We start from the raw sequence: 72,089 nt of genomic DNA on the forward strand, positions 1-72,089 counted from the left end.
CAAACACATTGGAATATGTCCTTCCCACATTCCTCTGAAACCACAGACAGGACATCCTGCACCATAATAATAAGAGCCTGTGGGTTGTTAAGAGCCAGGAAAGTACAATATTAGAATAGGGCAGAGGAGTTATACTTTAACAAGAAAGTATCAGACATTTCTGCTACACTGCAAACTCTCAAACTGATTCCTGATCCAAGTTCAAAAGATTTGTTTGTGTTTTCTGCATAATTTGAAACATATTTAAAATGTTATAACATGGCTAATACTTACTGTTTATTTCAGAAGGGAACTGTCTCAGTGATACTTTTATGTTTATTGTCCCTGAGTTGTTTTAGTGAAGTCTGAGAACAAATCAAGCCTATAGAAATAAAACCTACAAGCAAAACAATATATCCTTGGCAGTTAAAAATACATGTATGTGCTATGCTATTTACTGGTTTTCAGTAACAAAGTGCAAATTCATAATTAAGTCTGCTAGTTCTCTCACAAACCTAACTGGGAAATATTTTGGGGGCATGGCATTGCTGGCTTTCAGGGAGCTTTTTGAAAAGCAAATTGTACTTCTCAATACAGTGTGTACTCTCTTCCCTTTTACTTGCTTAAGACATTAAGGAAATGTAATGGAAATGCATCCAAATCCAGTCCTCCTATGTGAATGGCATCTGTTTACGGGTGCTATTTACTTTGAATATAGAGTGGAAAATACCTCACCGTTAAACTACATTTGTCTGAGGTATTCTCATGACATGAGCTTTACCACCCAAGAAATACTCATATTTTCTTTTAAACAAGCATGGTTTTTATTCATTATCTAGTTTGTCTACTGTATTCATCATAAATTTGTGATATATTTAATGCTTATTTGGAAAAGGAAACATTTTTCCTTTCTCTGTAGAGAGGCTAAGAAATTAAAATAGTAATAGTAACTCAGAGAAATGGGCAGCAAGCAAGTAGTTTAATAACATCAATCCTTTGTAAAGGGAATCAAATATTTCTCATAGTTTTCTCATTTAGTTTTGCTTGAAATCTTCCTTGTAAGTTTTTTCTCCTGTTCTAAAGTGGCTTTATGCAATCTCACACTACAGGGTAATCTCTACTCTCCTTAATGCCAAAAGACTGTTTGATGGAATCAGAGACAAAAATCCTCTGAGAGAATGCAATATTTCACTTCAACAAAATGAAAACAAAATCCTTTGATTGTAGCAGAGTTTGGGTTTGTTTTGTTTTTTTTCTTATAAGGGCTGAAGACATTTTGGCAGCTATGATGCTTTTCTTGTGATTTGTGGTATTGTTTATTATGAAAACAAATTGCCCATCTATTGGATGATATTGAGCCAAATTTGCTGATGTCAATGAAGATACCCTGCGGCTTAAATGAGGTTGTTATAGTCTATGCAGGAACTTAAGAGGCTTATAAAACTGCTGCAGAGAAACATCCCAACTTTGCAGCTTTGGAACATTTTTAACTGGGAACCCCAGCAATGTGAAGTGAAAGTGGTATCCAGCTTTTGGGTTGGGCTTCATTTTTAAATGGAAGAGGTGAATCTTCACTGATGTCTGGCAGCAGAAGTCTCCAAGAGCAGAGGGAAGGAGTCAGTTTTTCAGTGGATAGTGGCTTACCTGTGGTGGATCTGCACATGCTTAAACCAACCTCAGCCCAGTACAGCAACATCACCACAAATACCAGGAAAATCATTCCTCCAATGGAGGGAAATCTCTGCTTTATCTGAGGCTTTTGCTCTGGCAAAGATAGTCGAGTGCTAAGAGAACAACACAGGGCTTTTCTAGTGACTCCCCTGCTTTTGAGACACAATGAACTGCATGCTCAAGTCTGACAAGAAATACAAATAAACTGCTTTCTATAACAGTGTAGAAAAGCAGATTTCCTAAGCAATGATAATAATTGCTGCCCAGTGGAGAAAATGCCGAGTCGTAAAAGACTGTCAGAACTTTCCCAAGCACAGAAAAGATCAGAAAAGGCATGACTGGGGAAACTAAGAGAAAGTTTTGTTAGTCTGTTCCATTGTGCACATATTTTTGTAAAAGCTTCAGGCAAGAATCTGTTTCCCAGCTGCTTGCTGGGTGAAGTTCTGATGTTCTGCATGCTAGGTAACGGGATGAGGAGAAAACAGCTTATTTTCATTGACAATAAACGATTATGGATTCCTTAATTGTGAGAAATACAATGTCTCAAATTTTATCTATTAACTAGTACTTGTACTAGCCATGTGTGACTACTGTGGGTTGAACTGCATCACTACCTCTGTGATCCAGCAGCAGAATTGTAATGTGTAAAAAGAACATTTTTGTAGTGAACATAGCCCTTCTTCATATCTAGTTTTATTAGGCGGTGACAGTGCACTTTCACAGCAGTGAAGTTCCACTTAATATGACATTGCAAGGCTTTCAGCTTCACTGCTTTCAAGTCTGCCAAACTGACTTTGAAGATCAACAGAGTGATAAGGAGACAGCACTGCCCTCTTTCACCTTGGAATATGGAAATGTAGAAATAATACAGATTGTTTGTACTTCATGTCTTATTAAGATTTGTATCTTTTATATATATATGTATATATATATATATACATAAAAATATATACCCCCCAACCATTCTATATAGGTATTGGAGAATGTAATATATGTTATTCCAAAAACATTTGACCTGCTGGCCCAGTCTGGAACCCATGCAGGCCACAGGGCTCCACTTGCTTGCTGCTTGCTAGCTTCATGCAAACCCTAGTCAAAATTTCTTTTTTTTAATAGAAATGAGCTTAGATCAATAAAATAGTTCTAATTTCACAAGTGGCCTCTCCCTGGGAGATTGGATTAGATCTGTTTCCCTTTCTCTTTAAGGGAAAAAATTATTTTAGCTGAAAATTGCATAATTATGTTTCTTTTACCTAAGGCAAGTTTTGCCAGTGAGCCACCATCAAAAGTACGCATTTAAGCAGAAAACCAGCATTTCTGGCTGGAAAGAAAAGCAACATTATCTCTACTTTGTTTAACTTGACCGGCAACAATTTAGCACGAACATAGGAGTTTTGCCTGAACGTAGCTGAGTGCCTAGGAGAGGGAAAGAGATGAAGTCCATATGTTACATATGGGTGTACGCGCGTTCATGCCTTGCTTAGAAGGTTTAGTATACATCACTGAGCAGAGTTGTGAGATGTTATCTCATTGCCAATACATCAGCCTGTTTTGCTTGGATGAAAACTGACCACCATTCAGAATACCAAATCTCACTCTCTGTGAGAGGCAGAGGGCAGGGTTGGTCGAGAGCATATGCTGGAATGCCTTTAACGTCTCTGAACTTCATGCAAGAGAGCTAGAATGCAGCTGCTATCAGCACTTTCCGCTATACTCCCATAGGAAAATTTATTCTGTGAAATTCAACTGACCAGATAACTATAAAGGGAGAAGAAAGTGATAATACGTGCACTGTGAAACTATATGGAAAATGAAATCTTTTGTCAAAGAAATGGATACCTCGCTTGGCTTGCTGCTAAAGTTTAAATAATTTTAAAGTGAAAATCAAAAGTGTTTGAAAATTTTTCTTACTCTAAAAATATAGGATTCAAGTGATTTCATTAAAAATACTTTCAGAGAAGTAAAATATGTGAGAGATTTTTTAAAAAAGTATTTTCTTGATATTTCCACATAATTTACTTTCATCCTGTTAATATAGTATTAAATGCAGTGTTTTCATGTATATACAGGCGTAGAGATCCCACTGAAAGTAATGGAAAGAATCCCACTGACTTCAAAGACCTTGGAGCTGAGCCCTCACATAAATTGCTAATTAAACTTGATTAGTAAGTAAGGTTGGCCAGTGGAAAAAGTTTACCAGATTTATAGCCTACCTGAATAATAGGTAGTGGAAATAGCAAAGGTCTTGCAACTTTATTGTTGAAGTTCTGTTTGACCACAACACAGCATGAGCTACAGTCCTATATTGCTTTTCATCAAATTAATTCCCTAGTTCATAGAAGTAAGGTAAATTTTCTTTCTAACATGAATTTTTACTGTTTACATAAGACAGGCTTCCTTTTCATTAAAACTTTTGTTATGTTTCCTTTGAAAAACAATCATACAAATTATGGGAAAGGGAGTATAGCTTGCATTTATGGGATTAAATTAAAAAAGGGGGAATTATGGAGACTATCAGGGGAAACATTCATCTATTAGAGAAAGATCTATTAGAGCATGGAATTATCTCTTGCAGGAAGTAGAGGAAGCCATTTCACTTGAGCAACTTTAAAACTGCATTGAATGAAGCACAGAAAAATCCAGCATATAAGTGAGACTGGGAAATGGGCTGGCTTACTTAGTAGACATTCTGTGTCCCTGATGCCTAGAAGAATTTTAGAAGTTTACAATTTTAGGAAAGACTTGTGTATGTCTAGGTTCAGCTGTGGTACTGATAATACTAAACAGTTTACATTAGACATTACATTAGACAATTTTCAGTAACCCACATGTAAAGTTAACCAGGAAAATCCTCAAGGAAAAAGAAATCAAAATAAGAGGAAAACTAAAGCCCTGTGACTCTGAAAGGGTTCTTAATGTGCCTATGCCTTCTGATTCTTACCAGTTTGACTCACTGTGGTATAATCACTTTACTTTCCAAGAGGTGGGTAGGATTCTGACCTGCTGGTATGAAAAACAGAGGTTGAATGAGGTCAGTATTTGGCTAACGTATTTGGCACCACTAATAGTGGTGCTCACTATTAACCTAATTCTATGGTTATCAATACTTTCATAAATTAAACATATTGTATGTGCGCTGATCTGGCATTAAAATGAATCCAGTATGCTTTTAAGGATAACTATAGTTTGCTACTAGACTTTTGGTTCCACTGATTCAGTTACTTGAAGTCTGCAGCTGCCTGACTTATTTTATTTGGTTAACAGACTTTGCTGTGTGTATTTGACCTCATTAAGTGGAGGGTGTATACAATAAATCCTATTAAATATGGTGTAGATAAGAACGTTACATACCCCCAAAAGCTCTCCTAATACAGCATGAAAATATTATTTTCATTAATATGAAAAATGTTGCTGCAGAATGTATTTTGGAAGGAAAAAAGTTATTTTCCTCTTGGCTTACTTAAAATTATTAAGGTGTTCTTTGAAGACCATCACAGCATGGCTTAGAATTAATCAACAAACTGTTCCTAAATGCCATTTGCCAGGAATAATCAAACAGGCATATGTTCAACACTCGGGAAACATTTTAGAGGATTAAAAGTCACAGCATGGAGAGGAATATGAGATCCTAAACCTTCCCCTACACTCAGACAAGCAGACAGCCACATCATGAGCAGCTGAATCAGACTTCAGGAACTGTTTGCACAAACTATGAAAATGTTTGGCAAGATAAAATGTACCCTCAGCTGGAAGAAAATGATTCAGTGGTCACATGATGTCCCATGGCCATAGTTTTGAAACAGACCTTCAGAAACATACTCGACATGTGTTGATCACACAGATGAAAGCATGCATTGTACAGATGGGAATTCCAGTGTCCTGCACAGAGCCTTCAGGACTTATGAAAGAGTGTATTTACTGTGTACTTTTAGGACAACTGTGGAAAAAAAGTGCCTTTATCAGTCAGTGTGGTAGTTATGGAAGCCTTGTTTTCTTGAACATACTGAAGTACTCACGTGTACACATATGGTACTGGTGATTAATTCATCTGTCCCTTGATGCATTCCTCATCACTGAAATAGAGAAACAAAACAGAAGAAAATGGAAAAGACTGCTGTGGAAATAAAAGCCTCATTTTACTCAGTCTAAAGCATGACAAAGAAAAAAAAAATGGTCAAATTACTTTTTCGATACCCTGTGGACCTGAACTCCTCCTCTTAGGTATTTTACCAAGCTTTATGGCTGGGTAAAACAACCCTAGATATGTACTTCGTATATCATGAAGGGATTTTAAAAAGCATGTGTAAGACACACCTCCCACCACCACTTTTTTGTTCTCTGCATATTTATTTAGTTATTTTTAAAAAGGGGAGAATGTGTGTTTTGATCTTTTAAATAATCTCAGTTGTAGAGGTTGTTTTATTTTTTCTGAATTTGTATATCCAGGGTACTTCTTTTAGGGGAGACCAGTTAAACCTCAAAGCAGACAAACAGTTTTCTTAAGATTGACTGTAGCTTCAGATTGACATTTCTTAATGAGCTTAAGCCCCAAATCCTGCCTTGCTGAAAACAGTCTAAGTTCATCAAGGTTTCTAATATTTCAGTTCAACCCTGAGACATATAACAAACCCACAGACCAGGCAAGAAGTCAAAATAAGCAAAGATCTCTCTGGATTTTTTAGTGTGTTCTCTGGAAATACATAAATCTCAATGTAGGTTTTATCAGGCATATTTTCCCTTGGGTCTAACCTAACCTTCTGATTTTTCTCATGAAGCTCTGTATTTGTATAAAGACATGGATGTTTATATGCATATGTTTGTTCATTAAGCTCATAAAAACTTAGTACAATCTGGGCAGATCTGCTTTATGGATATGAACATACAAATGTGATGGAGTAGACTGTTTTGCATTGGGGATGTATTTATAAATATGAATTCAAAGAACCAGCCACATTTTAGTATATTGTAAAATGTTTTATCCATGTGCATATTTTGTAAGCACACAGGTATTGTTTTCAGTTGTGTTAAACCAGCTCTTTGGTGATTTATGTGGGCTATGGTGAAGCTATGAATTACATCTAGAGAAAATAATGTTGCAGTTAAGGCTCCATTCCTTTGCCAATATGCTTGGTTTTCAGGATGGATTTATTATTTGATTTATGTTCATTTTTCAAAAGTAGAACTACTTAAATGCTTTTAAAATGAACAGTACAATTAGACAGGACCAATTGTCAACTGAGATAGGTAGAATTACCTCAGAGGTTAAATTGGCCTACTGTTAAAATTATTGATGTTGGCCCAGAGACCAAAATTTTAACTCAGTCCTCATTCAGTCATCATTCATATTGACCTTTGTCAGGTTTTTATTTGCAGAATTGAATAAAAAATGTGAGTTTGGATCCATAAGCTGTATGTTATTTTAATAAAATTGTTGACCTTTCTGGTAGATGATCACAGTGACAAAGTTAGGTTTCTTGCCAGGTTGGATGGCTATACGATTAAACTTTGAGGATTTATAATTATAGTAAAAATTAGTTTTGCCAAAGTATCCAGCCAAGGATAGGCCTTTGACCTTTTCTATACTCTGTAGGTAATAAATTCTACCTGGATGTATAGCAGGAGTGATGTTCAGTGTCCCAGTCGTCCACCCAAGGTAGACATTTTTCTCTAATGTATATATTTTGATCTCTGCTTCTTGGACAATGCCATCACAAATTACAAAAGACCATTTAATTATGTCATTTCATTGATCAGATTTGCCACTGCCGTCTTTGTTCCTAATACCTGTAATTATGCTTGGACTTAATGAAAAGGCCACAACAAAATGTCTGAGGAGCCCTATAACCTGGTTTTCCACATTCCTGGCCTTTTGTTTGTTCCAGGATTTGTGACACAGTAATTGATAATGATAGGTGGTAGATGAGATAAGTGGTTTTACTGTAATTCCAGGAAATTAGTTTACTTGCCCTCATGGCCAGAAGCGTATTTCATCCAACTGTTTTATAACTATTTGTTAAGGAATAAAAATAATAATAATAATAATTAGAAAAAATAAAAGAGAGAAATCCTGCAGCTCTGCTCCCAGCAAAATTTCACTTCTTTTTGTTTAAGTCTAGCTTTGGGAAGTTACTTGGTACTAAATGAGCCAGGATAATAAGCTACAGTAGTAAAAAATTGAGGCAAATAGGCTGCTAGTGCAATTTGGCAGCATCGTTTTATCTGTGCTACAATTTTCTCATAAATAGCACTTCCATAATTTTAATCATACTTCAATATTATTGCTTGCATGAACATGGTTCTAGTGATTTTTTTTTAAATGTAGTTTACAACATTTCTAAGCTATATGGAAGGGCTGAAGCATACCTTTCACATCTATGGTAAAGATGCTATTTGTGATAAGCAGTGAAGGAAGAGAACAGAGCAGAGTGCTTTCAGTCAGAGGACATTTTCCATTCATTTAGTTTCAGTGATATGCCTCCAAATGGCAATCTAGTGTAACTTGGGCCCTAATTTGTAACATATCCTTCTGGAAGCTGACTAAATTCCCCCTGATTTTTCATTTCTGGATGTTGTCAAAATTCTGCATGAAGTCCAAATAACCGAGCTTCAGTGTCATCAGAGGCCACAAAATGTTCATGGTGAACACACCTGTTGTGTGTTATCGGGGGAAACCAAAGTGTTATGGCTTTGGAAAAAGAACTTTCAAAGAAGTCACTAAATCAGGCTACAAATGAGATGGAAGACTAATACTTAAAAAGACAAAAGACTTGTGAAAAGTAATTGCACAGCCAGTGTATCCCATTTGGAAGAAGCACTTAAATGTGTCAACAAGACTTGTGGCAACATCTGCTGAGCACATTTTGATGCCATCCTTTATAGCTACTAGTTTTTATAAGACATGGCCATTTCAGGAACATATCTGAGACTACAGTGCTGTGAGCAACTGAGAAATCTGACAATTTCTTGACACTGAAATGACAGGGAATTGTTCTCTCTCTTGTCCTTCTGTCACTCTTTCCAACCTTCCCTAATCTTTACTGTGTAGTTTTCAGCAGGGTTAAGAAGCTGGATTGATTGAAGAAAGCATTCAACCAGCTCTAGATATTTGTCTGTATAGACCTTGTAGCAAAACATATAGGATAGAGATTGAGTGGAACCTCTTACAGCAAAATATGTATTATTAGAGTCACTAATTGCATTTTATGGATCCTAAGAGATTGTGGTAGTTGAAATATTTTGGGTCTCTCACACTGATATCAAGATGCAATGTTAAGGTCAACGTGGGCTGATAAAGTATTGGATCTGTGTCTTAATTCCTTCTGTGACATTGTGCCTCAGATTTATGATCCATTTATCCGAGCTGTACACAATCACTAACTAGCTTATGATATGCAAATGATGTCTTTACATGTAAACCATGGAAAAGGGTATGTTCTGAAGTTGCAGGAGACACCACTAGAAAGCTAGCTGGAGTCATCAAAATGCCGAACACTGAAGCATCTGTATGAGATAATTGAGGGACAAGTTAAAACTTAATTGCTCCAAGGAAATTATCTGAACTGAAAATGCCCAGGATACTGGAATATCAGAGTTTGTATCTTTAGTGTAATATGTAATATTCTTTGGAGAAAGAGATATTCTAATATGTAGTGAACTTGTCAGTCTAGTAACTGGTCAGTTGTCCTCCTCCTGCTCATTTTCACCAAGGACTTTCTGAAAACCAACAAGATAGAGTAAAAATTGTACCACAGTTTCAAGTAGAAGCATTTTGAGAATAATTCTTCTGCAAGGAAATATTGTGATCAGACATCCAAAAACCATTTCTGAACTTTTTTTTCTCTGAGAGAGTTGGCAGGTTCTTAGGAAATGAGTAATTCTCCGAATGGGCAGGAATTTACTTAGGAACTTACTAATTGCTGGACTCTAAAGAAGTTCTGGCATGTCCATTATTCTCTGGGCATCGGCACTACTTGGTAATGTCCATGTGATTAATGAAATGAGCCTGGTCCAGACAATGGAGAGTGTTAATAAGACCTTTGCAGAGCTTATGGAAAGTGTCTGGTTATTAGTATTACATAGAGGTGCAGAAAGCTGAAGAATTCTTGTAGCTGTTGACATTTCTTGGGAGTTGTTCATAAAAAAAATGCTGGAGGTGGAAGAGGATGTCTGATATATTCAATTAAAGAGTAAACCTGCAGATCAGATGCAAAATAGCAAAGAAAGGAAGAAAAACTATGTTTGAGTCTAACAAGTTACACTTGGGCAATAAACAACAGAGTGTCATTCAGTGTGTGAATAAATCATGCGCACTCAAAAGGAGCTTGGGCTTTGTGAAATGCTTGTGGCCCCATCAAACCAGCAAATGCATGTGCATTAGTCATAGACTCTAGTCCTTGAGAGCAAGCTAAAAAGCTGTATTAAAAAGCAAGCTAATGAAAAGGGTAATTCGATGTGTTTATATCAAGGAAAATAAAAAATATGAGGAAGAGAGAGAGAATTATGATATTGTTAGAAATTACTTTGCCTTATAATGGATCTTTTAGTATGATTTTCCAAAGAAAACAGTACGTTACTTATACTTCTTTATGATTACTTCAGACAAGTAAGAAATTTATTTTAGTTGTTTATCTTTTTTAAAATATTTTTTTCTCATAAATCTGTTATAATAAAAAATATGCATATTATTTTGTGGGAGTGATCTATATATATAGTGCACTCTGTCTTATCTAAACTAAGTCAATTGACAGATGTCTTCAAAATTTCTGCCATCTGAGATCATATTGTTAACTTTTTGTTTGCTGGGCTCCTCCGTATAAACTGGGTTGTACCCTTTTTTAACATATGACTCACACTATTCATTTAATACATTTAATTGAATGCTAAATGCTTTGTAAAGGGAACTCGTAAAAAGGTAGGAGCATTATATCACTTGTTAACCACCCTTCTACGCCTCTGAAAAGACTGACATCAAAGGAAGCCAATTTTTGGAATCTACTTGAATACATCTTGTGCTTCTTGCAGTACTGAAAGTCAGAGGACTTGAATTTTAAACATGGTTCCTTCTGCTAATAATTTAGTGGTTCTATTCACTGATTTATTGACAGACTCTTTTTCTTTCATTTTATTGTTTTTATTTAGGGATAAACAGAGAATAAACAGAATACCTATATTATTTTATTGCTTACTAAATAGGATTATTTTAATTGATTAAATCTATGGTTAAATATACCAGCACAAAATTTTGGATCCACTTTTAAAACATGTTTGCAAAACATTTTGTCATGTATTTCTACCCATGAAAAACTTCATAGATTCAAGTGAAATTAATTTTCCTTCCATTCTTCTGAAAGAGTTCAGACAAATTTGCCTCTTGGGTAAGCTAGTTTTTTTCTTTATGGAAGGTGACTTATGTTTAAAAAACTCAGCAGCAGAAATTCAGGGCAAATTCCAAGAGGGGATGCACTGCATTTAAAGAACAGCCTGCATTCTAGGGGCATCTTTCCTTTTTAAAGATTTGAATCATTTTTTATTGCACAGCTATGTCCTCAGAGAGCTAAGATTTACAGCCCTCATTAATGTAATTTATAAGACTAAATGACAAGCATACTAAAGGATCTGCAGCTGATCCAGTCAGCAACATACAGATAATTCAGATTTGTCCAACCTGGTCTTGTCAAGTCAAGCAAAACAAAATCAATCAGTGAACAGAAGGAGTGGGAGTACTTAAGCTGAAAAAGAGAGTCTGTTTCCTGCTAGGGAGGTGGGGCTGGGCAGCCTGTGCCTTTGCGTTTGAGACAAAATACTTCAGGAACTCGTGTCTTTTATTTTTTTCTGTCTTTTTTCTTTATACTAACGTTCCCTGAGAAATCTCCTTCTCTCTTTCATCTATGCAGTCTTGAAGAGTGGTATGATGGCAGTGCTCAGGAATAGCTTTCTCAAAGAGAGTCCAAGTCAGAAAATTGCTATTTGAGAGAGAATCACATTTCCATCTTGCAGCCACTAATAATAACCTACCAAAATGTTCACTCTCAGTTTTAAATGACCCCTTGTGCTTGCTGCTGCCACTGAAATTAAGTTAGTTGACACAACTCGTATTTTCTCTTCAACTGAGAACCAGCTACAAGTGTGAGGCATGTGCGCCCTGGTCAAGGAGAGGAAAGCTGAGTCCTTGAGCAGGGGATCTGATCACCAGGCTGTGGATTCCTTCCCATCTTTACGTCCCATTTGCCTGCGCATGCATTGCCAAATAACATAATTTCAAGACTTGGGTTGAGCTGGGGTTGGAAGTGTGGAAACTTAGCTCTGCTGCCTTTGCTGTGTACTTCAACATTGAGCTGTGTACTTCACTGAGCAGGGCCTGCCTGCAAATAACCTTCCTTGGAACTTGCAGAGAATTGTCCAGTAACAGCTACTGAAAGCTGTATTTTAATTGGAAGGACGGTGAAGAATCAAGAGCCCTAAACTTTCTGCCCCACATGGATTTTAGCTGATAGCTCTAGCATGTGGTGTCTGTCAATGTGCCTAGTGCCATGAGCTAGTCAGAGACATGTGAGCCTGTTTGTGAACAATTCATTGAGCAAGGAACTAGTTTTTGCTTTATTAGCCTTGTTTTCATGCTTGTCTGGAGTGATATACATTGAGGTGTTTTTGGTTGAAGAGTTTTGAACTTTTTTTAGTAACAAAATCTGGTTTGTTCTAAGTAAAAGCAGAAGTAATGCACTGCAATTTATGTCTTGGGTCACAAAGATTAAAAAAGAAAATTCCAAATACTGTGTTTACCTCCTGGCACAGCAAAAAGTAGAAAAGACATGTTCATGAGCAGATGCTTGGCTCCCTTTGCTGGTGGCTCATTAGAATGCTGTGTAACCAGACTCCATACAGGTGGATAGTTAAGAGCAAGTAATTTTAATTGGTTCCTTTTTAGATCTGTGTACCCAAGGACCTCTAGGAGCTTGACCTTGGGCCAGAAACCAGTCTAGTGTTTTAAGTCATTGTGGGCCTGCTAAGATGCTTGTCTTGCTTGTGACTAATTTATGACTCGTTCTCTCCGCAGTTAGTCATAGTACTGCAAGTTTCCACAGTGTGAAGTTGCAACTAAGAAGAGGAGGAACTAGGACAGAGAAAAAGTCAGGGAAGAAAATAAAATGGGAAAGATTTATTATTATACAATCTGGATGGAAAGAAAAAAGAAACAAACTAACCAGGTAGTTACAGTCTAATGGGAGGTTCAACCAGTTAAACTACAAGGAACTGTTGGTGTTCCAGGGACTTGTGTATTTTTAAATCAACATTAGATATTCAGAAAGGAAAAAAAAATTAAAAAACCAACCAACCAACCAAAAAACCCCCAACACCCAAAATATTCTTTATCATGAACACCTCATTAATGAATATTTGCTCAGTGTACCATGGATCAAACATCAGACTCTGTCTTCAAAGTGCCCTGGCTGTGTTCTGTGGGTTATGGTGATCCTTTACTTAGGTTAATTTGGCTGGATTTGGTGATGGTCTTACCAAAGTACCTGGGAGAACTAGTCCAATAGAATGTAATATAAATCTTTGGACTGACAAGACCTCAGAGGAGGAATTTTGGAAGGGGAATTAATGAAAACGATAATGAGAGAGCTTATGGAGAATATTTTAAAATAGTGAACAGTAAAATCATAGCTGATTTTTAACATGTTTGTGATGAGATGAGATGAGATGAGATGAGATTGAGATGAGATGAGATGAGATGATGAGATGAGATGAGATGATGAGATGAGATGAAGGCTTAGAAGTTTCACATTTGAAACTGATCTAAAATGCTTCATGAGGCTTTCATGTGATCAAAAATTTAGACATCAAGTAACAAAACCACAATTTAATGCAATCATTGCTTTCTTAGGCCTTCCTTTTCAGGCTGTGTATTCTAGAGATGGTATTATATTCTTATCTGCTGCAGGGAAACAGCGCGTCGTGTCAATGCATTTAATGCTTTAGTTAGATATACCATGGGATCCCATTTGAAAAAAAAACACACAACCTCACAACCCAAAAAGCTAATTTCTTTCTGTATAAATTGAAGCAATTGATAGACGAGCCCCGGGCAGATACAGCTATACAAGTCATTTGTGTCCCTCCACCTTCATCCTAGTAGCACCCATAATGACAACTTTCACTGAGAGAAGAAACCATATAATCTCGAGCAGCCTTTCGCAGCTCTAGAGATACTTGTTTCCACTGAAATGGCAGCAAAGACTAGGTGAATTACTTAAATTCACTTTAAAATGTAATGGCTTACAAAACCAAAACTCCACAGGTTCTGTGAAGTAGATTTTGTAGCATATGAGATAGAAATCTGCCCTTTATCACTGTCTAAGTGAAGGTATGCTTGAATTATTGCACCAATTTTTGTCTAAAGAATCTATTGCCACCTTGTTTTTGTTTTTTATGCCAGAATACAGCTTGTTTCCACACTCCAGTTTTATGAGCATACACTAGAAGAAACACAACAGAACCAGCTGGAAGCGTTTTGGATGAAAGACTTTTGTTGATTNTATATAAGTGCCAATAGCTCTTCAAATGGAGAGCAACCAACACTGAACCTCCAAAAATTCAGACTGTTCAGTTCAGATAAGCATCCAAAAATCTGCTTAACCAAAACTTATCCAAACCTCTTTGGTCTGGAAGTCAGGCTGGAAATGTTATATGATCAGACTTTCTTATGAGTTTTCCAGTGCTCATTTCCTTTTGCCTTGCAAAGAGATAGCATGAGAACAACTTCTTAGAGTGTGATGTGTCTGTAATTAGGCTTCTGCTCTTGGCTGAAAAAAACCCCAGCAGTTAACCAGGCCTGTTTTGAACTCGTGCAGGGAATGGATTTTATGCCAAGTCTAGCCCTAATAATTACATAGAAGAGATAAACCATATACTCTTATGCAATGAAATATGAATAGTATTAATTCCTTTGCAAGATTTTAAAGCCACTTCCTTTCTTCTTGTGGTACTAAATCCAGTAGTTTCATTTTAAAACCGAACTTGGACTAAAATTGAGTTCATTTGTAAGTGAACTTCAAATTAAGTCTAACAGTAGAAAAATTGCTAATGCAACAAAATTGTCTCTACTTTTCCCTTTTCAATGTGTTTTAGAGTATAATCATATTTTGATCTTCATTCCATATTTTGATCTATATTCCATGTGATCCTTTTCATGAAAAAGAAAAAGATAATAATGACTTTACTGTGAATTAGGCTAAGAGAGCTGGCCAATGCTGGGAAAAACATATATGAAAAAGATATAAAGTGTTATGTAGTTAAGAAAATATGTGAAACATCCAGGAGCCAGGTAAGTCATAAGAAAGCACAAAAACTTGCATAATAAGACGAGAATACTGCATCTCTGGTGTATGAGAAATAGCACCCCAGGTCCTGAAGTCAGTAACATTGATCACTGTTTTTTCTGCCGAGGGCAGAAGAACTAGGGCACCAAATCTCAGAGTATGTTCCTCTGATTCCTTTTTATTGGGCTCAAACATTTCAAATTATAGGAACTTAATGGACAAGTTTGAACTGAGCTGTTGCCATCAGATATCCACATGCGTGGCTAGAATTCACACAGTTGCTAGCACAATTTCATACAGGGTGGTGGTTCTTGAGTGGGTCCTTGGAAGTTCAGTACCACCTACAATTCAAATTTTGTTTCTTCTACTGACCGAAAAAATGTTGCAGTCATTGAGGGTAACATTAATCTATATAGATATGAAACATTAGTTTCAAAAGTAGAAAAAGTGGTCATTAGTAAATTAAGAAATTCTGGCAGAGGAAGTGCTAAATCAGGGTAAACAAAGTTGGGTTTTTACATTCATGTGTAAAATAACTTGTCCATTACAAAGACAGAGAAACAGAAAGCTGGTCAGAAGACTTTGTCCTTTACCCATCAGCAGCTTTTCCCATACAAATTTGCATACCTTGTTCTGTTTGGCTTTCAAGGTGAACAAAAAAGCCTTAATCATGTTTCTTGTGTAATGCTCTTTCAGTCAAAAGTGCCTAACTACAGAGTTTCCAAAAGTTTTGAGGTGACTTAGGCACTGTGAGGAAAAATGTACGCAGGTATCCCAGATATCAAGCTGCAGCTAAGGTACTAGGGAAAAGTTTCTTTCCAAAAGCTGAAAACACTAACAAGTACAGTGTTAGAAACACTGGGCAAGAGAAACGCAGAAGTGCCTGTTCTCTCAGTGCCTTTTATGGCCTGCCTGGCCCCGCCGCGGGGGCTTCCAGGCACCTCTGTGAGAACTTTATCTTTTCTTGTAGCAGGGAGTCAATCTCCCTGTCAGGAAGGGAGAGAAACACACATAAAGCTATCCATGGGGAGAAATCTTTGTTCCCAGGGAGCAAAGTTTCCTGGAGTGAACACTAACTTTTCCTTCCTGAAGCAACTCTTCTGAAGGTTTTTCTACACTTACGAGTAACATTTGCAGCATAAACTGAAGCATAAAAAGAGCTTTGAACACCTCCACATTTGAAAATGGAAAGTCAGCTCCTACATAACTTTTGTGTTTTTTTGGAAGTTTACCTATAGATAGGTAATTGGTTTCATTTGTTCAACTCGAGGTCTCCATTTTCTTTGTTACTTCATCTTAATTCTGCATATTCTTAAGAATACATATCAGTGTTATTTGTAGTCAGCCTAGGTCTCACCAGCTGTTTTGGTTCCCAGAGCTTTCTGTAAAAGGGGAACATCAGGAATATTTTATAGTTTACATTTTCTGTTGCCACTAGTCTGAATAATATCTGATAGACACATGCTTTGAAATTTGTCAGGAAAGGGATTCATCTTTTATTTCAACTGATTTCTGATGTAATAGCCCACAGAAGTAACCACAATGTCAGAGGTTAGGGAAACAATTCTGATTAAAAAAAAAAAATCAGGAGAAAGACATTGAGAAATATAGTTATTTTTTCCAGCTTCTCTCTCATCATTTAGTTTCTTTCTGGTTCTGTCATACTCAAGCCTTTGAGTTTTTTTCTCTGAATTGTTACATATAGCACCCTGAGTTGCTTCTTCCTTAAAAGAAGAAAATCATCCAGAAAGAACCATAGTTCATTAAGAGAATTAATGATCTTATGTAGTCTAATCACTCAGGATGTTATAATCTGTGAAGTGATGAGTTTCGCTGACTAGTTATTTGCTAAAATCTGAATAAAATCACTGCATTTGTATTTACAGAATGCCAAACCACAACTTTATGCTTAACTCCTTCTCCACTGTTCCTGAATGGATGTCGTAGACACAGAGACAAGGGAGGACAACAATAACCCAGTGTGCTTTCTCCAAAACTGAAAGAATTTTAAAGTAGTTATAATAAACAAAAAAGAAACAAAGGAAAGCGCAAAGGATGGTTTAAGATGTGTTAACCCCAATGCACCCCGCATATAGAGACACTGTATGGAATTCAAAGTTATCAGGGTAAGTCCCACCTAAAGGTTCTCTGTTGCCTTCCCTGATTGATGTTCAAATGAAATTCTGACTGGTCACTTCTTTAGGTGTGAATTTTCAGTGTCTGCTTTTGAATCTTCTTTCATATTCCTTCCATATTGTTTTAAAATGAGTAAATATCACTTTAACCCTAGTTTCCCAAAATAATCATTCTTGACAAAAGCCTATACCAGGTAGTCTAGGCATTAAAAACAGCATGGCATATGTGTAAATATGCCTTCCTACTGCTTATTTCAGTGTCTCTGGCATTTCAATGCCTATTGCAATCTAAAAACACAGGGAAAACTTCAAATATTATTTCAGAGAAGAACATAGCTGCACACTTGAAAATTATATCAGGCAGCAATAATAACTTCAAGTACACTTTCTTTTCCAGGAAAGGACATCAAGGAGAAAAGGCACCATTCTCTTGTGTCATTTTCTTCAATAAAAAAGGAAGGGCCAACCCTAGATACTTGAATTATTTTAGTCAAAACTAAAAAAAAGTATGTTAATCAGCTCTGAATCTTGATAAAGCCCTTTTGTTGTGGGATTGTTTCCTAATTAAACACTGAATAGGGGAAAAGAGGTTGAAAACAAATAGAGAATACAGAAATACAAGTTAAAATACAACTGATCAGATTAAAAATCAGGTACAGACAGGTACAGAAAGAAATACATATAAAGCTTATGGCTCTTTTACTACAGATATAATCCCCCTTTCACATGACTAGAGAGAGAAAAAATGTAAATAGTTATCTGGTCCCTGGTAAGAGTCTCTTCTAAGAGGTGAAGGGACGGAAAAAGGAGGCTGGGATCTGAGGACCTAATGATAATTTCATCATTGTCCCTCCCAGTTCTGATGACTACATGAATAATGTCAGCATGACTCTAATTCTTAAATAGATTGTTACAATACATGCATCACTTTTGTTTGCATATGCATTCCTCCCCTACAAAAACCACCAACCAACCAAAAAAAACCACCCAACCAAAACCCTACTATGCAACATAATTACATGATTGCTTTTCTGCAGGAAAAAGGCAAAGCTCAGGGTAGAACCAACTGCACCAAACTTGGGGAAGTTTAGAAATGTGAAAGAACCAGAGTGACAAAGCACAATCCCATCATACTGAAATATTGTATCTTGGCCACTACATGAAATTGAAATTAAAACTATAACTTACCATTATTACGTGTACAGAGTCCAGTTTGGTCAACCATGCACACCTGAGTAATTGCAATGGACCTACTTTGGCCCTTTATGTGCGTTATTATGACACACGGAAATAATGGCGGCAAAACCAGATCCATTAAATGTAAGTGAATTTTATCACCAAGAGCTGTCAATTCAACTATTTAAAATTCCACATCTACAAATCATGTTTCTGTTTCCCATACTGTACTGCTTTTTCTCCATAAAGGAAAATCTGCCAGGTTTGATGTGTCTGTCACTCAGCATATATTACAGTGCATCATTTCACGGAGGACCTCTAGATATCTTCAGAACACTAAGACTACTTCCAATTCAGCATATCTGCCACAAAATCTGATTTATTTTGGCATATGATACTGAAATAAGGGGAAAGGAAATACATGATGTAGTTGCCCTGTGGTATAAGCGTATTGGTTTTAAATACCCAGATTTCCCTTCCTCGCCCCAAAGCACAACTCCATGTTGTCAAAGAAAAAAACGTTTCTTATTATTATTCTGAATTCAACCTGACATGTTCAAGGAGGAATACATTTTACGTAATTCCCTTTCTTTTTTGTGACTCACCAGTAAGTTCTACATCCATTTGAGACAGAGGGAAGAATATAGACTCTATGTGTGAATGATGATTCAGATGAGCAAAACCAGCACTTTTAGCAAAGTTCTTCCTCCCACTCATGTAGAAATTAATAATACTAGAATTAGAAGAGAGTTAACTGAATGTTATTCCTTCTGGGGAACAGTAGTTTTGTAATTATTCATTCCAACTTACAAGAGAGGATAGAAATTTCACATTGAAAACTGCAGGAACATTGAAGAAAAAAAATCTTCTTTGCCTCGCGAGGCTATCTTGATTAATTAATTTCTTTCTGTTAAAAATTTAAATTATAGCATTTTCCCTTTTCTCATCAGATTCTGTCACAAGGGAAGAAATATTACTTAGAATTTATTCTGTAGCATACCAGAATAATGAAACTTTATGTCAGGATATCTGAGGCAGGCATGTGACTAAAGCTGGAGCTCCTGAATCCACCACCACTATTATTAGTTATAAATAAAAGCTTCTGACATGTTTCACAGACAAGAAATTCTGGGGATAAAAGCTTAGCTATAACAGTATGAACATTTGGTAATTACTGAAATGTTGCTTTAAATTTAGAAATCAAGTTTTCTCACTCAAGTACAAGAGAAGTCACATAGAATTTGAGGGACATGATAGGACATAAGCAGGATGAAATGTACATTATTTCCATTGAGATACTTCCAGAGGGACTCTACTGGGGAGGCATACAGAGACCTGATGGATTAACTCATGCAATTTCTGTGAACTCTGCTGTATAAACCATTTTGAGCAACGTTACTTGGAGAGGCCTATAATGCTTATTTAGGATCTAGACTGAATCCAAGGCCACTATGGCTAAATGCCATTCCAGGATCATGACTGAAGCGTTGTTAGAGGTCTTCTATGAAATGAAACCGGGCAGCATCCAATGCACCATTCCTATTGCAAGCACTAGAGATGGCTGCACAGGGTCAAAGAGGTGTGGGCAAAGCCCAGACATTGTGCTCCAAGCTCAGCTGACTGGGACTGACATTGATGAGGTGGCACCTGTGTATTGAGAAGGATTCTTGATATTTACAGAGCTTTCCCAGTGGCTCCAGTATCTGAACAACTTCCAACACTGCTACTCTTGCCATCTGTAAGCATTGGTATTCTTCTGCTTGTTTAAAAAAAAATGGTGGCTGGAACTGAAAGTGAGGGTGAACTTTCAATATCAGCTCTGTTTTCTGGCTGAGAACCATTTATATTCTCACTGGGAACAGTTTCGCTGGGAGAAAAAAAAGATGAAAAAACTAAATAGGCAAAGCGTAAGGCATATCTAGGGCCCTGTTCCACTGGAGGTTCTTGATGTGCAACACTTTAATGGTGATGGCAGTACTCAATTTTCTTTACATCTTTAATTTTTGTAAGAAGAACCATACTAGCAACTTGGTAACATGCAATTTTACAGGCAGGGAAGATAGGCAGAGAGCATAAAATGCTAAATCCATCTGAAAAAAAAATTTATCTTTCCTCAAAGGCAAATATCAAAAAGCTTATGATTTGGTGCTGGTTTTTCTTTTTCTGCTTTGTCTGTAACTTTTCATCAGTGACAAACAGGATTTAAAAGAACTGACTCAGGTTGTTTGCACAGGTGCAAATTCTCTGCTAGCCCTTAACTTTTCAAAATTTCAAAAATGCAAGAGCTCAGTGCAAATAAAAGTACAGGAAAAAATTCTCTGTCTAGAGTGTTCCAAAGGAGTTACAAGGAAAAGAAGAACTTCTACAGTCACTGATTTATTTTTTTCATATGCATAAAATCAAATTGAAACCTGGGCAACAATTCACTTTGGAATTTCTATGATCTCAGACTGTACTTCTGTTTCTTTTTCCACTCTTTGTTTTCAATTAATCCAACTTAGTGCTCTCTGGAACAGAAAATTATGAGGCATAATAGAATGAAGCTATTATGTCAGTTTGGACCTGTGGGTACTACATAAATATTAATGAAAATTAACAGGACTTTGGTTTTGCCTTTAATGTCCAAACACCATGAAGGATAGTGTGGCAATGACTTCCCTTTCCTCTGTGATATAGTATTACTGATTTAATTTTGTATTTTGACCAAGGAATCAGAATCCTATTGTGATACTTTACAAACAAATTATGTAAAATTACACACAAAAAAAAGTAGCCTCTGTTGAAGATATACATTTTTTTTACATGTTATCTGGTTTGTATTTATTAATGACAGAAGTCTCCGTATGTAGTTCCTACCAAGTGGAATTTTAATATTTTAATTATGTTTCTTAGTATTGGAATCAGTCAGAGATAAAAATAGCAATTCTTTGTTTCAGAGTACCTTCTTGATTTTACATTGGTGCTTGTTGCATTTGAAGAAATAGAAGGAAAACACTTGGAATATTCTATTAATGGGCACAGAGCTCATGAAGTGGTTTGGGGAAGGACAGTTGGTGAGCACCAGACCCTGCAAATCTAGATTCCCATCAGTTTTCTAAATGGGCTGCCAACAAGCTGGACAAGGTAGCTATCAAGGACACAAGTTTTAAAACCTGCATGGCAGTGAAGCTCATACTGGAGCCTGCCAAGGCTCTCTCATACTGTCTTTGAAATTAAACCATGTCTGTGAAAAGTTCTAAATTGGCCAAATCACTGAATTCCAGTGAAACACTATTTGGTAAGAATTTTTCCAACCTGCTCTAATTAAAAGGAAAATAAACCACCACAGCCACTGCTGTGCTTGTTCCAGTTCCCAACTGTAGTTGTCTCCAGTGTTCCAAGCTGAAATGATATGTGGATATGTATGTAGACCCACAACATATTCCTGAATCCAGGAAGTCACTCTTTCCAGCTGGGGAAAAAAAAAAAAGCCAATGTCTATGGCCAGACTCTTTATAGTTCTTTCACCTCATGATTTTTTACTGAGGAGGGTTTTTTATAGTAAAAGAAGTATTTCTCTCTACGCAGCTTTTTTTCTAAGAGGTATTGTGTCCTGATGGAGAGTTTTAAAAAGTAATGCAAACTATACTGTTCAGTCTGTTTAAAAAAATTGCTATTAAATATGCCTTTAACTTAATATTCCCTGGAAGATTACCTGCCTTATAAATTACATTTTGACAGATTATTTTAGCTATGAGGGGTTATGTGTATGCACTGAATTGGAAAGTATGCCTGTTAACTCTCAAAGTAAATTGAAATGAGTAATTTATTTTGCTGGTATTTAATATGTCATGTCATTTCTGAAATATAGAGATCTTCATCTGGGGAATATAAAAGATGCTATAGAACCCACAGTACTTCAAGCTCCACACACAGCCACTTCCTTTGGACTGGGATATCAAAGGAAAGTCCCAAAATACAGAGATAGATTTTTAAAAGTGCACACTGAGTTCTTTAGAAAATCTGCTTGTCCGTGTCAAAAGACTGATGGGTACTAGACAGTTTGCAAATCACTATCATTAGACGCATAATTGTAAGTGAAGGTTTTTGAAGAGTTTGTTCACTGTAACACTAAGAGTATGACAAGATTCAAAACAGAATTGTCATCTCAATTAACTTGACTGTATTTCCTAGGCAGGAACAGGTCTATTTCTTTATGTATTTACTTTCTTGGCTCTTGCATTATAGCTCTGGCCAGATGAAGGATCCCCATGGAAGGGACAGTCTATGTCCAGTGTGTCTTTCTGCACAGAGAGCAGGGCCTGTGTTAACACCTGTGGCTTCAGCTACTCCCCATCTGTTCCTACTGAGAGTCCTTGTACTTGTGTGGAGTCTTTCAAAGGTGTCTTATGTGGGAGTCTGGTCTTTGCAGGTACAACATCCCAAATTGCCTGGCATAACCCTGGAGAGCTCCAGACATGGGCTAATCAAATAGGAAGAAGCTCAGCAAAAGGAGTATGATCGCTGCTGTGACGGTTTCCACAGGGGGTGACTTGCAGTCTTTCAGGCTACAGGACGAGGAACCCCTTGAGTAGGCTCAGGGACATTACTCTCTGCTCAGGAACTCTGTGTAAGAGTCATATGTAGGGGTTTTACAAGCCTTTGTTATGCATGCTTCGGTGGCTTGCTATTTAGAGGAAAACTGAACTTGTTTTTTTTGTTTATTTTATTTTGACTTCTCTCTTCTTGACTTCTTCACATGTGGCACAGTCAAGAAGTTCTTTTGGGAGCCCCTTGCCTTGTAAAATGTCCTGGATATTATCTTGTGCCTGATGGAATAACAGCCAGCTGACTGACAGCAACTAGCAGTTCCAGATTATGCATCTGTTTGCTTAGCAATGGCTCAGGAGTGCACAGCTGGTGTGCATGGGATGGACTGGCCTGTGTCCTAATTATTCTGTGAGAGAAAGAACCAGCCATTGGGATTTGCCCAAGCCTCACTTTATCCGTGATGAGCTGTAATACTAACCACTTTTGAGTGAGTCACTATGAAAACCAGCTGGGAAATACGCATTTCAGAGGTGAAGCTGGATGGGCTGGATGGTCTGTGGTATTCCGGGGAGTAATTTGCAAATGATACTCTATGGAACTGCATGGATGTGTTTTGCAAATATTGATGGTCATCACAAGCTAGTTAAAAGTTTCTTATCCATTCCTGAATGTGATGGGCCATACATTCAGTATATGTCTGAACAAAACCAACATGAGTATTAGTGTGTCACAACTCTGAGTATCTTCTTGACTGTGTCAAAGTATTCATCCAGTGTTTATGGCTAACGTGGGAGCTGTGAAAACCTCTGAGGGATATCTTACAGACAAAGTACTCACAACAGGAAAGCTCAGTCCTATGATTAGATGGCCCTGCCAAAAACAATGATGGGAGATAGATAGCACTGCTGACACCCAACTGAGTCTTACCTAACAGACCCTTGGAGACTCAAAATATCTCAGATCAAGATTCTGTCATGATAACAGTCTGAATAAAGTAAGAAACTTCCAAAAAGTCTCCAAATCATACAGGGTGGTTGGTTTGTGTGAGCTAAAGACTGATGATGATACAAATAGCTGCTGAATAAATGTGACTTTTTAGCACACTGTTTTTTTCCCAGCAAGCAATATTTTTGAAGGCTCAGAATACATGTATCCCAAATAACAAGAATTCATAGCACTGTGGAAGATCTGATGGAGATGACCTATTTCCAACACAATCTGGTTTTGTGCAAAACTTGGATCCAGAGGAACCCATCTGGATTTTATTCATAAATAGCAACAGTCATGTGAGCTGACTGTATTTCATGCCTTACTTTGTATTACAGGAATAATACTTTGCCATTTGCTTTATACTGGGGGCACTTAGGTCCTGCCTGCCTGGTAAACTGCATTTGGTTAGGATCATTATCATCTGTAATGTCTTCATTCAATGTCAGTTTTGCATGCCTTTACTAGCATTTGATACCCAGACTTGGAGGCATGTAGGAATGTGTCCTGGTTTCAGAATGCTTTCCTAGAAAAGAACACTAGAGCACAGGTTTAATTTCTTTGAGTAACTGATACATGACAATGTTGAGTAAACAAACCAGTGAGCCAACATGAAAAGGAAGTCACAATTCTGAGGTGCCATCTGAAGTTTTGTTAAGCCCATTGTTTCAATGAGACATGAGAAAGAAAATATTTTGTTTTGTTGGTTTATTTTGGCTTTTCCTTTTTTGGATCTTTTACACGGCTCTACAGAAGAGTGTGTAGGATGGGCAGTGTGTCAGGTTTGCAGCTTGTACCATCCTTCAGCCTCAGAGAGCTCAGTTAGAAAAGGTATAAATGCATCCTCTGCTGAATGCCTGGCAGATGACAGGGAAAGGAGGGAGGACAAGTAGTGAGACCTTTGTGTAAGCAGAGAATTAATCTGTAGCCAGATTCTAACATGAAATATTTTAGGATGAGTCATGAACTATGGTACTTCTCATGATAAGAGCATGTAGTATAGCTGGGAAAGGGCAGCTTTTCCTTCTCCTGGAAAGGGAAGTTAAGTTCGTGACACTTTGTAAGACCTATTGATGAAGCTTCCTATTTTACTGGGTGTCTTCTAAAAGGGGCTTTCAAATTTCTTACTTGATTTTATAGTTTCTAACAATATTGTTTATATTTATAATATTAAAATAGCTACTATGTATCAGGATAGACTCAAGGGAGACCTTTGCTATAGTAGTCACTGCCAGCATAAACAGGAGATAACATTTGAATTCCCTGTTGTGAAACTGCTCTTATGATCTGCCATGTGGCTTAGACCCACTCTTGGACATGACCTATTACTTCTGGTTCAAATACATGTGAAATATAACAGACGTCTGAAGCACTGAAAGAGATTCTTATCATTCTATGAATGGCTCACTTCATGTAAATGTCTATAAGCAGATTTATTATGTTGATTTTGTGGATTAAACCTCAGTCTCAATCTGGTATCCATTTGGGCTTTGAGGAGGCATCCATGGCAATCTACTGAAGGCACAGAGAAGAAATGAAAAGGCAGGTTTTGTAGTCATTTCAACATTACAGGAAGAAAACACTTAAAACTAGCCACATGTGGTACTTGTGCACAGAAATTGAGACTCTGTGTACTTGGGAGTCTAGAAATTAGTATAAAGAGAAATTGAGCTGAAAAGATGACAACTAAGAACATAATTATGAAAGAGAAGGTCTATGAAAACATTTTTGCTAGAATAGCTATAATGCAATCAGTAAAATATTGTGAGAAAAACCCACGTATAAACAAGAAGTGTCTTTTTATTGTTCCTAAATCACACATAAAGCTGAGGAATAATGAATTTGAATTACTGGTCCCAGATCACACCAAACGGATTGGAGTGTTAACTTATTTTTTTCCAAAAGCCAACCGAGGGCCTTAGAAACGAGAAGCCTGTCTTTCCACTCAAATAGAATTTAATAGAAATCTCCTAATAGCCAACATTGCCAGCTCTTAAAAGACTTACATATATACTATTTTGAGCTTCAATAAATCTCCATTGGTCTTTAAGATTTGCACCTCCTGTGCCAAAAATCCCCAGCTGAGACAAAATTTTTCTTCACTGAAATGTCAGTATGACTTTCCTAAGTCCTAGACTCAGACTGGATTTCTTGGGAACTTTAGACAAGTGCTTCTTCTTTCAACCCTGATACTTCTTCTCATTACCAATGCCAGTAACAGTCACTGTTAGTCTGTACTGCACAGTGAAGCACGGTAATATCTTCATTGTTGTCAAGATAATGAGAACTTCTTATTTCCTATTTTCTGTCATGCAAATGGACAAACACAACTGTAATGCATAACTGAAAATGTTCTTGGATGTACAGCTCTGGTATTATTTTTTTCCACAGACATTAAAATCCCAGTGCAACACTTATGATGTCTCTTGTATGGCCAAGCTCAGAGTCATCAGTGCTCCAGAATCACTGCTGACAGGCAAATAAATGATCGCAGTCAGCCTCAAAAACATGTCTTTCCAGCTTTCTTGCTGCTGGTTTTATTTTGTTAGCAATCCAGTTCTAAATTGCAGTTTTATCTTTCATTTCTTCATGTGTTCAAACTGGACTAAAGCTGTAACTTCTTGCCTGGCTGGCTCCAGTGAAGGAACATGGTCTACAGTAAAATTCTTCTCTTAACAGATAAAATAGTGGATTCTGAACTGAATGTAACTGCTCAGGAGCAAGACCCTGATGCTGTGATAGACATCAGCTCAAAGATCAGTAGCAGTTTAACAAGCAAACAAAATCCTAGGCTTCTTTAAAGATGGAAAAAAAAAATGAAAAGAGCACTGTGCACAGTTCATTCACAACCTAAATGATGTGTGCAGTTCTAGTCTCCCTATCTGAAGAAGATTATGTTAGAACTCGAGAAGGCACAGAGCAGAGAAGCAGGGATGACCAGAGGTATGGAGCAGCTTCCATAGGAAGAGTGATTGAGGAGGCTGGGGCTCCTCCAGCCTCAGGAGTGATACGAAAAAGGTCTACAAAACCATGGACAGTGTGAGATTTGACAGTGATCAAAACTGATCACTGTTTTCTTCAGTATGAAAACTGAGAGCCAAAAAATTAAGCTGGTAGAAGTCTATTTCAAATAAAAAGTAGGTAATTCACCTGAAGGAGAGAGATACTCATAAATGAGTGGTTGTCCTATGGAACACCATAGAACACTGCAGATATAAGAAATGCATGCAGGTTCAAGGGAAGACTGGGCAAGTATTTGAAACAGAGGGTTCACAGAGTTCCTGAATAGATTAAATCCTATCAGGCTCAGAAAATCTGCCAACTGAAAGCAACTGCTGTGTGGAAGAGAAAGAGGAGAGGAAATGACCTTTATACATAGTGTACTGTGCTTTATTATGACCACAGAATATTTAATTAGATACCTTTTTGTTTTAACAAGACCAATTAGAGGACTGGGTAATCGTCAACCATATGAAGTTCAACAAGGGGAAGTGCAAGATTCTGCAGCTGGAATGGGACAACCCTGGGATGTTTGTACAGACTGGGGAATGAGATGCTGGAAAGCAGTGCCATGGAAAGGGACCTGGGTGTCCTGGTTGATGGCAAGTTGAATATGAGTCAGCAGTGCCCTGGCAGCCAGGAGGGACAACCATGTCCTGGGGGGCATCAGGCAAAGCATCGCCAGCCGATCGAGGGAGGGGATTGTCCCACTCTGCTCTATACTGGGGCAGCCTCACCTTGAATATTGTGTGCAGTTTTGGGCACCAAAACGTAAGAGTGACATTAAGCTCTTAGAGAGTGTCCAAAGGAGGGCAACTAAGATGGTGAAGGGCCTTGAGGGGAAGCTGTATGGGGAGCAGCTGAGGTCACTTGATCTGTTCAGCCTGGAGGAGACTGAGAGGAGACCTCATTGCAGTTACAACTTCCTTGTGTGGGGAAGAGGAGGTGCAGACACTGATCTCTTCTCTGTGGTGACCAGTGACAGGACCTGATGGAATGGCCTGAAGTTGTGTCAAGGGAGTTTTAGGTTAGGTGTTAGAAAATTATTCTTCATCCAGAGGGTGGTTGGGCACTAGAACAGGCTCCCCAGGGAAGTGGTCACAGCACCAAGCCTGACAGAGTTCAAGAAGTGTTTGGACGATACTCTCAGGCACCTGGTGTGACTCTTGGGGATGGACCTGTGCAGGGCTAAGGGTTGGACTTGATGATCTCTGTGGGTCCTTTCCAGCTGAGCATATTCTGTGATTCTGTAACTATTGATGTGACCCAGAAACAAATACTGGGCCTCTAACTTCTGTAAGATTTTTTTTCCATAAAATCTGGGGAAAATGCTTTATTTCTTGATCTAAACAATACAGGCATCAGCAGTGTGTGTGAGATTATCAGAGCTATACATCCCAGTCATTGTAAGCTTTCCAGAGTCTTAGAAATCAGTTGGGAATGTAAATTTTTATGTATGTATCTTTGCAAATGTATGGTAAAATACCAAAACTGAGCTGGTGCTCTAAAATACAGAGCTGTGAGGAGGAAAGTGCATTTTGTAGCCTCAGAATCATAACAATGGGAAGTCCTGATATTTTTGTTTCACGTGCTTTGCACACATTCTGAAAGGTTCTATGAATGTTTGAAGCATCCTTTTGTGTAAGAAAATATGAAAAGTGAAGTATTATTAGAAAACCTTTTTTTCATCTGTTTGCAAACTGAATATTCTTCCTGGCAATGAAATCAACATCTAAAATTATCATCTGGAGAGAGGAAGAAATGGATTCCATATGGGGATAATTACGTGGTCTTCTCTTGAAATAATACAGAAATGACTACCCTGGTGAAAGAGACAGAAATAACTTGTTTATCTAGGATTTATTTGGGCATTATTTGGGCATCACAACACTAACACAGGTCAGAAGGAATCTGACACAGATATTTTCTGTCTTGATTATTGGTTACGAACATGAACAATAACTTTCAGCTAAGACAAGCTTACCATAAATCCTACTAACTTTTGAGGCGTCACCTCTTATGGTGAAAATATTGTTCTGTCTTTGCACTCAGCCCAGTCCTTGGTTTCTTTAGTGAAATATCCAGTCAAGGTGCCAATTGTGGCAGAGGTTTTAGTGGTGTGGATTCCTGTCCATGAGATCACCAGCTCATTGACCAACCAAGAGTTGGTAATGACCACTTGGTAAGTGACCTACACTGGGTTTGAACTGGTGACCTTAATGTGGAAGACTTTGAATGCCACTTCTGATGTCTAGAGGATTTAATTTCTGGATTTTGTTCTAAAATAAATTCTGTTCAACCTCAGACTTCTCCCTCAGGCAGTGTTGTGACAATAATCTTTTCCTTATTACCTTGAACTGCTTTGTGTCTTCTACAGTGCTAAGTTGGTCTTCATTCAGAAATAATCTTAATAGATATTTAACTAACAGCATATTAGAAAACTTTATTTTTCAACTATGGGAAACATTTTCATGTTTGTGGAAAGAACAAGAAAGAATTTTAACAGCTATACTCAGTACCCTTGAGAAAACACCATGCCCTATAGCATGGGAACGTCCCTGAGTTCCTTTCTCCAGCAAAATCCCAAGTCAACAAGACTTGTGCCTGAGGATCTACCACAGTACTAGCCAAATATTTTGTTTTTCTGGTTACAGAAGTACATGCAAAGGATAAAGAAACAAAAATTACTCTAAATTTCAGAAAATTTAGCTGGAATTTGTTTATGTAGCATTTTTAAAAAAATAGCTGTTCTGTAAGATTAGGTTGTATAGCCCTAATTGAGCCCAAAGGTGTATCAGATACATGGATTTAAAGCACACAATAGTCCAGTTGTTTGGAAGCATATTTTAAAAGATGGTGTTGTCTTTTAGTATTTTTTTCAAATAGTATTTATGTATTGATTGCAATTATCAACTCTTTGCATGAAATTTTCTAATTTCACCACCAAAGTCAAAAATGAAGGTGAAAACTAAATTATTACTGTGTTCAGTATTCATAAGTGTTCTTAAACTGACACTATTGATCAAGACATGAGTTTTTAGACTTATTTGCCCCTCTTTTCATGGCAGAATATTTAACCACATACCTTAAAAAACCTTGGACTTTGTAAAACTTCTTTTGGAAAAGAGGGAATATGGATATGACTTAAGTGCAGAGTTTAAATTAATATTAGTAAAATATGAATAATTAGATTCTATGAATCTCAGTTGATAGGTATTCTTGAGAGTTTTTCACTTCTATTCACTACTGATTCCTGCTTTGGGGGGTAAAATTTTACAATGAGATCCTCCTTTACTGGTGTAAGGGTTATATGTTCAGGTACAAAATTTTAAAACGTAGGTGAACAACCTTTTCCTGAAACATAGAACTTGATCAGACTGAATGCAATAAATCAGTGGTTCTTTAGTAGTGATGCAGAATAACTCTCTATAAAATATTGAGTAGAACAACCCCCCTAAAAAAAAGCAGTGAGTTCTTTTCTTTTCAAACGTCTGCTAATTTCTTAATTAAGGATCTAGACATACACCCTTTATCCTGTAAGAATTTTAACACAGATACTGTGTCTTCCAAAAGATTCCAATACTGCCATATTTTGTTACTAAAATTTCTCCATCTCTTTCATCAAAATGGCCAGTCTTCAACATCTGGTCAAATACTTACAATATTTGCATAACATTGCCAGGAAAATACATTTTTAATTACAGATCCATGAAGCCCTTGTGGTTAAGAAGGAAAAAGAATCACAAATTTGTGATGAAGTCAGGCTGGCTCACTTATGAAGTCAGAGAGGAAATTAACAAACATACATATTATGTTGTGTATTTGTATTTTTTAATATACTATACAAAACTGAGATCAGTTTTATAAGACTGTTACCCCTGACTTGCAAGACTGAGCAAATCTGGCGATGACATGGACATATGCTGAGTTTTGTTTTCCAATGTAAAGTCTAGGCATTCTTCCTACAACCCAAAATATCTATCTTATGAGGTCTGTGCTATGCTTTCAAAAACATTTTCTATCCTACATCTGCTATATGGCCTTAGTCCAAGTGTGTTATACACTTCACAGGAAGCAGATTGCAATTCTTACTTCAAGACATTTTCAGCTAAAAAGGACTGTCCTATGTCACACTTTTGTTCTGGTAAAATGTTACATTTTTAATAGAAAGTTTAGTTTTTCTTAATTAATTACTTGAACAGATAATGGCTCTTGTCTCCAGAAAGAGTCTCTGTTTTTCTCTGCAAAAGAGAACTTTTATGACAAATTCAAAAACTATGGAACTTTTATGATAAATTTTTTTAAAATATGTTTGACCTTTCTTTCCAAGTCTCTCATTAAAATGCCCACTGTTTTATGACCTGCTTCAATATGGTAATTTCGGTTTAATTTAGCTTGGAGCCAGTTACTTTTTGAACCAATAGAGAAACTCCATGTGTCACTGGACAAAAGAAACATCACTTTCATTCATGAGATTGTAGGGTTTGGTTCTCATGGCTGAAAATTCTGAGAAAGCGCTTTATTTTTGCTTATGGTTTACTCTCTATTTTCCTTCCAGTTTTTGATTATAAGTTTTGATGACTCTGTGTAGGAAAGAGCTTTGAAAAATTGTTTTCTTAGGGTTGAAATGTTTAGTGTCCCATTTCTAGATATAAATATTACTTATCCAATGCTAAATTTTGTAATTTTTCTTTCAGCCATATGACACCCATCCGATAGTGGTTTAAGGGGTATACTAAAGAGCAAAGCTGTCAAAGTGTCTTTTCATCTGAGAGCTCAGATGAGCAGCAGGAATTAGCTGAAACAGGAGCTGCTGTCAATAGCACAGAAGGCAACAGCACCACAGGGAATGGGCAGACGGGAATAGACACTGAGAGTTGGTCCATCTTGTCACCCACTGGACTGACAATGTAGCAGCCATGGGTAATATAAACTGAAGTGTTAGAGGCTCTTTGCTTTAACACAAGGGGAATGAACCCACACAAAATATTTGAGTTGAATTCACATACAGAGTGGCAAGCAACTTATGCCTCTCTACGCTGCACAGAGCACTCCCCTGTAGGGAGAGCATCCTCACTATGGGCAGACCCGAGGGCATCCTCTCAACACAAGCTGGACCAAGCTCTGTCTGGCCTGAAGGCTCAACCAAAAGTGAGATCCTGGTTTTTGAGCTCATCTTTGCTTTCCCCGTGAAGTTGAGCAAGTTACTGCTCTGCTTGGTGATCTTGCAAAGCTTTTTTTGCCTTCTATGAGTCTATTTTCCATTAGGAATATGTAAAAAATTAGAGATACTCTATTGAAAATATACTACACATAAATTAGGTTTGGTGCTGCTCTAAGCAGCTTTACAGGGTTTCTGCATCCCCCAGTGTTACTCAGAGAAGACAAGGCTTCTGCTGTGAGTCAGTAACATGTACAAAGCTGACATATTTTTCATTTCAGGTCTATAAGGACAGGAGTAGTCCATGGGATGACCATATATATGAAGTTATTTCAAGACTAGCTCTAAATCAGTGAAGTGCTTTTGGGTTCTTTTGAATGAAAAGCATTACAACTTGTAAATGCAGCACAGTGATATGCACGTTGTTGTGTACAGTGGCAAGCAAAGGAGATGTCATCTGAAAGCAACCAGTAGCAGAGGGTTGTACCTGGAAACCTTTCTCCTACAGATTTTACTCATCTCCAGCTTTTCCCAGTTCTTCACAGTTGAGGAAAACATTTCCATTGACTTGAGTGAGGCAAAATAGAATGTGTATGGCTGTGTAACAAATATATAAATTATGAAGTATTCAAAAGTGAAAAAGAATTTCCATTTAAAATATCACAAGTCCAAAGCTGACTCTGCTAGTGTTTATGTATGGTAAGCACATCTGTTATATTATAATGTTCTCTGTTACATTTATGGTTAAGCAAATCAGAAAGGAATTGTCTGCTAATGTTTTAAAGAAAAATGCTGTCAACTAATTCATCATGCTCTGCCAAAAACAGGTTGATAAGAAAAACATTTATATTAGCTTTATATTTTTTAATATTAAAAATTATATGATGAAAACAAGTACCATATTATCATTTGCATTATAAAACACTCAAAACCTAGTTTCTTTTGGAGGACTGTGTGCTGCATTAGTTTCTCTGAACTGGAAAATAGCTCCAGATAAAACCCAGTTCTCAAAAGGTGGAGAAAAGCTGAAGTCAGAATTTATGTGTCATTTACATTACAAGTTTGTCACTAAGTCAGAAAATGGACTTTGCAGTGGGTCATTCTACTGAGAACTTAAGTCTTCAGTAGCTGCTATCTGTGTCATGGAAATGATGGTGTAAGACTTGAACAATTTGATATCTACTGTACGTGTTTGTAATATTTATAAAGTGATGGTACAGTAACTGGGCTGTTCTTGATATGGGCTATGTAATTCTTCTAACTGTTGCAGTTGTCCTGCAACTTTGTCCTGCATTTTGTATTAGATCTTTCACTTTACTTGGTGATGAGAATGACTCTTTTAGTGACATTATCACAGAATTTGCTGTGACTTCCTTCTTGGGTTCAGTTTTTCCAATAGGGCATTACTGCTGGAATAGGGAGGGAAGAGATCCCTTCCTTTGTATTCAGCTGGATAGCATAAGAAGTTGGTGTTCCTCTATGACCTGAAGACTTTTTCTCATTATATAATCAAAAGATACTACAGTAATTAGTATCTGCTGACAATTGTGTACAACATAATTTTATAGAACACTTTTATAAACAGACTCTTTTTTTTTACAGAACTTTAAACAAATTAATCATACAAATTTGCTGTATGTCACTTGACTTCCAGGTTACTTTTGTTTATATGTATGTGTATATATATATATATGTGTGTGTATATATATATGTATATGTCTTCTTTGTTAGAGAGTTTGATAGAAATGTAAGATAGAATAACACAGACTTTTTGACTATATAGCTGTTTAGAATATCTAATTACTTTTTCGAAAAATGTGGGGAAGGGGATGTGTTGAAAAGAAAATATTTGAAGTAGTGGAGATTTATTCTTCAGGCACTGGTGGTCTCCAAGTGTCTTTGGCAAGACATTAATTCTCTATTAAGGACTAGTGCTAAGGCAGAAAAGCTCAAAAGGTCAGAAGCTTAACAGTGGTATACTGTAACAATTTGCAGCCTTATTGATTCAGGCACCCTCTGAATACAGGCTGCTGGCAAACACACTCACCTAAGATCAACTTTTCACATTTGATTTTCCCTGACTATTTTCCCTAAATTTCAATAGTACCTGAGAGTTAATTTCAAACTAACTTTAGTTTGTTTGCAGTGATTGGAGTTTGTGGGTTTTGGGGGTGAGTTTTTTGTGTTTGTTGTTTATTTGTTTGTTTGTCTGTTTTTTTAACAAAGACTACTAAGTAATTTCTTTTGTGAAAAATCCATTCAGCTGTAGAGAAGATCCATGTTTGGGATTTTTGTAGCCTTGATTTGTAGCCTTGTAACCTTTATTATGCACAAGGCAAAAGAATGGTATCAAACAGAGAGACGTGTCCCTGGAGAAGCTCCATGATTTGAAGTCTGATGCTTCCTATAAAGAGCTTTGTCATCTCCCTGCTTGCCTACCTCTACTGCTCATACATGGAGTCATTACCGCATCCAACAATGTTTGGCTTAGCAGTCAGGTAGTGTTGGCACACAGTTTTATGTAGGGCCTCATTGTGTAAAGGAACCTACAGTATGATTTTCGCTGCTAAGAGAGCCCTTCTTTTTCTCCTCCCACTAGTGATATCAAGAGTGGCTTAGTCCAAGTTAGGACCTTGATTGGGCCACACAGTCACAGCTACAAGACCTGCTTTTGTTCAGGTATAAGTGTGAGAGAAAAGGGCTGGAAGTGGTCTTCACATAATCACTCACTGGGAGACTAAGAAGAGAAAGAAGACAAAGAGACAAATTTGGCTCCTGTGTAATGAGTTACAGGGCAAGCCTCCACAGAGGCCCATTTGAAGATGGCATAACTTCGAGCAACCCTTTTATTGCTGCAAGCTGTGTCCATGGCTGAGATCCAAGCTGAGAATCAGCAAAAGCAGATGAAAGCAACCAGCACTGTTTCCTCTATGCCCCTTGCACTAATGAACTCAGTTATCTTTATGAAATTGTTTCCCACCTACAGCTTGCAAATGCAATTATAATTTGGTCCTTTTAGCTCTTGCATATTCTTTAATATGCTGTTCCTGAGCCAATTCAAAATCACCGCAGCATAAAAAGATTGTTCTCAACAGCACTTTTATGCTGTTGATTTTAAATATTTTGAAAACCATTAGATTGTTCCAGGCTTACTGGGACATTTCCATAAAAATAAGCTTCATGCCAAAGAATCTGAGATTCATATATTACAGGATATGGTCTCCTCACACCCTCCGCCTACTCATTTGGAAGTGTCTCATGGTTTTCCTGCATCATTTGACACATCTGTAGTCATTTAATTGTTCTAGCTTTTCAGACTGTATTGTGAAACAATTGCTTACAGGACTCATTAAAAGAAAATATAACAAAAAATTCCCATGCATTGTACCTCCTCCACAGTAAATATGGCTTGGAAACTTGCAGGGTATCCAAAAATTACTACTATTTTTTTAACAGGACATTTTGAACCTTGTGTTAGCGTAGGCAGTCAGAGTATTTGGACAATATTTTGTATGTCTAAACAAGTCATGAGTGGAATGGGAATGTGTTATACATTACATGGGATTTTTTTTAATTGTTAGTTGCTTATTTCAGTTTTGACCCTGTCTCAGAAAGGTGCTTAACCACTTTTTTGTGTCAACCTCACCTAGAAAAGCCTTTTTTAAGTTCCATTAAAATGAATTAAAATGAAACATATAATCAGAGGTAAACATTAGCTTGAAAAGTTTTGCTGACCGGAATATTCTCTCACACTAGTCTTTGAAAGTTGACCTGGCAAGACATGTTATTGGAGTGCATCTGTTTATCTCAATTAGTATTGTGTCATACAGAACAAAACACACTGCCAAATGCTTGAAATTCCACCCTTCCCTATTTCACTCCTTAGCAGAGAGGAGAACTCCCTGCATCTCCAGCTGAGATTCCAAACATCTGGCATATCTCTAAATTCCCATCTGACTCAAGGTCATAGAAAAAGACATTGATAATGATGCTGAACTAGGCTTCTGCAATGTAATGGATTTATCTAGTTGCAAATGTTTAGTATTGGTCACGCAAAAAAAAAAAAAACAAACATATATATATATATATATATGTATTTAGTTTCTATTGAACCAAACATATATATATATATATATGTATTTAGTTTCTATTGAAACAAACATTATTATAGAAACAAATGTGGCTTGTAGGCTGATGAGATCCTATCTGGACAGTGTCACAAGGAATGTATAAAAGTGATGCTTAGGTTTTGAGGAAAGGATCACATCCAATTCAATCCATAACTAAATTATAAACTGACAAATCTTGATCATGAGAATCTTTTGAATGGAATTTGGTAGTGAAAGTGTCAGGCAGACCAGCTGCCTTAATGTGAAAATGGCTTAACAATAAGAAAATAAAATTAAATGTCTTTTGCTTTCTACCTCCTTTTACGGCCTTGTTTAACACATCTATTTTCTATAAGGTGAAATGTTTTACTTTGTCTCAGTTAATGTTTTGGCAACACTAGAAAAGGTTCACCACATCCATAAATGTATTTTACACTGACTTCATAACAGGATATATAACTGCAGAATCTATTGTATGGAACATAAAGCAGAGCGAGATCTGTGGTTTTCTTAGATCTCTTATAAGTAGGCTCAGATGATGAACAAACTTCTACAAGAATGGATTTTAACACGTTTAAGACAGATGTAAAATATATTGTACTGCTTCTCAGAGTACCAGGTGAGTCCCGCTTTATTCCAGTTCGTCCATATTTTTATGCCATATTCATCGTTTCGTTTGTCTGCCTGAAGGCTTGATTCTCCTCCAGTTCGGCTTTTCAGGCACACAGTGATAAGTAGAGATGAGCTTTTGTTAAAGCTCAGGCTCTAGGGCTTCAAGATCACTTGCAGAAGCTTAGGAAACTCTGCCTTGAGAGCCAGGGATCCCAAATGCTGACCTGGGTGCTCAGGTCTCACAGGAGGAATAACAGCCTATCTGTCAAAACAGCAGTCAGGTGGGGTATGTCCTGGGTCAGATGCCATGAGATTCCATAGGAGATGAGAGGTGTCTTTCTGGTTTTTCCTTTTCTATCCATAATCACTTTCTCCTTATTTCTCACATGATTTCTTCTCCTTCAGACTCCAGGACCGTATACTGGATTTGGCAAACACTTCATCAGCTTTAAGTGAAATCTGGTAGTTTCCACAAGTGATCATTTCCAAGGTAGCTTCATTTCATCAGAAAGTCACTGGCTGTCTCTGGAGTCATCCCTGGTCCTAATGAGTGGGAAACAGGATAACCCATAGCAGTTCTCTTGGGACACACCAACAGTGCCAAAGATGTTCAGCAACTCTGAATTACCTGGGGAAAACCAATAAAAATTACAATTAAGCAAACATGGGAAGAAGATCTGTGATTAATGTGACCACTTGCAGGTAAGCTGGAACAGTACAGTGACTTTGCAGATCTCCTCCCAAAGGCTAATGGTGTTTAATAACACAGAGAGGTGCAAAGAGAGGTGCCTCTTTTTTGCACCTGCACTCTATGCCTTATAAACTGTAACTCAGTATTTCTCTATTTTCATTGTAAGGCCTAATTCATAGTTCAGGTTACACAGGGGAAAAGTGTGTACAGAACAGATTTTATCATACTTTCCAGCTCAGCTGACTTTCCAGCAGAGAGGTGATGTAAGCACTCTAAGGAGCGGTTTGGTTATATTCAAAAAACAGATTTTTAATAGTTTTTCTCTCATATTAATTTGGTTTTATCAGTGTATTAGAATAGAGACAACATTAGACATGTTGTGTGTAACTTCAAACAGACCATGAACTTTTATAATAATAATAATGTGTTATGATAGATTTAAGAATACGTATATAATAGATCTATAATAATCTACAATAATAGATTTAAGAATACATATATATGTACTGGAATATATGTATATGCCAACATACAGCCAATACAGAAATGTGTGTGTTCGCAATCTAACAAAAAAATTTGAGAAGAATATAAAAGTTAGTGAAGGGCCACAGATGTGTTCATTCATTATTGTTTTTTAGATTTAGCACCAGTTTCATGTTCTTTTCCAGTAGTAATTGAATAGAGTGTGTCTAAAGCACCAAGGGTTAGCAAAATCCAGGGAGCTAGACTGGGTCTTTTGCAGAGAGAGTCCAGATCTAACTGTGTTATAGCAAGCAATTTTCCTGTGGCCTGACACACAACATGTTTCTATGCAGCAAATTTAACAGAGGATATGCAGTTTGCATCGTCTTGTTTTCTTTCCTCTTAGTCAGTTTTTCCAGCTAATGGAAAGGGAATGTCTTGGCTTCATCTTTTTTCCACCCTCATTCCACCAGGCCCAAACTGAGCTGGATAAGTCCCAATAGGATCTGGACGCATATGGTCACTTAAGTAATGTTTCTGAATCAGTACATGCATTTTCAAAATATAATTTTAGTCTTTAATTTCTTTGTGAGATCAATTCATTGCTCAGCTTACATTTCTTCATGAATGAATAATTATGTATATGTTTGCATGTATATACATGTATATGTGTGTATATGTATAAGTAAACACATTTTCTCTCCCTTGCCAGACCTCTAGAAGGTGGTTCTTCCAGCTCTGTGTATGTGAGCTAAAGAGAGATGTTTGCTTTCTTATATGCAGTGACAGGAAGTGGGATGAAGCAGTTCACATCTGTTAGTCATTAAACAGTGAAATAATAACAACAACAATAATAAAATATTATTTTAGCCAGGCCCACAAGAACAGAAATCAGACATAGGAAGCTGAAGGTGAGTCAAAAGAGGGCCCACATCCAGCTGATTTCTTCAAAGGCAAAATACTATGTACTCTTTCTTGGTTTTCAGTTCTGCAAATACCGCCTTCTTGGATCATCATAACATGCCGTTAGAATGAGAGGGTTTGAGGATTTCCTGAAGAAAACTATGGCACCATTCATTCCTGCAGCAGTGTCTGAGAGGAACAAGCATGGGCCTCAGAAATTTTTGGATTTAGAAAAGCAACACTTTTCTTACACTTCTTCCCAGTGACCTTCTACACTTCAGTCTGCTAATCTTTCCCTGGGACACTACTGAACAGCTGGAAAAGGAATTAATCAGAAATACATGCCATTTTTTTAATAGGTACTACATGAGTGATTATCAAGAGTTGAGGTGGGTTATTTAAGAGCTATTGTGTGATGTACTGCATCACTAGAGAGAACAAGAGGACTGATTGTCACTAATGTCTGATCAAGTCAATGACAGTAAAAGAGGCTTCAGATGATGCCTTAGGATATTACTTTGAGTGATAAAACTTCCTTAAATTTGAAGATTGCTATTTACTGATATGTATGATAGTTGTTACCAGATAGCAGCTGCCATTGCAGAAAACTCTGGCAAGCTGAGGGAAAATCATGATTAATTGGAGAACTGGTATTCATAAAAAATGGCTGGCTGCCAATGGGCTGCAGAAGTAAATAGCATCAATTAAGTCAGCGTAGCTAATTTTGTCCTGAGCTAGTAATTACACTCAATGCACAATGACCTCTTTATTAAAATAATGGAATATTGTAGAAATTGTATGTGTACAACTGTTGAGTGTTATTCAAGTTATTTCTTCATGATTTAATAGAAGAAAAAAAGATAAGCACTGACTTTTACCCACTTTGGTCACTTTGGCAGAGAACTATTTATCTGTTTTTGTTTCATCAATCTGTGCAGGTGTAAATAAAAAGGCAAGCTCTTGGTAGAACATTTTATAAACATCAGTGTGCAAATATTTGGTACAAATTTGGACCAAAGTTTTAGGCTGCTTGTTTGTTTCAGCTTTCAAAGTCCCCGTGTGTTTCTCAAGCCTGAAGTGAGAGATGATGCAGTGGTGATTCGATGCTGGTCATGCCTCACTGAGAGGACAGCTCTCTGAACCTGGCCTCTCAAGTGTTCATGTCCCTGTGTTCAGAGGGACAGGACAAAGGATGTCCAGGACAAACTGTTCCAGGCTTGGAGGACCTGTTGATGCAAGCAGACTGGCAGGAAAGTCTTTACCAACCTTTTCTATTTCAGTAGATATTGCAGGGCTGTGACTCAAAGGCCCTGTACGGTGGATTGCACTCACTCTCTTTTGGCAGAGAATGGCAGGAGAGATGGATACATGTAGCCAGAACTGCTGAGTTCAAATGGAATGTGGTGTTGGCTGTTCCCCGAGGAGTAGGGAAATGACCCCAATGACAGTATCATTGCCTTCTCCAGGTGAGGAGGGAGTGGTCTCTGTGTGTTTATGTTGTGTCAGATAGTAACTGGGCAGACATGTATGTTCATTGTTTTAACTGTCTCACAGAAAAAGTCAACAAATTATCTGAACCCTGGCCAGACTTCAAAGTTCAGAGGTTTGGTTCAGAGAGAGCTGCAGTCACTGATTCAAAGTTTATAAAAGCTGTCCAGATTTTCTGAGACTGTAAAACTGGGCTGGAGCAGCGTTTTTCCTGTAGCTTTCAGCACTTCTGTTTCCCATCCTAGCTGAACAGTGGAATCGAAAAAACACTTCTTCAGAAATTCCAAGAGCTTAAGAACATTTGGTCCCAGTTGGGTTCTAAAAATGAGTAAAGATCTGGGAAGCTGTCTGGTGGGGTCATATCTAACCTACCTAGTTGGTGCAGTTGTGTCTGCAGCTCCCTCCCAATTGAGCAGTATTTCCGTAGCTGGAGTCTGGTGTGACATTCAGCATACACACTAACAAAATAGCTTGTCATCTTTTCCTAGCTGCTTCCACATTCTTATGGATATTAAAGCATATTCTGTTTAATCTTTGATTATTAGCACTGTACTCTGTTGAAGAAAGAGCCTAGTGATTTGACAGCTGCAATATTGTAATGTCAGTGGGGAGTCTTACATTTCAGAATAGCAGAAAACATGCTCCTAATGCTTTGGTGTTTCAGATAAAAAAATGCTGTTTATAATATCACATGGCCAGGGCATGGGCTAGTCTAGTCATGGGAAGAAAATGAATTGCAGCTCCTGCTGTTAAGTCTTTCACAACACTACTTTGGAATTATGCTGTAAGGACTAGATATCCATCCTTTTTCCTCCTGCTTGGAAAATGCTTGGGTTTTTTTCCCAGAATTTAGTTACCAAAATGCTGGACCACTGCAGCAAGTGGGTCAGTCACTAGCATGCTTCGTGTGTGCCAGCAATAACCACCGTAGGGGCAGCAGCCTATCGCTGCAGCTGGAAAAGAATTTGTCAGGTTTGAAAATATCATTTCCATTTTGGTCAGGCTGAATAAATACATACTAAGCAATTCTTACCAAAAACTATGGGGTTTTTTTTATTATTTCATTGTGAAAATCAGACTTTTCTTGTGATGATTAGTATTCATATACTATTAGTTTCTACTGTCAGTAACAGAGAACTAGCTAGCATATCTTCGTAAAAAATTCCAGGTATGCAGAGGTAGACAGACTTTTTCAGAGACCCCCAAAGACATAGATTCAAATTCTGCCCTTTAAACTTAAAACCAATTGAATTGCAGAGATATTTGCAGTGAGATGGGGAAAGAACTGTTAAACCAGTTACAAAGAGAGGAGCAATTTTAACATTAAGTTTGCATCTGGGTTCAGAAGATTTTAGATCTGAGACTCTGGTAGGAATTCACACCTTTTACTATGTATGGTAAGAAACTTCATACAACTATGCTTATGCCTTCACTGTGGAAAAAGGCGCTACACAGGTCTCCCTGGATCCTCCTACTGGAACAGGCTACAACAGCATGCAGCCTCTGACTCCTCCAGGGACACCACATTGTATTTTCCCTATGAAACTCTGAAAGGTATTTATTCTCACAAAGATAGAAATCTTCCTATACTTTCCCAAGGGATTGAGTGCTGCCTAAATATTACAGATGTTGGAAAAATCTCTTCGAAACTTAACTGCAACTTTGAACCACTTGGCACCTTTCTTTTCATCATAGGAAGAATTTTCTTAGGAGTTTTCTTAATTGCATTTGGAGTCCAAGAAAGTCAAGTTTATACCTCTGTAATGGTGCCTCTATAGAGTCTACTAGAATTTTTCTTTACACTTTTTTAAATAAGTGCCATGGTACCTCACAAGAAATCCAAGCAAATTCATATTTATGTATTACTTAGACTTCTTTAAGCTGAAAGGAGTGTATGAATGCACTGTTAATTTAATTGGGTGCATTTCCTTGGGATAGACACAAACTCAGTTTAGGCAATGAACCACAAATGGCAATTGCTGCTTAGTCATGTCAAAACCCCAGCATTTGGCTTAGCTGAGATACATTTTGTGGAGTAACACTGGATTTCACATTGTGTTAAAAAAATATGATATTTTAAGCTTTATTTTGTATTAATAGAGAAGATTTAAAAATAGCAGCTAGTGTACAATTCTACATCCTCATCACAAGATATTTTTATTGATTAAATGTTATTTAGACTCTGAAAGTAGGAAACATTGGCATTAATATTGTGTTTGGATTTATAATGGCATTTTACAGAGATTAACTTAATCCTTGGTGAATATAATTTTGCCTCTCTTGCTTTTATTCCATACCAGATTTTACTCCAGTTTCACGTTTCTCGTGCTTGGTTAAAAAAGTTTGTGCAATAGTGAGGCTGCAAGATTCAGCAAGATTTCCCACTAAAAGTATTATGCATGTGCACTACATGTGCAAGTCCATGTTAAAAGAACATCGTTAAGATTTTTGAGGCAAGTATTATGAAAGTGAAGTTTGAGAGTGCATGTACAATTCCAGTTCAGGTCACACACTTGTATTTTAATCATGTAGTTTGTTTTTAAGTCACAAGTCCCTTACATTTTTCAGCGCACAAGATATGGCTGTTGTTCAGATGCACCAGAGCTGTGAAGTCAAGCAGGATGTGCCTTTGGATGTGGATTCAACATTTATATCATCATCTGCACTAAGTGAGGACTACTGAAAGATAAAAAGTAGTCTCTGTCCATCTCTCCAGAATTCCTGTGAGATGACAGTCACTAAAACCAGACATTATCAAACATGACTGAGAATTTTTTTTTTCTTATTTCCACTGTTTAGGGGTGAAGCAGAAGGCAATAGGGCCTGTACTGTGGGCACACAAGTATTGTGAAAACTTAATCCCCAGGTGTCACAATTAAAAAAATAAAATTTCTACCATCATATCAGCTGCAAAATGGAAACTATATTGTGAAGATAATCAGCTGCAAAATGGAAACTATATTGTGAAGATAATTAATACATATGAAACACTCAGTTACTACTGTACTGAATATGATACAAAAAATCTTGAGGAAATTATTAGAGCTATCCTGAGAATAGCTTTTGAATAAAGCAAAGAACGTGAAGGCCATAATCACACGCTGAAAATAAGTCAAAACAGCAAATTGACCATTGTATTTCTATGAGCAGTTTTCATTTCAATTCACAAAATGAGGCAAAGACCCATTCAGAAAAAACAACAGCAACAACCAGAAAAAAAAAACAACAAAAAATCCAAACCAAAACAGAAAAAAAAAATACAACAGAAAACCAAAAAACAAACCAAACCAAACCAACCAAATAAAAAAAAAAACAAAAACAACACCAAACCTGACTGTGTAATCATCATATTATATATTCACAGGGAGACCAAAGTAAGGTCAGGTATATTGTCATTTCTGACTTTCTGAGTGTTTGACTTGGCAACTTCAACTCTTTATGAGTCACACATGTACTGGGAGAAAAGTACTATAAATTCATGGTCAGGTCTTTTTTTTATATTATTCTTACTTCTCCATGTCATGAAATAACTTAGTGCAGCCCAGTTTCACCTTCCCTTTAAAAGAAATACAGTATTTTAGATGTGGTTTTGTACTTAGTGAAGAATGTAAATTTGACATAGAAGAACATTTGTTCTTTTCAGGGAAAGCTTGGTTTAGCAGCTTTCAGAAATAACCATGTTTTTTCATCAGAAGCTGAGTCAAAATGAGCTACATTTGTAAATACCACTGACCTTCTGTGAAGATACCAGCACTTTAACTTTTAAAACAGGCTTGGCCAGTCAGCCAGTTGTGAGTGGGAGCAGGAAGAGAACAAGGGAAAACTCTCCTCAGTGAGAAGGAGGGTGAGAAATAGACCACCTCTATGGGAAGTGCTGTTTTCCTCATTCCAGCAGTGTTTCTTGCTCTGCGTTAAAAGATAATGTTTCTTTCTTGATTCTTGACCATTGTCATATGCAGCTGGAAAGAGGAAATAAGGCAAAGAAATAAAAAGAGAGAGCTGTTCATGGGAAGGGGATAACAACTTTAACAGATCTCACATCAGAAATCCACACGTGCACTGATTGCCCTTAAACAACCATGCACAGCCACAGTATCCTGCTGGGCCTCTAGCCAGAGCTGGGGTCCCCTCAGAAAGGTCTTCAAGTTGCAACTCAGTTATCCAAATAACCTGCTCTTCCTCGTAAACCAACAACATTGTTCTCTTCTACAGGATCTTACACTGAGTTGCCAAGTAAGGGGGTGTCTGCTGAAGTTAAATGAAGGGAATATTCTTACAGAAGTATTTTAGGCTCTACTCAAAATGCCGAAGGTCTACATTTTTGTTACTACTTTGCAATTTTTTTCTCCTTAGGAAGTTGTTTCCACCCCAAAAAGAAAGGTGGGATCAGGCAGCTCTACAGCCTAATGCACAGATACTCATTTACCTTGGCATGACTTTACCTAACCAAGGTGAGGTGTAGTGCTGTTTCAGATATGCTGCACACTAGGTGAGCAGGGGTCTTCTCAGCTTTCCCAAAGGAAATTCAAAATTCAAAAGCAGTCAGCCACATTTACTTCAGACCAAAGAACTGGAGATACCAGAATCTGGGAAAACAAGAGGGTGAGAGAGACTAGAAAGTCTGTTTCTTTACAATGGACATTTGATGAACTTTATTGATTTTCTGTGACTTTCGCTGTTCCTTTTCTTCTCCATATTTCTAGCACCCTACGTTAGGAACAAGGAATCTAGGGTGTTTTTCACTGCTTGGAGGGAGATATTAACAAGAGTATTCAGAAAGGTGGAGAAAAGTGTTTCTCTATTGATTGGTTTTATCTCTGACTATATACTTTTATGCAAGCAACACATACATATTAGAGTGTCGTGTTTAGGAGTAACTGCAGGAAACTGCTCTGCATTGGTTCATAAACTTTTTTTACCTTAAAAAATACCCCTTCAGACTTTGAAGAAATTCTCCTCTGTTGTGGTTTTAGGATAATACAGTTCTTTTGGGAGGAGAAATATTCATTTTTTCACTCTATGTTCTCTAAATAGAAGAAATGAAGTGGCAGAGTTTTAGTATTGATGGCCTTGTTGAACTCTGCTTGAAGGGCTTCCATAAAGGTTGTTTGACCATCTCTATTTGATTGTTCAAAGTAAGAAAATGTCAAAGCTTACTGTTACCAAATTCTCTAGAAAGCTAAATTAGGAAAATAAATAAAACCTGCTCATGGTCAGCATAAGCTTGATCCAGTAAGAGACTAAATCTCATAGACAATGGATGCTAATGTCTATGTGAAAAGTCAAAATATCACATAGAACCTGATTATAGTTGACAACAGGCTGATCGTGGTGACAACAGGCACATAAGTGTTTGAGTCTTTTTACTTATTTGCTGTGATTTCATCACCCTGATAAAACTTAGACCATGTTTCTGTGTAGCCATTTCTATTACGTACTCCATCCGTTCATCAGCTCTGCTTCCTATCCCTGGCTGCTTTGGGCACCAGGTTTATTTCTGGTGGCTGTTTAAGCTGATGAAGCATATAATCCTAAATCAACACAGTGTTTCAGGTTTGTCACTCAATATGGCCTGTTTATCTTGGCTAGGAAAGCCTGGGATAAACACTACACATGCTAGTAGTGAAATGCAGTGCAGACTGCCTCCTCGACAACTCACACAGTGTATTTTGTTATAGAAAAAATAAATACATCAGGCAGACAAGAAAATTGCTTGCAGCAATGAGTGGGAGTTTGCAAACTAACTAAAGAGCTTTGATTCCTGTGTCCTCTAGTTGCACTATATACCAAAAGATAATATCACAGTATAGCATAAGTGAAAACAGTGAAGGCAACCTATTGGTTTGTTTATTACTGTTTTACTTAAATTTATTGAAACACATGTTCTGCTCTGGGTGCTTATAGAGTTGCATAAATAAGGTTTTGCCCAGGTAGGGGTTTTTTTAGGTTTTTTTGGAGCCACAAATTATAATGTTTATCATGCTGATGAAGCAATGGTTGGGGGACAAATATGACATTAAAAATAGACTTGGATTTCCCAAGAAATGTTGATTTGTGGGTAGTTAATCTTCTTGCCATTGTTTTTCTACTGTGTGATGCTGTGAGGTTATTTCTAGGCAAAATGAAACATACAGTTATACATAGTAAGAGAATTGTATAGTAGAAAATGTTCTTGGCATGCACACACTACTCAGAATGAGTACATAATGTGCGTTTGAATGGACTGGCTGGGGCTTTTTTGTTTGTTTTTCCATTGGCAAACCAAGAAATAAAGCACAGTCTTTTTTTTTTTTCTAATATTAAGATACAAAATCTTATTTTCCTTTGGACCCAATTCCAAGATTCTGGACCAAAAACTTACTTAAGTGATATTTCCATTATTTCACAGAAGTTATTTTTCCCTTTTCAACACAGTTCAAAAATCTTAAGAGATTCAGATACTTGAGAAAACAAGAAAGTATTTCCTTACAGCACTATTGAGTTGAAGTTTTGATCCTGATATAAATATAGAGGTGAAATTCCCTAGGGGACAGAGGCTGGCAGAAAGCCATGCACAAACACTATGTTTTGCAATGTTTAAATGGGGAAATAGCTCAGTACCTCCTTCATCGCCTCAGGTTTGCAGTACCTGGAGCTGGGATGGTGTGTGGTTAGACAGCAGAGAGCATAAGCTGGGGTTGGACTAAGGTTGGACTCAATGCCTGAGGGCTGGATCCAAGGCTAATAGAAATAGGAGGTTTTCCTTTTATTTCATTGGTCTTTGGACCAGCCTAAGATTGTCTGGCCGTAACACATTTGCTCAATAGGGGCAGAGACTGTGGATGCTGTTCCAATATGTGAACTGTAACTGCTGATTCAGAAGTGCTATAACTCACTCCCAGATTGTTTTTCCTCAGGAAGTCAGATTATTTGAACTTTCAGAGAGTGACACTAGTTTCATTCACAGCAAGTAAAATACAAAATTAAAACATTCCTTGTACAACAAAACCTAATTTGCAGGGCTTGTTAAAAATTCTGGAGCTAAAGAGAAGTTGTGGCACAGAGTTTCGTACTATGAGATCATTTCCCATCATTCTAGGAATATATTCTGTTATTATTCTGCCTTGAAATGGAAACACTGTGAAATGGATACAAGAAGGATATGGTCTGTGATTTCTAGGTACAAAAAAGTCATTTCTTGGAAGAGGTGAATAACAATTTTCTTTATTAAAAAAGAGGGATTATTTAAAGAATGCAAGTAATGAGCAATTTGCATATTTAACACCATATACTTTCTTCACTTTTTATCCTCACTTCTATATATAACAAAATGGACATCTTCTTTTTCCTTTCATCTAGATGATTTTTTTTTTTAAATTCAATTTGTGTAATTGTCTTCCTTCCCATCAGGCATGAAGTATCTTTGGTACATATGGGGATGAAGTCAGACTAGGCTCAGAATGCTATCTTTTGGATTCATGCCCTAGACTGGAAAAAAATGGCTAATCAGTTGCGGAAAACAGATTGGGTTTACTCTTTTGACACAACAGATTTCTGTCTGTGTTGCTCAGGCTGTCAAATGTTCCTAGATATAGCAGTTAAGCAAACTGGTAAAGAAGGGTATTAAAAGAAAAGAAGCAGCAAGCTGAACAAGATCAGCAACCCTGAGTGGACACCTAAAGAAGTGTCCACACCTAAAGTCACTGCATTCATATGTATTCTTTCTATAAAGCAAGATGTGGAAAATCATCACTTTTCTAGCCAGACTATGCTAGTAATTTTGTAATTCCAGGGTTCTTTTCCTCCTCTCTCCCATCCATCCTCAGCAGTGTTTCAAAATTAGCTGTAATTTTCATGGTTCAGTTATTAGAGTATGAAATGCATAAGGTTTGGTGGGTAGCAACAATGAACCCTGAAATTAAGCAGTTAGTACTGAAATGTCTATATTATCCTGAATAAATATGCCTGTATTTTTGTTGGATAGGTTCAAGAGAGCTAAACAGGCTGGGAAAACCTGAATTCAACTAAAACTAACTAGGTGAGGGGAACGGGAAGCAATTATTTGCCTTAAGTGGTGGCTGGGGAGTGGGGAGAGCAAGACACTTGAGAGATGCTGTAATAGATGTGGAATACAGGGTTAATTTCAGAGGGTCAAGAGACAGAATTGCTTATTCTCTCTCTTTGTGTTCTCTGTTCCTTACCTTTCTGCTGCATTATCTTGCTTTCATATTTTCTTTACTTCACTTTTCCTTTTTTCCCTTTTTCCTTTTTTCCTCCCTTTTTCCCTTTTTTCTCCTGTCCTCACTAATTGTAACACTTGACCCACTGTAAACATTCTATTTCTATACATCTTACAGCAGCACTAGGACCCAGATAAAACCTAGATATTGCACTATACATTACAGTAGAGGACTTTGACTTGTGCTGAAGGACACAACTGTTCAGAAAAGCACTTGTTTTAAATTTCAGGTGTGCACTTAGGTCCCACATGGAGCCCCTAAGGTATTTACTGGAAGACAAGAATATGAATATTTGTTACTATGGGTGGAATAGTGAATGGTTTCCTATATAAATGCTTCCAGCAGTCCTCATCCTGAAAACCCCATTGAGCCGGTGGTTCTGGCTCTATTATTGTGATATTCTGATGAAGAACAGTTGTATGAGATAATGTCATATGTGGGATATTCAATAATTTATATTTCTCTTTGCCACAACTGTTGTTTCCTAATCTTTTTCTATTTTAAAGTTGCAATCCCCTTAGTGAGAAATTAGTTTTCCCTCCAGAGTGCTCACAGATATTTCCGGTTGAAAGGAACTTTCCTTCACCCACACTTCGTTCTTCACCTGGTATCACTTTACTTCTTTCTTTCATCTTTTTCAGGGACTAACCTGAAATAGAAAGAACTCTTGCTTTGTACTGGGCTTGCTGTTTTCCTTCCCATACTCGTTACCTCTAATCTCATTGTATTCCCTTGTTCTGGCTATGGAGTGTTGTTCTATCTGGTGCATCAAATTTACTCATCATTTCCCATATATTCAGCATCACCAGCTGATATAATTTACTGGGGCTGTATCCTTTGTGGGTATTTCCAGAATGTCAGGCAGGGCTCTATCATCTTCCCTTCTACATAACCAAAAAGGCTGAATATGGCTAACCAAAGCAATTTGGTTACTCAGAGGTTGCAACAGAAAAAGTTCCATATACTGGTTAGAAATGACCCACCAAAGCTGGTGGAGAACGTGGAGAATCGTACTAGAAATGTTAAAATTATCATCTCAGGAGAGTAAATGGGTAAGTCTGGTTGCAGAAATACCGGCATGAGTAGACAGCTGGAGAAGGGTTACAAGAATGGCAGCTGGATTAGCAGGTCATCAGGATCCTATCACACGTGTGTAGCTTTTCAAGACACCCAGATTGCAAGACAAAGTAGAGTGAGCAAATCCCGATGACTCACAGAGGTGGAACAGGGAACAGGATGGAGAAATTAATCAATGTCATCCCCTGAAGCGTGCAAAAAGGCACATCTAAAACCAGCACCAGGCTGCCAACTATGGGAGAAGAGGAGACATGATGAGCAGTTGATAGTTGACAGGTCCTCTGTGTCACTGCAGAGAAGCCTGGACAGGACACCAGGATATGAGCATCTGGATGCATGTGTGCTGGGCAGACCACTCATGTAAAACAAGCCTTAGCATTCTTTAGTGTGGGTGGGAGTATGAGTGTATGCCTGAAATCATTTTTGTTTTAAAATAAAATCTCTTTTCTCCTACAAATTCTTTCATAATTTGCTGTATTGTTTCTACAGTACTGCAGCATTACTTCCTGCAAGTGGGGCAATTTTGCCATCTTAGGGATGGCAGGGAGTTGAGCTTCCCCTGGGACAGCTCTGAATCTCAGCTGGAAGTGAGAGAAGGAAAAAGGCGGATAATAGCAGGAACAGGCACTGGGCAGACAGTGTGAGCCTCCACATCGAAGGCATGGCAGCTGAAAATAATATTTGTTGGGTTCAGCTTCACCTTTTACAGGGAAACTGAGGCCTGAACCTTAGCCATGACATCCAGGACTAATGTTACCCAAACCACGCTCCCAGAGTGCTTTCCGACTCTTGGAAGAAGTAGAAAAATGCTTTCTCAATGAATACTACTGACTCCAGCTAGGGCATGCTGCCATGCTTTTATCATTTTCTGGATAAAGCAAAAAGAAGCAACTACTGTATAGAGGAAGAAGCAAGCCTCTCATTGACAGATATGTCTTTAATGCTGGAATACAAAGTACTTGGCACAAAATTGAAAAAGCATGAAAACGTGAATATTGCATTCCGCATTTTTATTGGAGGTATCATCCATATAATCTCCTCTTCTTAAGTGTCAGATTACAGATGATTGGCCATTACCTACACAAAACATCTGATGATGTCTTAGTGATTTAGAAGCAGACTGCTTCTAAATACAAAAACATACTTCTGAGAGGAGCTGGCAAACTACAGAACCTAGTTTTCAGATTATGGACACTGAGGACCAAGGCTGCTTCTTTACTGAAGGAGTTAAAGGCTAAAGATAGATTAGATATGTGCTTCCATAACTGTTAGCATAATGAGCAAGGAATCCTTAATAGGACCACAGCACCTAATAGTCAGCTCATAAAAAACAGCCAGTTGTTCAATTTTAAGTCAAGGCTATAGAGAATTGTTTATGTTCTGCTCTGAAACCACAGACTGGAGCACCCTTTTAAGGCAGATGGTCTGACGTGGGAAGACAGACAATGTAGCTGGAGCTGCAGTCCTGACGTGGAGTATTAGTTTAGCTGTGAGTGGTTTGTAGAAATACTTGTATTTTATATCCAAGACCATTGCGATCCTAAATTGCAACTTTAACTTGAAGAGCATGTGTAATTGACATTCCACAAATTTGTAAACTTACACTAAATGGGTCTCTTACAAAACTTCTGTTAAAAATTAACTCACTTTCATGGCACCTTTAGAGGCTAATTAAAATCCCGTTAAGAGACACTAAAGGAAGAAAGAAATGCCATGACATGTCCAAGGTCCCTTAGTTGTTGGAACAGAGCAGCTGGTAACAACAGGGAATGAGGTGGTCTGGTTGTCTTCTCTATTCTTTTCATGCTTCCTTCTCTGTCACTGTCCTACATCAATTGTATGTGAGTTCAAACCTGCAAACACTTTTACCTAATTAGCAGCCCCTCAGTCAATTGTCTCATTCATCTCTCTCCGTTAATGTTGGCTTTTACCAGGTCCTTTCCCCATTTGGATTCAATAGAATATTTATGTAAGTGAGAGCTGATGACGGGGGACTAGCATGACTTGTGTGGGCTTAGCAGGGTTCATGTGCCTTTTTTTAAGCATTTGCTTCTCAGAAAGGTCATCTCTTACTTTTCACTACTTTTTGGTAGTGTGAGTTAATAATTCTGCTTCATTTAAAGTTAATGCCAAATTAGTGCTATTTTATAGGGTGTTTGCTTTGTAGCTGGAGAACTGGTAAATCAGTGTGCTAATTTCTATTGTCACCCCGGAGTTTAATTTTGGTTTTGTCAGATGATTATCTGTTATGTACAGAACAGTGTAGTTTCATACTTGTCATTTGTCTCTCTCAGTTACCAGATCCTTGTTGCACTCCTGTCTCAAGGCTTCTTCTATAGACCTCTGACTGCAGCAAGCTTACAATTATTGTTTTAGAAGCCTAAAAGATATGAAATTGCAAAAGGGGAAAAACATTTTAAATATAACTGTACATTAAGTATGGTTACTGAGTCATTGTTTTGGTTTTATACAGTATATACTTCTGGCTGGTGTCAAATGCACTAAGGACCAAATTCAAAAACCATCTGCACCTCCTGTTTCCATCTAAGACATTATTTATGTTTTTGGCTTTGTACCTTGAGGTAAATACAGAATGTGTTAAGACTGTTAATTAACCCTTTGAGACATGAGTTTCCCATCAATGTGTGGAACAGGAACATGTTTTTAATCAGGTGGTAAAACTCCCAGGATTTATACTCATTCAAAATTTGCTCCACAATGAAACTAAAGTGAGTACATGTTAAATGAATTAAAGGGGAGAAAAAAAAAAATCAACTCTGTGTTTAAGTAAAACTGGGTTTGTGTCATGCTCCCACCAAAGCCATGAAACACAAATTTACATTAATCCAAGATATTTTAATGAATGTGGTCATGTTTAGATACAATGTTTCTTACCTGAAGAGGCATCCTCTTAGTATTTATCTGTTCTCTAACATATTTTGTAAGATCTGTTCATGCCTTAGGAATTCCCCAGTATGCCTAGTACTCTCCCATTATGGTGGATCTGGTAGTCAATTAAAGAAGGAGCTCTGCATAAAGCTGAGCTCAGTTCAAGTCCAGAAAGATATTTGAGGACTTAGCTAACATAAGGCTTGTGAAACCAATTTAATTAGTTGTATAACTGAAGTCAGCCACATGGTGACTTGTGGCCTAAAGAAACACTCTGACTGTTTAATGACAAAATGGGGCATTGCTCTTGTGATGTGCCGTAGCCTGCCACAACCTAAAACCAACAGGATGCTTCAGTGGGGAGGAAATCTTACCTGTAGTATTATTTCAATCCTTAGGTAAACTTTATAGAGAGATTTTAATATTGATATATGTAATAAGACATGCTACAAATAAAAAGCACGGGGCTTGTGTTCTTATTCTGCTGTATTTGCTACTCAGCCATCTCAATTTTAAATCAGAAATTCCAGAAATGCATAATTCAAGCAAAGGTCTTAAGGGTCTGGAAAATATGTTTTAAATAAAAGCTTGTTTAAGTTAGACAAGCATGAGGGAGGGAAAACAGTTCAAACTGGGAAGCCTGTTTGTTTTCATTTGTGCACGTTTAAGTTAAAATTAAATGCAATATATTTATCTTTTTTTTTCCTTTCTTTTACATTTTAAGAGTTTTTGATGAAACTCTTCACAATCCTATTTCGTATCTTAGAGTGCCAGGTTTCAGTCTAAGTGAATTTTTGTGGACAAGTAACAAAAAAAATATAATTGGTAGTTCAAAGGAAATATCTCCAGACCAGCCAGAAAGAGCTTCAGCTGTGTAGCTGTTGGTCCAAAGAAGATCCATGGGCTTTCTATTTGGTACAGTGCCATGGATAATTTTTGCACTGCCCTGGAGAAAACTTCCTCCACCCCTTCCTATGTCCTCTGTAATGATCCTAGTCAACAGCAGGGCCTGATCCTACTGTCTTCATAGGAAAACAGAGACACTTCTTAGAGAATGTTTGAAGTCCATAGCATGTAAAAGTTAAAAGGAAAAATCATGAAATTCAACGAAAGAGCTTAACCATTATCTTGTTCCTGGTGCTCTCATTTGCACCTTTGCTACCTGTGTATAAATTGATGATGTTCATATACTTGTTTAATTTTTTATTTTATTCAAGAGTCCCCAAATTGAGAAGCAGTGGATAACCAGGCGGCTAGGGTACTCAAGGAATATATTTGGAGAATTATTGCTCCATGAGTTTTAAGGTACAGTTTCAAATACACTTAAGTGGTCATGAGACAGCATGGCTTTCAAAAGTGGCACCCTGTCTTCTGCCACAAAGTTTACTGCAAAGCCACCCAAACAGTCACACTTTCACAAAGGACACAGTGGCAGGGCTAAGGAGGTGGAGACGGGGACAGAACAAAGCCACCACGCAGCTGAAGAGATGGTGTGCACTAACTCTAGGTGAAACAACAAATCCCCACGTGTCTGACAGCAAAAATGTACATATAGATCTGTTCACGTCCACTTAAGACCTTCAGATCCCTCAGTATGTTGTTTTTCTGTGCGTCACCTGAGACATTCAAATGCACAGACCTGGCAATGCTCTCTAGTGCTAGAAGACCTGCACCTCTGCACTTGGGTTATGAATAAATAAGCAAGCATCAGGTTGAAAATTGGGATAATACCTGTCATACATCAAGCCTGTTGTGCTGGCTTCATCACCTCAGTGGTCTCAAACTTCCATTGTACTTTGGGGTGCTCTGATGAGAGAGCAGATCCAGTGACTCACTGCTGTTGTTTTCCCTTTTGGCCACTCTTCGACCTGATAGTCAGGCTTTTGGTCTCATTAGTTTCATGTGTTTTTTTTGCTAATCCCTTGATGAACTGATTCAGTTTGCTAACACAGAAGAAAAGTATTTGGGGGGGGGGGTTGTGGCTTTTTGTTTGTTTGCTTGGGCTTTTTTGTTGGGTGTTTTTTTGTTTGTTTGGGGTTTTGTGGGGGTTTTTTGTTTGGTTGGGTTTTTTTCTTCTTTTTCTTTTTTTCTTTGCCTCTGGGTTGGTCTTCAGCTAATTTAGTCTCCTGAACTCTTTCTCAGAAGGATTGGATGAATATACAGTCATTAGGGCTCCTAAATAGTGTGCTAACACAAGTACAAATTTTAATGTCTTAATATACTTTTAAATCAGTATTTCTCTGATGGTTCGTACTTCAATGTCTTCTGTGTTGCAGATATTTCAGTTCTGGGTTTAAATATGAAAACTGTTAGTTAATGTGATCCTTTAGGAGGAACACATGAATTTTAGTCCCTAGTAATTAAACATTTGAAACACCTGAGTTGCCACCTCCTCCTCCAATGTCTTTTACCTTACTTAGTCATTCACACTTGCTCAAAATGAGTGCAAAGTGAGTGCAAAATGCTATGCCATCAACCAGTAATGGTTTACAAATGTGTAAATGACTGTCCAATCTGCAAAACTGTGTGAAAATCAGGCTCCTTATCGTGGTTGATTGGGGAGAAGTCATTACATTTTTTTAGAAGATGTTCTGCGGGCTGTTGTTCTTTCAGATGGTTCTTCCCTCTGTCCAGCATTTCTAGAAAGGCAGCGGTGATGCTAAAGGTCTACAGTGAAAATGGTAAGAATTTAGGACGTACTCTGCAGGCTTGTATGATGGTTTATGCATACTTAAAAGAGCCGGGAATTGCTGAAAAATCTACAGTACAGCGAAGGTGATTATAAACTAGGATCCTCCACATTGTATCTATGTGTTATACTTTTTTATTACTTAAAAGTCTAAAGTCTTTGCTAATTATTGTGATACAATGGGAAAAGGAGCAAAGTGTAACTATATGCTACAACATTGATTGTTCTCCCATTCCTTTGTTATCTCTGGCACTGGAAAATTGGAGGTACCTGCACAACTCAGATATCACCATTTGTGGCTTTCAGATCCTGGCAAGGAAGAAAAAAACAAAATATTGCTCTGGGGTTTGGTTTGGTTGGTTGGTTGGTTTTTTTGTCTATTTGTTTGCTGTTTGTTGAGAAAGCTGGTATCAACATACGAGTGCATGTTCTCATTTTTGCTGTGTCTATTTGGGGCACAACTAGGTTAAAAGGTTTTGCTCCATTTTAGAGTATAAGTGGACTATCATAGTATGCTGCTATGGTTGTTTTAGCTCTTTGGACAATATAATGTCCTGACTTAATTTTCTGCTTCTCGTATCTTATCATATTACCTGAGTTCTATGTTTCGTGTGTATCATGTTCACAGACCCATACTACTAATTAAAACTGCTTCCTGGTACTAATCTTATGCTTTCAATTCAACAGGATCAAAGCATTCTAATTCAAATGTTATTTGTGGAAATACAAGGAGAAAGTAATTTTTACTCTGTCACAGTAAAACATTGTCTACAGAAGTTAGGTAGAAAAATCTTGTGTTTAAGGATCATCTCTGAAAGTTGTTAGTTAATCAGAAGTTATGAAACTTAGTAAAGAACAAGCATCTTAGGTAATTGGGTCATTCAGTAAAATCCCTGTCCTTGGAGGCTGGTTTATTAAAACTTTACTGGTACTTACCAGTCTGATTTAACTCTTTAGCTGGCTCTGCTTTGACTGAGGGCTTGAAGCAGTTGAACAGAAATCTGCCCCAGTCTTAGTTGTTTTTGTATTTCTCTGTTTTCTGAGACGTGCTCTACATCTGCAGCCTGTGCTTTTGAGTCACAGGCTAATCTTTTTGGCTCAGAGGAGCACAGTTTACAAGCTTTGATATACCAAGGTAGTGATGATTTTGCAATGGCACCTTAAATGACCTCAGCAGGTGACAGCATACCAAGACTTCTGTACTACAGTATGTGGCTGGTATATCTGGGAAGCCAAGAACTAAATGCAATGAACATGGAGACCTGTATGTAATTCTGAAGTTAGACTCTTTCATGCAAAGAGTCATTTCAACTGACCACTTCCCCAACAACCGACCACCTGTTGCTCTCACTTCTCGCTAGGACTGTTCTCATCTGCTGGTGGGCTCTTCTAGCTCTGAAAAATCTTTATCCCAGAGCATTTTGTTTTGTGAAAAGTATATGATTATATAATATTTCATTAACTCCATGAAAGAGGAAAAAAATCACTTGTACCAGGTATGTTTGAAAAATACTTCTTGTGGAGAAAGTGCAGCTGATAATGTTAGATTTCTTGCAGCATCTGAATTAATGGGGTGTGTGAAACATTATTTGTAAAGTAAATTAATTATTATAAAGATATCTCAAACGACTTATATTTCACTACTGCTTTCATGTATTTTACCTGTGTCTGTGCAGCAACAGGAAAAGAACTTAAAATAGTTCACTCATCATGTGAAAATAGAATTCCAGTGCAGTGCTCACTGGCCTTTGAGCTACTTGATGTACAGAGGTGTCTAAGAATCAAGTGTGAGCTACACTTCCTATAGACTTCCAAGATAAACTGTGTGCTATGTAGTGTTTGTGCACTTATTACAGTGGTGCATAGAAAGGCTAAATCTGAACTAGGAAGCTCAACAGGTCCTGCTCATAGCCTTGAGCATTCTCTTGCAGATGCCCAATACTGTTTTAATTGTTAGCACGTTTCCTGGTGTGATTTTGATCTGTGCCAACTGACAGTCTCCTAGGAAGTCCTTGGGCAATCTCCAAGGAACAGCATAGGCTGGGCAACACCCACCAGAGAATAAGACATGGCACACATTTAGGGTAGGGAGAAGGTTCAGCTATATGGAAGGCTAACTGTGTCCTGCCGCTTGCTCCCAATGCCTTTGGTGGTTTTGAGGCTCCTTTAGTAGAATAGACAAAACACTTCAGATTTTGCACTGTAAAATCACTGTATTTAAAGCTGGATAGTTTTCAAGTATAAACTTCCCTCTCAGTTGTCCTTATCTTCTTTGAGGCCGGTTCTGCACCAGAGACATCTGCCAGCACAGCTCTGTCAGTCTGCATAAAAATAGGCATTATTCCTGACTACCACAACAGTCCCAGCTGAACTGTCCAATGAAGACATGGTTGCTCTGTCAAATTATTTTTAATGCTATAGATGGTTTAGTTTTATCAAAGCCTTGAAGGCCTTCAAAGCTGTGCCAATAATGTATTTGTGAATGCCACGTTCCTGTACTGACAGAACGCTGCAGCTCAGGCTGCAGCCTTAGACAGAGCGTGATCTAAAGGCTAAAGTGATACAACTGGCGTACAAAGTAGTTTGCATGTGAGCTCTGTTGACCGCTATCCACCCCCTGGCAGATTCTAAAAGCAAGCATTCATCACCCCTGTAAGCTTTCTGTGTAGGTTTTGCATGCTTATTTCTTCCATACAAGCAGGAGCATGTTGTATATTGACTCTATTGCTGGAGTGAAACCCCGTTTCAACTTTTTTCCAATTCAGATGTGTAAACTTTACTAACTGAAAATATAGCTCTCAGTCAAAAGGAAAAGCAGCTGCAGTTAAGTAATTATTTTTTTTTTATTTTATTTTTTCAATGTCATGCCAAAAAGATCTGTAACGACCTGTGCAGGAGAGGAACTGTAAAGTTTCCCCTTTAATCATTAATAGGAACCGGGTTTTTTTGGTGGCTGGTATGCTGCTGAAAACTGGAAGAGCAAATTTATTTTTGCACTTTGCGGACCAAAGTCAATTCTGGATTAAGGAGACTGAAATTCCACTGACAATTATAGGAATGGAGCCCTTGTGTAGAAGCATTTTTATCCTAGCCACAGAAGAAATGCCCAAAACTTAGCATGAATACAGGGATGTCTTACTTCGGACTGAAAGTCAGTGTCTCCTTTGTTGAAGTTGATTCATCTAAGCACTCTTCTTTACCAGAGGTCATAAAAAAATCTTCCTTGTTGCCTATGAAATAAAGGACTTAGCAGGACTTAGTGCTGATTGGGTTATTGCACCATCTCACTGTGTGCACCTACTCTATTGTGCCAGACACTAGCCTGTGGATCTTTACTCATAAAAGTGGGTGCTCAGACTGGGATTTAAAGCTGAATAATTAGCGACCCTGCTGTAGTCATGCCCAGGGGGTAGAAAGCTTGGAAATTGTGTATGTGATTTGATGATAAAATATGTCAAGGATGTACTGTTTGTATAGGTCTGTGGATATGGAAGAAGGTGCTAGCTGTGATTCATGTTATTTATCCTTCTCTACTCCTGAAGTCTCAATTAGCAATCACTAATTGCTAATTATTATTATAGTCTGACAAAAGACTCTTTCTTTTTCCCCCCTGAAACAACCTTCATAGACCAGACAGGTGTCTGAAACTCTGTTTTGCATCCTCACATGAACTGCTTAACTGCATCATACCTCACAGTAAAAGCATTGCATTTGTAGTTCACTGGCATTTGACAGGGAAGAAGCTGGGTCTCAGAGTAGAGAAACTTCTATCAGTGACTTCAGCTGACAGCAGGACTAGAAATGCTTCCCTGTGAGTTAGTTCATGCCCTGCTTCAAACAGCAACCTTGTAGTGAAAGAAAGTATTTCTTAGCTCTCATCCTATTCTACCCTTGAGTAATGCTCTCTGTTCCCTAACCCCTATAGAAAGAGACCCAGTGAGGTGAAACTAGAGTAGCTCTTCACAACTGGAAGGTTTTCATATATTAGAAAAATATTCCGCTGCCCCTCTGGAGAGTTTTTAGACACTATAAAGCATCTAGAGCATGGTCTGTTGAAAATACAAGACAGTATAGATTACAACAAGAGTATCAGACTTTTCTTTCCTCATGGGTGCCTCTCAAATTTGCACACCCTGTCTTCCTGCCTGAGGCTGGGTCTAAGGAGGTTCAGGAACCTCATGGGGGACTTCAGGAAGGGATCCACCTCATCTGAATCTGAATTGACACCCCTCCCAAGTGCTCACAGGAGGGCTGAATCAATTGTAAACATGAATACCCTTTTCTTGGAAGGAAGTGAGTGGAGGAAGTAATATGACATGGGTAGGATGGAGTATATTTAATTTCGATGTCCAGGACTGAGACAAGATGGGACAACAGCTGATACTTAATCCAGTTTTTTCACTGCTAGCATTTAGTAATTTAAAAAAAAAAAATCAACCTGCCAGTGCTTGTCTTGTCTTGGGACTTTTGGGCAGGGATAGGAGGAGGCATATTTATAAAAGCAAGGTATTCTGAGACAAGCAAGGAGAGTGTTCTAGCCAATCTCGTGAACTAAACTTCTCGTAGCTTTATTTCCCCAGATTCTGGAGTATTTGGATCAAAATTATCTGTCTTGCTAAGCTTTTGTCTTTAGCATTCTGGATTTGTGAAAGGATGGCAGATAGAATCTGGTTAAACTGCTGGGTGAAGGAGTGGCATATAATTCAGTAACCAAAACATTGTACTAGCGTTTCTTGTGAGTTTGTTTTGGAGGAAGCATCATCATGGACAAAGATCTTGCAAGTGAAATTTCCCATTTTCTTAAGGCTGTCTGCCCTTTATGCGTGTTTTCTTCTTTGGATGGTAGCACTATTGAGGTATCTCTGTAGGGGTGACAGGATAGATTAGAAAGCTCTGGGAGATTTTAATTTTAGGATTAAGTTCCCTCCTTTGAGTATGGATGAAGAATGGTACAAAAATAAATTAAAATATTAAGTTTTCTATATAACTTGCTTGAAGTTTCTGCTTTTGTATTCTGACTGATGAATATTTATACAGACCATAGAATCAAAGTGTAGATTGTTATACATGCTATATATATATAAAATACATGAACTTCACACTCCTAAATGGGTTCTTTACATCTGCAGTATGATAAAACACAATAAATGCAAATGTGAAGTATGCTTCTTGAGCCTATGAAAGCAAACAGAGCCTAGAGAGATCTCAAAAGATGTGTGCAGATGAAGTCAGACCTTACTGTACCTACTCTTTTATCATGCTGCTTTTCTTTGACATAAGCCAAAAATAACAGAACATTTCCCATGAGCCTGAAAGCAGAAATTTCTGATGGACTTATGATTCATTCATTACCATAGTTAGATGACAGGAAAGGCTGTCTGAGCACCACATGTTGAGTTTGTTTTCCATACACACATACGTATGTTCGTATATTCCCTGTATAAAGGCACGTTTGTAAATGCACGTGGAGAGTGCATGCACACATATGCACCTATAGCAACTGATGTAATGCTTGCTTTGGCAGTGGACAGAGACAGGATAATGGAATGATATTCCAAGTTCGCTTTTATTCTAAGTTTCTAGTTATTAGCATAGATCTAGTAGAACTTAACTACTCTATAAAAGCAGTATATATATATATATATATAAAAGTATTGGGATCTGGAGGAACCAACTGAATAAATTCCTTCTGCTTCACCTTCAATTAGTAACCCTAACAGGGATCCCTCCACAAGGTCCTAAGGGACAAGTGCACTGCAGGATTGCTGCTAATGGCAGCACTTATATGCAGCCAATGAACACAAAGGTTATAAGGCTGGCATAAGTCAGAAATAATGATGCAAAGTTGTTTCCCAGACCAGGATCTGCAGCTGTACTCTGCACAGGCTACTAAAAGTGGCCACAGGAAGAAGATATAGCTTGGGTTAGAAGAGTAATCAATATGCATAGACTTATTTTTAAACCAGTGAGGTTATTTAATCATTGTACTCACAGGTGAAAACTCATTTCACTTAGGTGAAAAATGGTTGAGATGTGGGAGGCTTGAGAGAAGGGAAAACAAGCTTGAAGACTGAAGAGTGCGAACTAGAAGTCCCTTTCTGTGACTCACTCTTCACAGCTGGACTGCATTTTCCATAACATACTATGCCCATAAGATTTCCATTGTCAGCTACTTATGATTCAGCTAAAGAGAAGAATCTGGAGGTCACTGGAGGTGAAATCTAGTATGGAACCAGCCCATGGAGGACAAAAGAAAGACATTCAATCCATAGATTTCTATGAATCATTATAGCATCTCAATCATGGGCAAATTACTTTTGAACTGACCCTGAATAAATTGTTGCTTCTCTACAGAAGAAATATCTTGACTCGAATTCACCTAAAACTGCAAAAGTTGTTAAAATTTTCTATGTGTACAGTAAAAAATATAATATTTCCTGTAAATAATAGAGCCTTTAAATGAAAAACTGCCTCTTGGATACTGTTCCTTTCCACCTATTCTAATTCTTTCTGCGTGGCATATTTAAAATGCTGAATATTACTGTAGCTAATTAAAAGGATATATAAAAATGCAAAGAATCTACCAAAAGAGGTTAAAGAGATTTTTTTCTTCTTTTAGTTGGCCATACTGTTCTAACCTTTTCTAGGTCTTTGCTGCTGTTCTCTCAAAAAAGGACTAACTGTTTGCTTGGGTGCATTTTTACCATGACAGACATGAGAATAAAGGCACAAAAACTAATATGTATGCTTATAAGAATTGCTTTTTTTCCAGATGTCTTTGCTATGTTGCCTGTAGGCCAACCTATGTATCATTTATTTACAATATCGAGCACTTATAAATAGAAATACTCAGAAAATGAAGTGAGGTTGCTCATGTGATTAACAGCCACAAAAAGAGGTAAAAATAACACTTTTAGCTATTCATTTTTTTTCTCCTTCTATCAACTGAAATATTAGTGCAAATATTCAATGTTTTTGCTTGTTTTCATCCTTGAAGGGTGAGGTTAATTCCTTGAGCCAATGCAAGCCATTTTTTAAAAAATGGCCCAATTTAATTAAGCCTTTTGTTTCTCTATTTTTAGGGAGCTTACAAAATGTGTAGCTTCTTGTAGTTTTAATATTTATTTTTTTAAAGACCACCTCTGGCATCAAATCTCTGCTTTAAAAAAGTTCAATTGTTACAGTTTGGCAAACTTCAAACAGGTCTGTTTGGAAAAAATAGCTTTTTTTTAATAAGGAAATAAGCTGAAGTAAGATGAATATAAATAAGTTTGTATACAAAAATAGAGCTATTGTTGGTCTATGTCTGGATAGTACTCTTTTGGCCATGTAATCTCTCTGGCCAGTTTTTAATGGCTCATACATTTGGACAACCCCAGGCTGAAAGGGAGATAGATTCCAGGTTCCCACTTCCCAGGGTAATGCTTCAACCACCAAGTTATTACGTTAAATAAGGCTTGTGGTTCCAAATGTCACTTTGAAAAACAAGGCAAAGTCTTCAGTGAAGTGACATACCAGGCTGATCTCAAATTGGGAAAGATAACCTTGCTTGTAGCAAAGACTGATGGGCAGAAACCATGTGAGGGGTAAATAACTGGGGCAATGCCTTGCATTTATTATTTTCTCTTGGGCAATTTCGAGTAGCTGCATGCTGAACATGCTTATGTCAGTTGTGTCTCCTTATGCAAAGACTGCTTTAGCTTCTGTACTGAGGCTCCTAATTCTTATTAACTGTATAGAAATCTGAGACACCTCCAGTCTCTGGATGCTACAGGGAGGTAGGCATATGCCATTTTATTTTAATTGCATCTGTCTACAAATGACTTTGGAACATGCATTCATCTGATTTGTGCTCTTGGCTTTCAAGAAAATCACACCTGTGATGAAGTATTTGAAGGGTCAATCTCACAGTTTAGCAGTGAAGATATTAAACTGGAACAATTTTAACTACTGTCTTCAATTTTCAATCTCAAAATTATTTCCTTATAAAACTTCTCTTTTATGGAATCTGAATATACACCTGTCTTTACAAATGTATATTTATATAATGAGCAACATTTTCACATAGAAATGAAGAGAGAGAAAAAAATAAATGTCGTCTTATTTAAAATATACCTGTCATATTAGAAACGTGTACATCAAGGAACTGATATTAATTTCAAAGTCTTCAAAAAAAGGCTCAGTAGATTACATCCATTACTGCCCATGGCCCTGATTCAACTTTTATATGAGTCAATAGGTGTCCTGGCTGTTTCCTCTCATGACTGTTTGGATGAGGGCCAAGGCAAACAAGAACAGTCGGGGGAGATGCTACAAATGGTGAAATTTAAAAGAGAGGAAAAAAAAAGAAAGAAATAAAAAAGGCAGCATATGGTAGGTACTAGAAAAAATGCCCTACATGAGTATAGCATAAACTAAACAATGTTTTTGTGCCTGCAATTTATTAAAAGGATATCAAAATTCCTGGGTTTTCAAACTAAAATTGGTAGGGTGGAGTTAAAGCTAAATGGCTCCCGCAAACCCTTTTTCTCCCTTCTCTGAGCAGGGCTTGGTAAGTGAATCCTGCCTGTCAGTGCCACAGGTATAGGGAGGGGGCTGCAGGGACCGTGCTGCCCGCTGGAATATCACCTTCCCTGGTCCCACCAAAACCCAGCTCCCTGTCAGGGAGACTGGCGAGAAGGGGGGAAGAAAAGTCAACCAATTTCTTCAGAGGTGCTTTGTGTAAGGGCCCCTAGCCCCCACGCACAGGCTTGCACAAAAGGGCTCAGAAAGGAGGGTGACCTCCTGATCCCCAGTGATGGACAAAAAATAAATGAGAAGTAGCCCCGAGGCAGTCCCCTTGTAGGTGCAAAGCAATCCTCCCCCCTGTCCTCGCTGCGGTTTATTTATAGATAGCCTTATTTGTTTGTATTGTCAAGAAACAGTGATTCCTAGATTATTTCTTAAGTGTCTAGAGAAAAAAAGATCAAATGCTACCAAGTGCACACATGACAGATAAATGAGAGTATAACACCAGAATCCTCCTTTGTCATGGAAATTGTGTTGGTTTCCTGTTAAGTAAATGAAAAGCAGATGTTAAAAAACATAGCTGGTTGTGTGGATACTGCTGTTCTGGGACAGCTTGGATTATAAAATAGTGAATACTTGGGGGAAGTAAGGTGGGTTTAATTTCACTTTAAAAAAAATGAAAAATAAATAGAGCTGCCATTCAGATGTTACTAGAGTGTAGCAGCTTCAGCTGGTTGCTTAGATAGGAAATTCTAATAAGGATCCTCTCTAGAAGAGAGTGCTCACAGCAATACTACAACTGCTGGGCTTTTTCTGTCTTATAAACTGGTACTTGTTGCCACGAACAAAAACTTGAGTGGGTCAGAGCTTTTTCGTTTGGGTTTTGGTTGTTTAGTTGGTTGGTTTTGGGTTGCTTTTTTTTACCCCCATTGGATTCCCTCTAGCTGGCAGCCAATCTTGACTATCCCATGTCAGCTTCTCAAGAAACTAATCTGTCATGACTTTCCTTATAATGTCATTTCAAGGTAGAAGGCAAGGAGAGGGAAGGGGTTATTAAAGCTTGCAAGAAGGGAAAGGCAGACTACTGCTTTCATGTTGCCTCTGTCAAGGAAAGGCTCCTATTAAAGAAGAGAAATCCACTTTCTGAGCATTTCTTCTCACCCTCTGTAGGAGTGTTGTGTCTATTGAGGAGAGAGCAAAAGAGCAGAGGCAATTAAGTGATAAGGAGGGTGTTATGGAAAAAGGCAGCTACAAAATATGTGATTGTTTATAACACTGCTTGCTTGGGTAGTTCCCTGGAACATGCATCTCCCTTCTCTGAGGGTATGAAATACACAAGATTTAGGGTATGCCAACCACAGTAGAAAAGGCCTGATTTTTTTTCTCTTTATTTTTTAGATGACTCTCCTGGTTCTTGGTTAGTATGCAGTCTTTTTAATGACCTGTAGCTGCAGTGCTGCTTCCTGTTTGTGCAGTATGTTGACATATTGGAAGTTTGAAAGACTGCCCTGTCTTGCCTGTGATTGATATCAAATACATATACATATTATACAGATATATGTACGTATAGAGGCTTTTAACAGGAAATCAGCAGAGTTGAGGCTGACTTCATCTTTAGCCATGGGAGCAGCCCTCTGGGTAGGGAGAAAAATCTCCTCAAGAGTGTAATTCCCTCCAGGGATGCCTCCCCCACAGATGGCAAGGGTGATTTGCAGTAGCAGGGAGCGACAGCAGGACGGGCAGAAAGGAAGGTCAGTGCCTTCCTGCAGCCCCACTGCTCATCAGTAGCATCAGTGTTGCTCTGCTTTTGAAGCAACACTGGATCTAGCTGTGCTGTTCCAGGTTGTACTGTGTGAATTTACCTTGGCCATCATATTGTGACTGTTCCTAGTCCATGTTACGCAAGGGAAACGCGTATCACAGCCAGTTGCTGAGGAATCCCAGGCAAGGCGTGCATCCACACTTGGTGGAGAGCTTAACTGATACTCCTTTTTAAGCAGTTAAATCTATTAGGACTGAATGTTCCTGAGATCAAGGCGGGGGATGTGAAATACAGTCATATTTCACAATAATCAACATTTTCAAGAGTTTTCAAAAGTTGAAAATACTCTTTTTTTTTTGTACGTGACAAATTCTCAGCTGTTGTTTTTGTGTATCTTCAAGTGTCCTCCAGCTTTGCCTCTGTATTTTCCCATTTGCGTTTTTCTCCCTCTGTAGATAACAACCAGTTGCAGGGGTGTGTGAATGCTTATTCAAGTTTTATATATATAAAAATCTAACACTAACAATCTGGCTGCAGTCTCGGCAGGTTTTAAGAACAGAAGTTAGAACAGCTCACTCTAACAGTTTTGCTGAAGTTGCTTCAATTCATAGGAAGATGGTATGAGTTTGGTAGATAGGTGAGAGACAGATTTTAACACCAACTCTGCCATGAAGTTCAACGCAAACTTCATCTACTCTGGAAAATATATATTTTTCCCTGTATGCACATGGATTAACATGTGCTTCCTTTTAATTCTGCTTCTTTTCTTTCTCATTCGTCAGATGTCAGCAGGACATGCAGTCAGGACAGGCAAGCACCAGATTCCTGTATGCAATTAAAAGGTCACATCCTTTTGCAGTTGTTGCTCTCCCCTGCAATCCTGAGGTTAGAAGTGGAACAGCAAGTTGTGAAATGTTCAGGGCTTTATTTTTTGAATGATTATCCAGCAATATTTATGTGAATCAGCCAATGCAAAAGTGTATTGTAAAAGAAAATCTCTTTGCATTGTGTTTCCTCATTAGTTACATTTGAAACAGTTTTACATTGGGAGTTTGTTGTATCCACATCCATCACAGGTAGAAATTGGAAAATGATATTTATAAAAATGTGTTGGCTGTTATTACTTGTGCAATCTGGTGACTGAGTGAAATGACATGACATTGATGGTATATGGACTAAATGACCAGAGAATCCAAAATGATTCAAGGAATTAGATTTTTTTTTTTTTTTTAATTGTAAGTGGCATCAGAAGAACCTCTTGGTGATGGTTACTTCAGAGAAGAAAACTGGAGAGGCTCAGGAGTTGTTTTCACATGCTGAGGACTGTCTTTTCACATCATATTCGAGACAACAAAATACTCCTCCCTGTGCTAATGCCGACTCAGTGCTCTAGCTGTAACTCACCAGAGCATTCCATTTGTCATGCTTCATCACCCCAAATTTCTTCAAGAGAAGGCTTTTTTTCTTTTTTAATGTCACTAGTTCATTTCACACAGACAATCACCAACCTCAACCGTGAGCCTTTGGACACAGGAAGAAGAGGTGGGTTTCCCCACAGGCTCTCATCAGTGGTACTTTTTGGTGGGCTGAAGGATTCATGAGCAAGGAGCTTAGCCTCTCTTCCAGGGAGCTGATGGCTGTTTTGGTCTTCCCTTCACTGATTTATCAGTGCATTGAATTGCTGATTCTGAGGAGGGAAGATTATAAAACACTATATCCCCCAAATATGACATTCTACCAGACATAAATTCTATTATAGTATTTTTATCACCCACTAATACCTTGGGTTTTTTAAGTGCTGCTGTAGGAATGTTTACCTACAGAAAAATTACTTGTATTAGAGAAACGTTTTGCTTCTGATTGAACAAAGTTACTGGGAAAATTTTCTTTTTTTTTTTTTTCAGTTTCGTTTTTTGTTTGTTTGTTTCTTTGGTTTTTTACATTAAAGAAAATAAGAGAAGTAAACACTTTTTTTTTTTTTTTGTGGGGGGGGGTGTTGAGCGTGGTTTAAATCTAATTTTAGATGGCTTCCCATTGGTTATGTGCTTTGCCTGCCCCCGAGGGAGCCGGGGTGGGGGCGGCCCGTTCCCCCCGGCCGGGGCCGGGGTCGGTGGGTCCTGGCGGTGCAAACGGAGCCACTCCTGCCGTACCCACCGAGAGCCCGGGCGGCCCTGACCGCTCCCAAGCCTGCCGCTGGACGCCTTGGCAAGAAGGTGGCGCTGGCAGCCCGGGATTGGGATTTCGCCGATCGCGGCGGGTGACTCCGCATCCACAGTTACCTTTAAACAACTTCTGCGGGCTGCATCAAGTGGAAAAACAACTTCCCTGCAGCTGTTTTATGTTGTTTGGGGTTTCGTGGTTTGCTGTGTTTTTAGTTTTTTCGTGTTCCGATTTTTTTTTTTTTATTAATGCTTGGCACTTAGAAATCCCACTCTCCTGCAAACAGGGTCCTCTCTTCTCCCGTGAAATTCAGCCTCAACTAGTCCACTTCGTACACCACCTTCTTTGTATGCCAGCGTTACCAAGCTTCTGGAAGCTCTTTGCTTACAAAGGTCTTCTTTGTAAGGAGGGTGCCTGGCTGTGGGGATGACCTCTGTGAGCAGTTTTTGTGTCCTTCACCCTCTTGTTGGGATGGAGGACACGGTGCCGTTGCGGGGGACGTCCTGCTGTCAGCATGGCGGGGGGGGGGGGGGGGGGGGGGGGGGGGGAAGGCTGTAGTTTTGCTGCCTTAAATGCTCAGGGTGTAACTGAGTTTTTTGTTGTTGGTTTGATTTGGGGATTTGTGCCCACCTCTTTCTTGTTTGTGTCTAATTCCATGAGTTAGGTACAACTTTATTAAGGTGAGGTGTCCCCTCTTCTCCAGGCTGCCTAGAATGATGAGTGTTACTGAGAGCTGGATTCACTTTAACCTTAAACTTCAAGACATAAAAATTCATTGTGCTTTTTTCTCACAACACCTTTGGTGTTTAACTAATAATTTTGGTGAGTACATAGTGGGGCAAATGATTGCTGTTATTTTCAGCAAACTTTAGGCTTGTGGACATCATGTATATATAAAATACATGCTCCAGTTTACAAGGTGTTCTAGTGTGCCAAGTATTTCTCCATGTAAGACTGTTTGCATACTTTGCCACATTGATTGACTACAGTTTTCACGTATCATAAAATAAAGGTTAGGATATGAAAAGATTAAGTCTCTATATTATCACTGGCTGTGCAAATGGCCTGTGTGTACATAATGTTTTTGGGTTTTTCTTCTAGACAGAGATTTTCTATTATTAATTTAACTATGACATTAAAAATTCAAGTTCTTAACTCCGGTGGGTTTTTTAATGGAGGGAGTAATTTAATAATAAAGTATTATCCTGGTCACAAATTTATCTATATTAATTTCCTTTCTACAAGAAGAGGGAGGGACAGGAGAGCAGGGAGAAGGCAGTGTGTATGAACTCAAGGCTGCATTTGGCAATTCATCTGAGCACTTCCTGCCAGCACAACGTAAACCCCAGTATGCAATTTGTACAGAACGGGTAGATGATTTTCTTCATAAGCTTGGAGTACAAAGGGCACTTCATGATGCCATCTAATTGCTTAATCCCCAAGGAGTTCTTCAGGCATTTATTTAACACTAATTGCATGTGTAAATGTTCTTAATTTATAGCGTGTGAAAGTTGTGATGAATGCACACAACAGAGGATGTCAAAGTGACACTTCATGGAAAGATGCAGTTAAGGCAGTGCTAAGTTACTTCTAAATAGGATTAATCATTTATTAAAGTTCAAAGCTCATCAGAGCTCAGGGACAAGCGTATGATGACTTGTTATTGTTCAAAAGTAACTAGTGGAGTGGAGTCATGTCTCTCAAAATTTCTATGATATATCTTAGTACGTTACAGTAAACGATGAACTTAAAGACTTAAAAAGCTAAACAGGGCGAGCGATTCAGTTCAAGGCAAAGAGCTTGGCTTGGCAACCGTTGCACAAAGCCTGCTTGGGCTGTTAATTAGTGCTTACATTGTGATAGAGCTCTGCAGTCCCAGGCACTGTACAGAGCTGTAGGCAAGGGGTGGGGGTGCTGGGGGTGTTCCTGCCCTAGAGCTTGCATAGCTTCAGCTCACAAGATGTGGGAACAAGTCAGTACATCCACAGAGTCTCAGGACAGGTAGGTGGCATTCTTTGGAAAGGAACTTGCAGCCCTGATGCCCAGAGTACTGTCAGGTCTTTCCCAATGGTGGAGTTAAAACTTTGATCTTCCTCATGATCTTGAATTTTACTGTAGATATACACACAGGAACATAAACAACAGCTGGCACTTGAGTTTTTAGGAAAAACTCTTGAATGCTAGGTTCTCTCTGTGCTGGATGTCACAGGGAGGGCAAAGCAGCTCAGGAAATCATAAAATGAAGAAAATTATACTTTTTGCAACAGGATTATATGCTCTAGAACCATAATTGCCCGCAAGCCCTACTTTGTCCTGCACAGTACACAAGCACACAGAAGTGACTTTGAAGGGGGGAAAACCTGTTGTTTTACAATATCTATTGACAGGGGCAGAGTTCACGAGACCCGGGTTCAGTCAGGCGCCCCACCCACCTCAAGCACAAACAACCCTTAGTCACATACCTTTACACTGTGAGAGATGATATTTCTGTATTTCTCTCTGGTTCTTCACTTAATGCTGATGCTTATACCTGTATCTGAGTACTTTCAGAGAGGGAATAATTGGCACAGGGAAGTAGAGTGTTCATCTAGAAAGGCAATCCAGCTAGAATGTGTCAGAAAGAGTGGGAAAGATGAAGGCTTAGATGTGAATTTTCTTGTCTATCTGCAAAAGGTCTTGAGCTTTTAGCAGCTACAGAAATAATAATGATTGAATTTGAGACTGGGGACCTAAAATATTCATTCGCTTTTTTTCTGAAAATTAGATAAGTGTATTCATGCCCTTTGTGAACTTGTATAAATTTTGTATAGTTTCATATCTTCGAGTTCAGTCTTGATTGTCCTTAGAATTACAAGGATTAGCATGTGATCACCTCTTCTTCAGCTATGCAGGGCTGTGAAGGCTTTATTTTCAGACATGGTAGGAAAAAAATTGAAGTGTCTAATTTGCCAGACTTCCATGGTAAAGACCAGAGCTGCATAAAGGGCTAAGCATCCTGTCACATTATGTCTCGGTGTTTCCTACATAGTAGAATCCATAATATAAAGTTCAGTGCCTTTGGCATAGACAGAATTGTATCTGTCAGAATGAGAATGACAATACTGAGGAACAGGGGGGAGAGAGTCGTCTCTGGGTCCTGGCAGGCCGTGATAAAGAAAGGCATGTGTTTCAAATTTAACCCCACTTCTGTACTTATAACTGAACACTGGAGTGTTTTTTCAACCATCTTAAAGAAGGAGCATGTGAAAATGGACAGAAGAAGAGTTAATCATATCTGAATGCCAAAACCAGAAGTTAACATGAATGTGAATTCTGGTCCAGGATTCAAGCCAAGTCTTTTGTTAGGTTAAATGGCTTCATCATCCCTATGTGAAACTGCTGAAGAGAGCTGGAGGAAGTTTATGCATGATGAGGAAAACTTAACTTCTCTTGCATCTATCCTAATTATGATTAGAGTCCATTGATTCAAACATATGCTTTTGGTCTCTAGGGGAAAAGTGTTCATGATTAAAAAATCCCCTTCTCATAGTTTAATTTGCTCTGTCTTCCTCAGATGAGACCAAAAACTGAAAGAATATGAATGGCTCAAACAATTTAATTTAAAATAAAACAGAATGGCCACAAATCTCTGCCTTTCCCTTGTACTGAGCTGCACTGGAAGGCTTTGGTACTCTGTGTAGGGTTAGTCTCCTTGCTCGTTGCTTGTTTTGACAGGATTGGTGTGTCCTGAGCTTGCATGTCTCCACAGCTTCCAGAGTAAGGAGACTGCAGAGGGAGAAGCCCACATCTTGCATAAAGTTCTCCACAGCCTGTGCTTCAGAAGCCTCGTATGTGTTAAATGTCAAAGGTACAAACCTGCTCTTCCTGTGAGGTAGGACCTGCAAGTGGAAGGATGACATGGTAAATTGGTGGGGCTGGCTGTGAACAGGAGGACACAGGGTATCTTCGGGACAACCCTGCTTCTGTGGGAGAAAACTGAAAGGCCAGACAGCCCTTGGATGTCTTCAGACTAGGCCAGATAAAGAGAAACAACTCTGATCTTGCCAGCAGGCAGAGTGGTACCAGGACAGATTTAAGTAATGTCTACTTGAGTGCTGTTTTAAAACTGATTAAATTGTACCTGAACCCTAATGGAGACCAATTTCTCCCTTTCATTTCAAAAGTTCAGCCACTTGAACAGACCCAGCTTGTGCTGGGCTGTCTGTTCCATTGCACAGCAGAGGTGTGCACAGCACCTTTTGCTCCTGTCTGTGTCTGCCAAGGTATGTGATCCATCAGTAAAAAACAGGGAGGTACAGAGGTATCTTTAGAGGGAGAGGCACTTTCTCTTCTGATGGGATGCTGCTGAGCACATTGAAGGGGATCATAGGGACTGGAGAGCTAGCTCTGGCTTGGAGGCAGCTGAGAGGAACAAGGAGCAGACAGGTCTTGGAGCAGATGGGAGGACCCAGAGGAGACTCTGCACTGCTGCCACTCACAGTGTAACTGGACTATGCCTAACCAAGTGCCACTGCCCTAATGTCCCACCTGCATGGACACAGCTGTTGAAGGAAGAGCTA

Source organism: Lepidothrix coronata, unplaced genomic scaffold (assembly GCF_001604755.1).
Source record: "Lepidothrix coronata isolate B3197 unplaced genomic scaffold, Lepidothrix_coronata-1.0 Scaffold33, whole genome shotgun sequence".
NCBI lineage: Eukaryota > Metazoa > Chordata > Aves > Passeriformes > Pipridae > Lepidothrix > Lepidothrix coronata.